Genomic DNA, 60,948 nt, shown 5'->3' with positions numbered 1-60,948 from the left:
GTAATGTCAAATGCTGCATGCAGATCCAGTATCGGACGTAATGAGTCTGGAGCTTAGGAAAAAAGTAGGTCATTAATCAAAGCACCTCTCAAAACATGCATGTAGGTGGACCGGCTATGTTAAATTCCCCTATATTTAAGTGAACATAGGCATGATCACCTTCTAACCAGTGTTCCTAGTTTAGGCACTGACTCCACTGCAGCCCTAACCAGGATAAATGATAAAGATAAATGACTGAATGAATGATCAGTTAACTTAACTACAGTTATTAATGTTTAGGAGTGCTAAAATAAGCAGAAGGGGAAGCTTAGTAGAAATCATTAACAATAAATTCATTTTATTACCTTAATAAATACCAGCTGAAAGCAAATTGGGGTTTGGAATGTGTTTATTAAAGGGACGTTTTTTTTTTAAAAACCACACATAAATTTGGCACTTTTTTAAAATAATCACACACAGATACACAACCATTCAAAACATCTTTCACATACACATCAACACTCATTCCAATCAGCACTGACTATTTGTACTGCTGAATTATTATCTCCTTTACCCCACCCACACCGCACCCATATTTACTATCCAGACACACATCCAATCCCATTCCTTTCATCCCTGGATGTGATATCATAACTCATCATGAGCAGCTGCTTCATCTGCCTTCAGTTTAAACTCCTCCTCAGTGATCCGTCCATCCTTATTGCGGTCCTGGTTGTTATACATATTCTCAATGATACGTTGACGGTCAAAGCCAGGAGCCAGGCGACCTTTGCCTTCTTCTACTTGAAGCAAGATGTAGTCTGAGAACTAGGAAGACAAAAAAAAATCATTCACAACTACAGACATGTGCAAATATACAGTAAACACTCTTACACAAATGTAAACACAGTCTATACCTCAGTGGGGTCCACTTGTAGGTCCTTGTTTTTGTCCATTTCACTAAAGAGATCTGGTGACACTTCATTATTCCATACAAACATGTAGCCCTCAGGAAGACCTTCTTCAACACCGACCAACTCGATATCAAACACCAGCACAGCACTGCCAGGGACTTCTCCATCTACACACAATGATTTATTGTTACATTACTGTACAATCCTTATTTATAGTTGTGTTATTCTTACTGCACCAAACAATTAATAGACAAAGACTTTCAGCATTGTTTCTAAAAGATGGCAAAAGGGTTCACTTTAAATATATAAAGCTCACAACACTCCACTGTGATTGCTTTTCTATCTTGCATGGAATCTTCTCCATAAGGATCCTTAGGACTGTTTAGCCAGTCTTCAACCTTAGCAAAACATGGTTTCATCGCTCTCTGCTGGTTCTATCAAGTATTGCAGTCAGAATCATAAGCACAGGACTGACATGTAAGTGTGTACTTAAATATATTGACAAGGCAATGTCCATACTGTAATACACTCACGTCATCTATCATATGCAGACTTTTAATAGTGTGTGTCCACTAGAACATTAGTCAACAGACTGCTATACTTTTTTTATAAACTCACCATAATCTTGACTCGACTAAATTTAAAGTTTACTGACGTTCAGGGAAAAGTTCTTGTGTTTTGGGCTATTGCATTCGGGGTAATTGGGATGTTGGTGTTGATAATGGATAAAGTACACTACCAAAGGCAGGAGACTGTAAGGATTTAACAGATGACTGTGGAGATGATGGATACTGAAAACTCTCTGGTCATTATATAGTTATGAGTGAAAACTTGGGCTGTAGTTATTTAGTTAGTAATTCAGTAAGTTTCTTTTTAGATATAAATCTGAGACATTTTCAGAACTTATGGAAAGTTACATATATATGAAGCCGCAAACTCTCCTGAATTTCCTTTACCCACAAAGAAAATATGGGGCAGTTCTTTAAAGCTGTTAAATTAGCAGAAACACAATAAGCACTCTTGTGTGAAACCCCACTATTTGTCCAGGTCACATGGTGGATCAGTCTTTGTTATGCATGTGTGTGTGTGTGTGTGTGTGTGTGTGTGTGTGTGCGTGTGTGAGAAGGAAACAGATTACATTACAGTTATTTACTCAGCAGATGTGTTTATCCAAAATTGTTATATAATAGTGTCACTTGTTGTCACTGTTAGATTTTACTGAATGAATCAGAGAGACTCACCCACTCCTCTCTCTCCATAGCCCAGGTGAGGAGGTACAACTACTTTGCGTTTCTCCCCAACACACATTTCCAAAAGGGCCTGCTCCATACCTATAATCACCTGTCCTGCTCCCAGAACCACATCATATGTCTTCCCATAGTTGTAACTACACACACACATACACACACAAAAACAGTTTAAATGTTTCAGCTATGAAGTGAAGCATGAAAAATGGCGTATCTAATCAGCCACCTTCAGCATATATTATTTCATATTGATGGGTAAACTTAATTAGCTTTAAAAAAAACCCAAAAACATCTATGTACCGTATGTGTGTTACTTACGAAGCATCAATATTAGTGCCATCCATGAGTGAAGCATTGTAGTGGTATTTAACAAAGTCACCACGTTTGGTGGTGTAAGTGCACTTCTCTGGCTTCTCGCTGGTGATCTCCACTGTGTCAGATGGGTTGTGGAAGTCAATGATGTGGACGTCAAACACCAGCACAGCAGAGCCAGGGATCTTAGTGCCTGAAACACATCCAGAGTGATTAAAAGTTGGACCTGAACCTAATAAATTGACCTGCAAGCTGCAAAAAAGATAGAAGTGCAAAGAAATGCAATAACCAGCCTACAGTAGAGAACACAGAAAAGGCAGTTGAGCATGACACAAAATATCCTAACGTGCTTAGTATTAAAAAATCTTTAAAATGATCATGCCTGAAATTTAGCAGTGTAAGCCTGTATGCAGCTCCTCTTGATTCACAACAATGTAAATAAACAAACCTGTTCCTTCTTCTCCATATGCCAGATGTGGTGGGATAATAATCCTTCTGTGCTCTCCGACACACACACCCAGAAGGCCCTGGTCCATACCGGCAATCACATAGCCTTTCCCAATGTATGTATCATATGTGTGATTCCTTGAGTAGCTGCAACAAGTACGAAACAAAATATTAACATACTTTTGGCATTTATAGTTTTATTTTATTTACAATCTTTTTACATTCAGTTTATTCGATATTTGCGTTTATTCTTGTTAATAATAATAATAATAATAATAATAATCATACAAATATGGTGTGTATCAACAGGCTCTGACTAAGAGACATGTATCCTGAAATGCCTACTGAATAGAAAATATAAGCTATGAGTTAACATCGTTTTTTCAATTACCTGGAGTCAAACGGTGTTCCATCAAGCAGTGTCCCGTTATAGTGGTAGCGCATGAAATCTCCCTCTTTACTCTTGCGTTGGCAGGAATCTGGCATACTTTGAACCTCAACTGTAATCTCATCTTTGGGGTTATGAAGGTCCAACAAAACCACATCAAATACTAGCGAAGCCTGAGCAGGGATGTCACTGCCTGAGAGAGAATGGGAGTGAGAGAGATCAAACATTTTATCCAATTTTACCAGAAAAAAACATATTTTCCCTAATTTAGTTTCCCACTAAGCTACCATGACAGATATGAGACACCTGAGACATGTGAAGCCATGTGAGGCTTCTTGTCAAACTGCTATAATTGGGCAGCAGTGAACATTTCCTTGGAGGAAAGAGACCTTTCACACCTGTACAATCAGATGAATCTGAAAGCTCAGTATCATTTTAACTATTACACAAACTTCATACCCACACAAGTCATACACAAGTCATAGCTTCTCAACCATGGGCTTTTGAGCCCAGTTATTTATGAGTCTGTTCGGTGTTGTTGTGTGTTTTAAACTGAAGTAGCAATCTATGCTGGATGTAACAGTTGAGATGACATACATGCTTTCGACTCCTGATGTGTGCACCACACAAGCCCAGTCCACTCATTAGACGTGGCGAGTACAGAGTGCCTGTGGTTGTTGGCTCTTAGACAAAAAGCATTGTTGAGTAAGTGCATGTTAAAAAACATTTGCCATACAGGTGTTGTGTTTTAACATTGATTTGTCTTGCATAAAATTCTTTTGCACTTACTTACAGTAATTCACTGTAACTTTTTACTCAGCCTATAGTTTCTATTCATTCCTTGACTTGAGAGTGATAACAAATTTTATTTTGTATGTTCGTTTCAGCTTACAGCAGGACAGAAAGCACCATGACTGTCAGTAAAACATGTCTACTATGGATATCTACACACACAAACATCGATCAATACCACATCACTGACATCTGTCATACTGTCAAATTTCACATTCAGACCTTTAATTGCAGCACTTCACTGATTGTTATTTACCGTCTCCATGTTCTCCATAGCCAAGGAACGGTGGCATGGTGATGATGCGTTTCTCTCCCACACACATTCCCAGAAGTCCTTGGTCCATACCAGCAATCAGCCAGCCAATCCCCACATAAGTGTCATAGGTCCTCATGCGTGTATGACTATAACGAAAATAAATAGCACACTAAGCTCCCTTACATGTACACCACAAGTACAGCATAGGTCTGGACTATTATTTAGACCGTTTCGCTCACCTAGAGTCGAAGAGTGTGCCATCGAGCAGAGTGCCATTGTAGTGGTAGCGTACGTAGTCAGAAACCTGCACAGTTCGGCCACACTTCTCTGGCATGTGGTAAGTCTGAATCTGCACCTTGTCTTCTGTGTTCCAGATATCAAGCAAAAGCACATCAAAGTGCAGGATCGAATCAGCGGGGATGATGTCACCTGGGGAGGAAGTATACAAACAGTGCTGCTCATTCCTGTGTCCATATAAGCAAAAGCCTTACAGAATGTACATTATCACAGACTCCTTCATCACTGAGGCTTTACTCAGCTAACCTGGTTTCAGTTAGCAGCTTGACAGTAAATGGAGTTTTATGAGTTTTGGGACTGCACAAAAAAGCCCATGGAAAGTGTGTATAAATTAATAAAACATAACAGCCGACACTGGTATTTTTAGAGAACCATCATCTTGAAAATTTGCTCTGCACTGATACTAGCATGAAGATATAATCTTGACTGCATCATGTCCCATTTACAGGTCATTTTGAATAAATTCCTCTGATCTGCTCTTCTTCCTGTTCTGGTGTCTCTCAGTGATTTCTGAGCCATTTCATGCCACCTTTCTGTCATAATTTTTTCAATGTCACCCAAATACATCAAAAGTCTATCTGGATAAGGTTCTTTTTCTGCACAACTTGTACTAACATGTGGACATGTCTATTCAAATACCTTTACAAAGCCACTGCCTTTAGCAGTCCACACCCCCAACTGTTCTCTCTCCCCACCCGCAAGATTTGCCCTCATCAAAGATTTCATAAACACCTTCCCTCTTTGAACATCCCCTTCTCAACACACACACACACACATAGAGTACAGGCTCTATGAGCAATGGTTATGGTACTGAATGCTTGAAACAGATAAACAGTAATGAGAGCCATAACATGCTTCATGACAGAGCTTGACAACACACACCTATAAAGCCTTTCACAAACAGACTAAAATATGACACAAAGGGCAATGAGTGACTTACCATATCCATCTTTCCCATAGGCAAGCTGCGGTGGGATTTTGACAAGCCGTCTCTCATTTACGCACATGCCAGGTAACGCTTTGTCCATCCCGGCGATCAGTTGTTTTCGGCCAACATACACGTTGTATGTGGAGCCACGATCATAACTGCAGGAACACACACACACACACAAAGTCAAACAGATTCTCTTTGTAGTTTAGTCAAGTAGGCTTTTGTCATTGCTCATCTTTTTTTTTTCAGGACAATTTGTGCAACATAATAATACAGCAGCATGACATATAGGACTACAAAGTTTACGTGAGTTCAGGAAGGGACACTACTGCAGTTTGACCACCTGTGTCCGCCAGTGTAAATCTCAGTCATTCACTCCTGTAGTGCATTATTAAACCGGTTGCTCAGTTCATTCATACTTTAAAGCATTCTATCACTTTTCTCATCAGCTCTTCTTGTACATGATTTTTGCAAATGCACAGATCTTCACTGATCCTTAGCCTGAAGACACCAATCTGATCATGGTCATCTGCCTGCGTGGCTGATCTCCATTAAACATAAATTCTGTAAGATGCGCTGCATATGGATGCAGCAAACCGTATCCTTAAACAACAATAAAGTGCTTCAGTGCGTTTACTGACCTGGAATCAAACTTCTTGCCGTCGGGAAACATGCCGTGGTAATGATACCGGACAAAGTCTCCGGACTTCACGGCTCGGTCACAGCGCTCGGGGATAAAAGTCTTCTCTATAATGATGTCGTCTAACGGAACCGGAGGAGCATTACAGGCCACAAAAGTAACTAGAACAGCGAGAAAAATCATCCTGACCGTGTGGTGGGTCATCTTTCTCTCCGTTTCTTGTTCAGGTTTGCAAAATCTTTTTTCCAGGCCCAAATGTCCCCAAACTGGGTGCCGGTGGGGTATGAAGAAGGGGGACGTGGAGCAGGCACTCGGCGCAGATTTGTAGACGTGGTCAGGCAGGCCAACCCTTCAGGGAATCGATTCTTTCCAAGTGAATCGAATTGGGCCGGTTTTGATTCATTTGATTCACAGGTCGGTTTAACGTTAAGATTCAAGATTCAAGAAGCTTTATTGTTATCTAATGAAACAAAAGCTGTAAACTTCTTCCAACGATAAGAAAATATGTCTTACTGTGCATTGTGTACTGTGTAGTACAACTACAACACCTTTCCCTCTTTACTTTAAGCATCTGTTTATTTAGTTTGCCATACTTCCTTGGCCCCTCTTCATCTAATTAAAGTCTTCTGTCTGCTCAAAGGCTGACACTGGCCCGTTTTACTGAATTTCATTCACTGTTATTACTTTAGTGATGTTTAACAAAAACTGCTCGTGACTCTTTTGTGAGTCGATTCTACGGACTCGTTTGAAAGAGTTGTTCAAAATGAAATGATTCACTCGAGAAAACGCCCATCACAACTAAAGGAAGCTCCTCCATTCCCAAACTTTCCACTGTCCCGGGTCTCACTTTACAGGGGGGGTTGAGTTTTTAACGGAAACGCGTAAACAGCGCGGCGCTTCCAACGTGGCACAGAGCGGGAGGTGGACCAGGAGCACCTCTCTGATGGGGGTCGCGTCAGGGTTTAAGTATAGATGACCATAAAAGTCCACTGATGAAGACCCCGTATTTCTCCACAAGCCTACTGTACTTCAGCACACGTCTCTAATAATGTCCACGGTCCCTTATATCAGTGCTTTTTACTAAGCCCAAAGTGAGCTTTTACACTCAGTCCTGCTGCACAATATAGTTTTTGATTGTCCAAACCAGTTATTTACTTTAGCCTGGATGTAGGCTATTGTTAGTGTTTAAATAAGTTTGGTTTCGCTTTATGAACACAGCAAAGCTGTGCAGTGTGAATTCCTGCAGTGAAGGGGGAAGGGGGAAGCGCAGGACATGCAGACGTGGAGAGAGAGGGTTGCCAGATTATCAACATTACTTCCACACTAGTCAATCTGAAATATGCTTGATCTCCACACAGCTTTTATGTAAGATATGAAACAATCAGGAATTTGTGTAGTTTACAATAAATTACACATTATTCATAGAACAGTGTAAACTTGTGGAAAGGTTGGTCATTTTGCATCATTGTCGTGGTCTAGTAATAGTTGCACAATTAACAAAATATAAAATCCTGCACTGCATTGTCCAATTCAAAGACCACAATGATAGACCTCAATGCATGTATCACTCCATGTGTTTACACACTTTTTTGAATTCTAATGTGTTCCTCAGTTCCCGTAGGGTTAAGCCAATTGTCTTAATGCTTAAGGTACACATAAGAGGAAGAAGCCAAAATAACCCGTAAAAAATAGAAATTTAAGTGTTTCCCAAAGAACTGAGAGGTTTGGAGCGAATATAGCATTATTTATAGGACACAAGTTGTACGTCTACCATCCAAATGCAGATGATTTAAATAGCACAGCTATATACGACAATAGCCAATCTGGCAACCCATGCCCTGGTCCTCGGCTCTCCTCAACTTGTTCAAACTCCCTCACGCTCCGAAATTTTCCCACATCAGCCCCAAAATGGCCTCCTTGCAGTTCTCTGTAAGTTTCGCTCTGGTTCTCGGTTTGTTCTCGACGGTTCTGGCTCAGTATGAGAAGTACAGCTTCCGCAGCTTTCCGCGTCACGAGCTCATGCCACTGGACTCGGCGTACAGGCACGCGCTGGACCAATACACCACGGAGAAGTGGCCGGAGACTGTGGAGTATCTGGAAGTGAGCCTCCGCTTGTACCGGCTCCTCCGAGACAGCGAGGCCTTCTGCAACCTGAACTGCAGCTCTGCGCGCCTGGACTCAGAGGAGCGCTTCTCCGACTTCCCCGAGCTGCGCGCTTTCGGGAACGTGATGAAGCGCGCTCAGTGTCTCAAGCGCTGCAAGCAGGGCCTCCCAGCCTTCCGCCAGACTCTTCCCAGCAGAGAAACCATGGACGAGTTCGAGAGACGAGAACCTTACAGATACCTGCAGTTTGCTTACTTTAAGGTGAGTCTTGCATGTATAGGCGGTGTATATGGTACACCAAATAAGCCCTCAAAGACACAGCCTTCATAATGAAGACCTAATGGGAATGGTTATCCTTATGGAAGCTGACCTAGGTCCACTTGTTCTTTATCAAGTACAGATCAACAGAACATATTTATTTTTTATTAACAAAACATTCAAATATTAAGCACATTAAGCATGCATGTGCAATTTTCTCTATTTATTGGAGCCATGAGAGCTTTTTTATTCCATGATTTTCACAGACAAAGAACCCAAAGAGTGTTTTTTTTTACTCAGAAAGTACTAGAATGGCAGGGGCAGGTATTGTGTTTCTGCTATACACTGAAGACATTTGGGTTTTGAGATGTTTAAACAATCAAATAAAGAAATCTAAAAATAAAGAAGTACCTATCAGGCACTTGTCGTGTTCCAGTATTATTGATCACTTGAAAAACGTGTGGGTTCGAACAAAAGGTGTTATATTCTAAGTTGTTTTATTTCAAACATCATTCATTTCAAATCGAATGTCTTCAGTGTAATACAAAAACAAATGAATTTTCCTTGAACAAATGTTCAGTACTTTGAAAGGGGACTACAGTATATATCATACTAATTGAGTTGTTACTACATTTACGTTTGTGCCATTTGGCAGACACCCTCATCCAGAGTGACATAAACATTTTATCTCATTTTATACAATTGAGGGTTAAGGGCCTTGCTTAGGGACCCAGCAGTGGCAGCTTGGTGGACCTGGGATTTAATCTCACAACCTTCCCATCAGTAGTCTGTAGATCAGTAGTAGAGGGATGTGGTAGCTTAGAGGTTAAGACTATGGTGTTGGACTACTGATGGGAAGGTTGTGAGTTCAAATCCCAAATCCACCAAGCTGCCACTGCTGGGCCCCTGAGCAAGGCCCTTAACCCTCAGTTGCTCAGTTATATAAAGTCACTCTGGATCAGGGTGTCTGCCAAATGCCAGAAATGTAACCTTAACCACTAAGTTGCCAGATCCCCTAGTTGCTAGTTTTATGCGGTTAGATAAAGTTGATATAAAATATCATTGTTTGTAAGTTATTAATGTTTTGACCTCAAATTTAACCTTTAATCTCAAATCTTCCATATGTGTGCATAGAAATCAAGTTAATCTTTTATTAATTGCAGTGTGTAGAAAAATACTTGCACCCTCGTGTTTTGTCCATATCAACATACAGCATACAATTACATTACTAACCAATTTTTTGTTTGCTTCAAAGCACTGAAAGTCAGAAAAAAACTATTATAAGTGGCGCCATTTGAACAGTTAGTTTGGCTTAGTTTGTCGGAAAATCTAATGGATTAATAAATGGATTAATAAAAGGTAATCAATGAGTTGGTTGCATGTTTTTCAGAGCAATAACCTGGCAAAAGCTGTGTCTGCTGCACACACCTTCCTAGTGAAACATCCTGATGATGAAATGATGCAGAGGAATATGAACTACTACAAGAGTTTACCTGGAGCCGAAGAGCATCTTAAAGACCTGGAGACCAGATCATATGAGGCAAGACCCCACCGCAAACACACACACACACACACTTCTCCTTCACACCATTTAAACAGCTGATAGGAATTTTGTGAAGGGTTACTCTTGTAGCTATTACAGCAATAAAATACATCATTTACATGAGTCACATAAAATGACTTGTACTTGGCTATTGTTGTATGAAAAAGAGATACACGGCATTCTTGTTCCTGATTGAGTCACTATATGACAGATTGTCGTGTCTAATGTATTGTCTTTGTAGATGCTGTTTGTTCGATCAGTGCGGGCGTATAACGGAGATAATTATCGAACGTCTGTGACTGATATGGAGCTGGCACTACAAGACTTCTTCAAGGCTTATGACGAATGTATTGCTGCCTCGGAGAGTTCCAGGGAAATCAAAGAATTTAAAGATTTTTACCCCTCAATTGCAGGTTGAAAATAATTTTCGACGTATTTTCAAAAAACAATATAAATTGTCTTAAGGTGTTGGGCCACCACTAGCCACTAAAACAGTTTCAGTATGTCTTTTCATGGACTCTAAAAGTCTCTAGAACTTAGCATGTTGTAGTATTATGCAGTAATATCAGCATTCTTCTGTACGGTTTCCTCAGATGGTGTTTTCATGATAGGGGAGGAGAGAACTATGTAACACATCAATCCAAAATACTGATTTATTGATTTACCTGAATATGTGACTCGTCTACATTCTGTATGGTGTGTTTAATTAGCTCCCATATGCTATCCATCTACCCGATTAACAGTGTCATGTTTTTCTCATCCCTCTTGTACTCTCTTTAGATCACTACACTGAGGTTCTTGAGCGGAAGGTTCGTTGTGAGAGCAATCTGACTCCAGTTGTTGGTGGATATGTTGTAGAGAAGTTTGTGGCAACCATGTATCACTACCTTCAGTTTGCCTATTATAAATGTAAGAGAAATGCCATTTAGCCTGTTTACCTAAACATTCAAAGGGAAAAATGAGATACTAAAGCAGTTTGTTTCATTTTTTTTTTTTTGATAATTAAATTGTGGGTGTGTGTTTTTTGTGGGTGTGTTTTTGGCCACAGTGAATGACTTGAAGAATGCTGTTCCATGTGTTGCAAGCTACATGCTCTTTGACCCTAATGATGAGGTGATGAAGAATAACGTGGATTATTATAAGTATCACAAAGAGAAGTTGGGTCTTGCTGATGAGGACTTCCTACCCAGATCAGTCAGTGTTTCCTATGGACCTATACAAACATACCATTTTACCATTTATAAGACATGTTTTTGCAGGAAATTTACAGGAGTAATGTTCTGTCTAATCGGTTTCTCTGTTACTGTTCACAGGAGGCAGTCCGATACCGTAATCAGACAACACTACAGCTGCAGATGTTAAAATTTGCCAGACAAAACCTGCGGCAGGATGACGAGGTAAGAATCAACTGTCATGTGATTATGTTTAGTTATTAACACTTCATAACACAAAACGAATGAGAGTCATTTATTTTGATATTCTTTGAATTCATTATACACTGAACAAATAATCTTACTGTAAATAAATAACCTTAAATACTCATACCATTAATTGAGTTATTTGAACTGAGGTATACAGGAAACAGATGCTCAGCTGGTTGTGTATAGTTCTGACATCAACAGTTAGGAAAGGTATGTTAATAGTGTTACACATTCTAGTGGAATAGCACTGTTCAATTCATGTTATACATGTTTAATTATCCAATTTCATTATTAAATCTGATTGGTCAGTTTCTAAAATAGCAGCGATGACAACAGTGCTCCGGCTGCAAGATGTATTATAGTTCTTTTTAACTGAAAGAGACGCAAAAGCAAAGAGCTTTCTAACACGGATGTTGCCCAACGTCTAAAGTAAAATATAACTTTTAAAGGATCAAATGCACAATGTACCATTCTTAATAATAGAACAAAAGTTAATCATAATAGTTATAGGACACTTAGTACAGGGGATATGCTGTTTAAAGAAAATAATCAGCTTATAATTACAGATACCTAAGTTATAGGAAACATATACCTGTATAAGAGGCTGCATCACACACTCAAACCATTTCACTCAATATTTTCTGTATTAGACAACCAGTCATGTTTTAATCCATACTTACTATATTCTCTCACCACTGATGTAATGAAAAGGGGATTTAAACAAGTTCAATGTCTGCAAAACTTTAGAAATTTGATTGGCAAATTGTCAATTTTAGCATCAAACTAATCTTTTCTCATATGTAATAAAATGAAGATTATAACACATTTACACAAGTGCTAAGGGTGTCCAGTCTTATCCGCAAAGTGCTGGTGCGGGTGAAGGTTTTCATGCCAATCAAACAGAAGCCACATCTGATTCTATCTGTGTGAGCAGAAGAAGAATTATCACCACACATACATTACAGCATAGTGGAACACTTTTCTTTGGGGTCAGAGCACAGGAGCGCGGCTATGATACAGTAACCCTGGAGCGGGGGAGGAAGGGGGGGTGTTAAGGGCCTTGCTTAATTGCCCAGTAGTAGATCCCCAAAGACTCAGGTGTGGCTTCTGTTCGGTTGGAATGAAAACTTGCACCCACACCGCCCTGTACGGATAAGATTGGACAACCCTGATGCAGGCTATTTCTTAGCTCTATTTGTGTGCACCATAACACTTTTAGCCATTAGGGTGCGGTATACGCTTGTAGCATGTTGTGAGAAGAGACGCACACTTATTTGCACTGCCCTCTAGTGAATCGCCTTGAAACCACCACCATGCAAGTCTACTTTGTTTAAAGGTCTCTTTCTCTTTTTCAGGGAGAAGTCCTGGAGTTTCTAGACGAGTATCTTGATGCTGAAGAGGAGTAGTATTGAATTAATTGTTTTATGCACTGAAAATAACCAAGTCAGGATAGGAACAGAACAGTTTTGTGAACAATGATCTTTTTCCAGCTTATGTTTGTATTTATTTTGGGTATTGGGGTTCTTTTGTATTCTGTAGGCACCGAACACATGGTCCATATAAACAATTTGATAATTGTTTGTTCCATGATGCCATAAAGTACAATCAGTGTAATTCAGAAGGATGAATAAAATTTCTGTTTGTCATTATTTGAAAATAAATCTAAAAAATTCTCTCGGTTGCTGTCGGTTTTTGCAAGCATATATGCACATTCCAGTATAAATCATTATCAAACATCATTGTCCATTACATCTGGACTGAGGTATTGCCTTATGTTGAAAGAATTAAGATAAGATAATAAAAATAAAAACATATTTATGCTTTAAATGTCTTTTTCCTGAAATTATGTTGTACAAATTGACCAAAGAACAATTTTATCTTGTACAATGTAAATATTATAGAATGGTTAAAATCGTCAGATGTCTGTTAAGTTGCATTTTGGAAAATGGCAATTGCAAAATTGGAAGTATACACTAAGGCACAAAATTCCTAGACTCATGCACAAAGTTCAGATCCTAAAATAACCTGACTAAATTTAACAGGAAAAGACTAAACACTGAAGCTTATGTTCAAACGTTTAAATTTTAGATGTGAATGTGTACTTAGACACGCACCCACACACATAAACCCGAAATTCTGCCTGAAATGCTGAGCCATGTCTTTCTCTCTCTCTCTCTCTCTCTCTCTCTCTCTCTCTCTCTGTGAATGTTTCTTACATTGGTGTGATAAACTGCACAGATGCTCCATGTTCAAACACTTTAAAATGAGCTTCTGTTCCTCCTGTTGCTGTGCCTGTGTGTGTATTTGACTTTAACCATGGATATTTTTTCTTCAGAGTAATTCACACACACACACACACAACACACACACACGCAGACAACAAATGTAAATTAATCAAGTGGATTTTATTTGTGATTGTTCAGTTAGTTTATCACACAAGTGTGCAGCAGACATATGCCACAAAGCTTAGAGCCTGTCTCTGAAGACATATTAAACGTCGATCAAATATGCAGTACTCTGATACACCACATAAACCTAAAAATAAATGGTATTGATCAAATCGTGTAACAGGGTATATTATGTCGTAGGCAAATAAAAATAGCAGGGACAAAAACTATAAGCCTGTTACACCTGCAGACTATAAATTCATTTTAGCTTAAACACTTATACAGTGATATCGGATAACATGCCCATGTACTCAATTACAGAAGCATCACTTTCAACAGTATTACTAGTACCGTGCTGGGAGACTAGTCACAGAGAAGTGTTAGGTACTTAGTCTACAGGTACTTAGTGTACAAATGGAGCTGTTGTGCAAATGAAGAGAGCTTGAAACTGGTACATAACACTGAACGATATTCACAGGCAAGTTGATCTCAGCTCTGAAAAATCACATTTGTTAAATTACAGTACCTTGTGAAGAAATGAAAGGCTTCATGTCATGGTATTCGGCACATAATAGTTTTAGCACTGGCGATGTTTTGTGTTTTGAGGACATGTACAGGTTTGTGATTATTGAACAAAGAACCACAATGAGTATAAAAAAGTAATATTTGGAAAATTATGTGTCTAAAAATTAAATCTCCCTGGCATCCTACTTCTTAGTAAAAAATAATGTGAATTGGGATGTAGTGAAATTAAAATAATTTCTTAATTATTAAAGAGAAACTTAAAATAACATTCACAGTTATATGAATGCAATTTATAACATTAAACTTAATTGACATTCAAACATTGGGCCAGTAAAACTGACCATCAAATATCTTTATCAAACAAGTCTAACTTCTTAATTGAAAACACTATAATTTTCAATTTCAGCCAAATAAAATAGTCACACTATTTAACACTGTGTTATTTACCCCAGCTTCACTGGATATTCTTGATAATGATATTTTTTTTAACTTTAATAATAAGTATCTATGGAAGTGTATGGGTGGCTGCTTTTACTTAGTAAACATTAGCATGAGAATTTTGAAGATGGCTATCAGACCACTTGAAACAACAGAACGGATGATACCTATCTATCTAACTATCTATCTATCTAACATGCCCACTTCACTCTGGTTAATTATAAAATGAGAAAAGCTCTACAATATATCATACTCTGGTTAACTACAAAGAACTGACGAAGAAATCAGTCTGTGTCAAAGTGCTAGACAACAACAATAAAACACTAAGGCATTTGTTACACTCAAAAGGTTTAAATTAGTCACCTCCACATTTGCGGCACCAACAAAAATACCTCATCTACCCTTCAAGCTAAATATAAAACTGTCACAGAGTCTCCACACTATAGGAGACCCAACACTGATTGCTCTAGAGCTGATTGGTCCTCTCTTGCTCTGCTTCTGTTACGGCTTCACACTTTCTATATCTCCTTTTTTTAATGGAATCATTAAGGTTCAGATATTTACTTCCAAAGTTCATCATAGTACTTTGCAATTTGCAGCTGTAAAGAGCAATTCCAATCCTATTCCCTCAGTTATTTGAGATCTTGGCTACTTATTGTACGTCTTTGTGGTTGCTTTTTCCTGTTTTCCTGTATCGATTACCTCTGTTACTTGTACTCCTGGCCTTTCTGCCAATGCTGTCTCTTATAAATAATGTTTTTCAGACAAAATCTGCCTTTGTTGACTTTAGCAAATTATAATTACAGATTTCAAAGACTTCCTAATGAATTATTATTCTTGTCATTTATATAATGTCTATTGCTCACATGTATGTGATTGATATTTGCTAGAGGTGCTGTAAAAGTACAATGCACAGTATAAGTACTGTCGAATGAATCTGAATCTAAAAACAGAGTCGAATATGCAGTATATGCTATCAGGTCCATAAGCATATTCTTCACTGATGGGGCACTAAAAAAAATTGTGACACACAAATTTCTTTGAAAAACGTTATTATCCTGTAAAATTCAAATACCAATAAGTATCTAGCGTCTCAAACGCAAACATCAATAGCCTTTCAAATGCAGTCCACACAATGAAAGGAAATCCACAAAGAAATAATTAGGCATTATATATAAGCAGGTATAACACAAGAAATAACACACGAACACTGCACTGCAAAAATAATGAAAAAACAAAACAGGTTTTAACAAAGCACTAAAACACGTCTCTCACTGCCCAGTAAGATATTTCTACTTTAAGGGACACGAGGAATACCCCCAAACGTTTTGTGTATATTAGTATGTATATAGGTGCATGTACTTTATAAAGTTCAAACAAACATGGCGTTTGTGTAAGCCATTTGTGTTAGGTTACACAGTCTGCTGGAGTTCGATGCATTGTGTTTGTCTGTTAGTTCCATTCAGCTGATAGTGAGAGGTCTTCTGTTGCCTTCTTTTGTAACACCATACACCCAAGGCCACACCCACAATTGCTGCTACAATGCCAACAATGATAGCAGCAATAGTTGGACCATGACCAGCTAAGTGGCAAGGACGTACAGTGCACGATCCATCGTCTTCTGGCTGATCCAGGCTACGGTCCGCATCGCCTTCCATCACACTCTGATTTTCATTGGTTTCCACAAGTACATCACCAACAGCGGGAGTCTGATCCTCAAAATGGCCAAGATCTTTGGTTTCCCAAGAGACGCTCAGTGTGGGTGTGGCCACATTGCTAATAACATGGACTGGTGAAGCAGGCGTGGTTTCTCTTGGTGTCATGCCTGAAGGGGTGGCAGTGCGTTCAAAACCCATCCCCTGCTGGCTGGTGCTGACATTCTCAGGAGCGGTGCTGGGTGTGTTTTTCAGAGTTGTCTCATCTAGGCCACCTAAGATCTGAGTGTGGCTGATTAAAGGAGTGGGGCTCAAATCAACATCATTTTCTGTTTCAATTACACCATGGAATTGTGCATCTTTAGATCTATCATCCACTTTCCCATGTTCGGTTTCCACTGGACTCTTGGCTTCTCTTTCCACCTCCTCCACTGCTGGTGTTTCTGTAAAAGTATATGTTTCTTCTGAAAGAACAGGCACTACATCAGAAACCTCTGCTTGAGGTATGTCAGTCACACTGTGAGACTCTTCCTCTTGGTTGTAAAACACTTCCCCAAAACTCTTTTCCCCAAGGATTCCAGTTCCATTCTTAACCCCCACATCTTGATGATCAGTCACTTTACTAAACTCTTGCTCTTCAGGTATCTCAAACACACCTTCAACTGGTTCCTCTTTGTGGCTGTGGACACCACCTCCTAGACTTGACTCTTTTGGGATGTTGGTCACACTTTTAAAATCATCCACCTTTAAACTGTCTGTCACACGCTCCATGTCCACTCCCTGCCCTTGTACTGTCTCTCCTGTAGATTCTCCACCTGTTTTCTCCTCCTCTTGGTGAACAGGATATCCATCAAGCCAAGACTCCACTGTACCCCCAACACTGTGACTGGCAGGTTTGTCAGTTGGAGGCTGGCTGATATATCCACCATCACGATCCTCTGTAGTTATCTCAGGCTCTGACTGGTCTTCACCAGCTTTGACTAAGATGTAATTCTCATCTTTGGTGGGGTCTTTAATAGGTGTACCTGTGGTGATAAGAGGATGCTCCTCTTCCTGGAAAGCCTCTGAGGGGAACCAGAACATGTGTTTCTGGCTGAGTTGAGATACGGGAGGCTCTGTTACAGACACTGCAGAGTTTTTCTCTATCTTGTCTATTGCTTTCACTGGCACGACTGGCTCTAAATGGTCTGGTTCAGGTGTAGACTCTTCCTCCTCTCCATGATCAGTAGGCCTAGGCATCATACTCACACGATGCACGTCCTCCAGGCCATCATAGAGATGATGGTCATCTGGAAGCTTGTCCTCATAGTCAATAAAGGCCTCAGCTTTATCTGTAATACAGCAAATACACAGATGCTAACAAATGAATTTAAAACTCTCAACTCTTATTTAGCTAAACTAATGTTAGTTATTTATTTAAATAACTAAATTTAAATAAATATATTAATTAAAAAATTTATGCTCTTAGAAATGATAAACTTTTACTGTTATTGATGGGGGTTAACTGAGCCTTCAGTCTTAGCTATAGTGAGTTGGTGTGGCTGCAGGATTTCATTACAGCCAAAATGGAGGTACACTTGGTTGATTGAAAACCAAGCAGGATTGATTAAGCAAGTGAAACTAGGTGTATCCTGCTTGGTTGGAATGAAAGCATATAGCCAAAGCATACTTTTGGGGAAAAAGTAAGTAAGTCTAATCATTGTGGTCACTGCCATTTAAAAACTGCTGTGCAAACCTAGTAATAAACATCAGTATTAAATATCATTTGGTTAAATCTCAATACTGTTCATCCTCTCACCTTTTACACAAAGTTGCACCAAGCCATACCACTCTCCACAGCTGTCACACAACAGGCTGAAAGCTGTCTCACCATTGGGCAGAATGTATCCTGGGTTGCAAGCATACAAAAGCTCGTCACCCAGCTCCAGGCCTGTCTGTCCTTGCAGATGTGTATTGGGAAATGAGGGTGGACCTCCGCAAGGAGCCCCTGGTGCATGTAGGTCAAGAAAATAGGTTTTAAAATAGACTTTTGTCTTGAACACTGAATATTTTAGCTAAAATAATAATTTACTATAGAAGGTCCTCTCAGCATTTCACAGTATTTTCAACTGACCAGTGTCTTTCACACAGAACACAGCCAGTCTCTCATACGTCTCAGTCACATTCTGCACCTGCATGTCCACTGCCCGTAAGCTCCCAGAGACACTCCTGCACACTGTTGTCCTGCAGGCAGAGAAATGTAAAAAAGTAGTTACTACTTACTGATGGAAATGAATCAGAACGCCCCATTAAATGCAGTTTGAATTTTATATTTTTGTCTGTACCAATTATCTTACACAAGGTGATGGGGAGCCTGCAGCCTATCCCAGGGGACTTGGGGAACAAGGTAGGGAACAACCACTGCAGGGCATGATCACTCACACACTACTGACAATTTAGAGATGCCAACCAGCCTACATGTCTTTGGACTGGGGAGGAAACTGGGGGTACTTGAAAGATACCACCAAAATCACAAAACATGCATCTCCAAACACAAAGGGCGGAGGCAAGACTTAAACCCCTAACCCCAGAGGTATGAGGCAACCATGCAAATCATGGTTCTAACCTAATCACTGTGCCACCCAGAGTCTAACATACAGTCACAATTTCCTTGTGGCCACAATGTCTACTATTGGTCCAAAACACTTAAAAGTGTCTAAACAGAGTAAATGATGAAATAATGATGTGCAGCATTAAGCCTGATGTGGCAGAGAACCACCATCATGACCAGATGTTTATTAAGCATTTGTCTGTAATAGAATAACAGATATGCAACACCACCAGGCTTTGTTTTATTTCTTGCCATTTGACTTTTCAGCAATGGGAAGTCTCAGTAATTAAGTCCATCTTCAGGCCACTTTCAGACACTCGGGAACTACTGAACACTGCTTTCTTTTACAGCTATTTAAGAAGGGAGCAGCAACTTTGGCAAAGCCTGTGATGAAGTGGTCCAGGTTGGAGAATTTTAATTATAAACTAGATACGCACTATGCTGATTTTGTCTGTGTCTCCTATGATGCTTTCCTGTGCATAGGTATAGAATAACCTAAACAGCATAACTCAGGACTGCTGTAGAGAAGTTTCATCTTCACCTTGGCTTCTGAAGTGAACAGGGAGACTTTCTAATGCAGAGCAGTGGGTATGGGTGTAGTCTGGTGTTGGCATGCTTGGTAATGGCATGTGCCTACACTATTCTTGGTATGTCTTCCCAAGTTAGATAGATTTTGCCATTGACAGACTAAGAAAAGTACAACTGTCTGTTAAATGTTTATTTGTCAGACGATCTTTAAATCCATAAATTGTTTAAGTGGTATTTTTTACGACTTTACTGTGCCAATCCTGATCCATGCCCTTTGAGGCTGTAAATTCTGACCGAGATTCACTTCTCTCTCAGTCAGTGGATCAGCTGAGTCAGTGAGTTCAGTGAGTCCGGATCTGGCTTATTTAATCAAGGCTCAAGATTGCCATTGTTTCAGTGCATGCAATAATGGTCTATATTGGACGGGGTGTGAAAAGATTTTTTTGCTAAGCATAAACCAACAGAATGTTAGAAAATTATGCAAAATAGCATCAAGCAACAAGCTACACATTTTGCCAAAATTAATAAGTTGGTGAATGCCTTTGAACAAATCATTTTCGGAACAGACTGAGGCGCTTCACTTCTTCACTACTGGAATTTTCCTCAGTGCTTGAAGTTGACAAGAAATTGGTTCCTTATCCCACATTGTAACATTCACTTGTAGAATGTGAGTCAGAATTGGAGCGCGCGTGTGTGTGTGTGTGTGTGTGTTTGGGTGTGGGTGTGCATGGGGGTGTTAAGATTTTACTTTGGGAAACATTAGGACAGTGTAATGTTACCTTGGAAATGTCCCACTACTGACTTCACTTATTATAGGTATCACCAAACTGGAACTGAAGACTATCATGTTAAATTACAGACACAAATTGATTCCATTCATCTGTTTCCTCATAAATCTGCAAAGACAATCCTTAGTATAAAAGGTTCTGAATATTTATTAAGCAAACAAAACCCTAAAATATCACATTTACAGAATGATTGAGACCCTTTCTGGCATTCTTTAATGAGCTCCAGTGAATACTATTTCCACTGATAATCATAGAAAAGTTTCAACAACTTAACTAAAGCTTGGCAAATTTTTTAATGGTAAATTCGGGTAATTGGAGATAAAATGGAAAGGCAAATCATAGTTAATTGTGCCTGTCTGAGCAAAAAGGAAACCATTAGATCAACAGCACTGGTTGAAGACCTCTGAGACTGAATTGTGTCGAGTCACAGATGGAGAATTTTATTAAATAGAAGACGTCCTGAACCACAGAAGCTCATTATAATGTTGGCTACTCAGGTCATCACAGCAAATGCTGAGGAATGTCTCTAGTCTAAAAAGTGCAGAAGAAGGTCTCTCTGATGAACTCCAGAAGTCCTGTGTGAAAATGTAAGAACTTGCCAGAAGCACAACCATCTCTGCATCATGCCATTAATTATGCTTTAATATTAAAGTGGCCAGATAGAAGCCTCCTGGTGTTGGCTTAAACACAACTAAATGAGTCTCAAGCCACAAGAAATTTGATTAATTTGATAATTAAACTAAACTGAACTCTCTGTCATGAATGCCAAGCATTTAATCTATAAAGAACCATCTATCATACATCACCTGGCCATTTTCAGTCTTTCAGTGGCAATGTGATGGGGATATTTTGAGCTGCAGGGACTGAAAGTTTTGTCAGGGTTAAGGAAATGATTAGCCCTTGAGGGGAAATCTGCTCCAAAGCAGTCAAGATTTATCCATAATGGAAAAGAAATACAAAACACCCAACCAAGAGAATGCAGAAGTGCCTTCAGGATTCAAGTATGTGATTATCCTTGGGTGGCTCAGCCAGCATCTTTGAAGAAAACTGAGATTAACGATACAGCACCGTTTCCCATCTAAACTGTCAGAGCTTGAGAGGTTTCGTATAAAAGGATATACAAGATAAACAAAACCAGGTCTGATAAGCTCATACTGAAAAAAAAAAAAGATTTAAGACTGCCAAGGGTGCTTCAACAAAACACTGTAAAGGGTTGATTAGTTGTGTAAATATGCTAATGGTTTATTATTTTAATGAAAACCTGTTATGCTTTTTCATAATATAGTGCTAATTAGGAAAACGGGAATTTTTTCTATGCTGTAAATTAAATTTATAAGGCATCTGTAATAAGCCCGCATGTACTCTACAAGCTGTTCTAAATGTAGTGTAGTTATGTTGTACAGTGGCAGTGAGCAATGTCAGTTAATGCAATACATACACCAATCAGGCATAACATTATGAGCACTGACAGGTGATTAACACTGATTATCTCCTCATCATGGCACCTGTTAGTGGGTGGGATATATTAGACAGCAAATGAACATTTTATCCTCAAAGTTGATGTGTTAGAAGCAGGAAAAATGGGCAAGAGTAAGGATTTGAGAGAGTTTGACAAGGGCCAAATTGTGATGGCTAGACAACTGGATCAGAACATCTCCAAAACTGCAGCTCTTGTGGGGTGTTCCCGGTCTGCAGTGGTCAGTATCTATCAAAAGTGTTCCAAGGAAGGAATAATGGTGAACCGGAGAAAGGGTCATGGAAGGCCAAGGCTCATTGATGCACGTGGGGACTGAAGGCTGACCCGTGTGATCCAATCCAACAGATGAGCTACTGTTGCTCAAATTGCTAAAGACGTTAATGCTGGTTCTGATAGAAAGGTGTCAGAATACACAGTGCATGATGGGTCAGGGCTGTTTTGGCAGCAAAAGGGGGACCAACGCAATATTAGGCAGGTGGTCATAATGTTAGGAACTAATCATTCTGGGCTGTAAAACAAACATCACATTAAACACTTTCTCTGCCAGTTAGGATGATCTTAATATTGTAATGCTCAGTCCAAACTATGATTAAACCGAGTTTCAGCCTATGTCTAGACAAACAGTATGTCTATTCTTCGAACTACTTAAGTCAGTCTGAGTTTCACAGATAATGGGATACATTTCCCCAGGGTGTGCTCCTATCTTTTTTGCAATTGCATATACAGAAAAGTGACTGAGAGTGATAGCAGGACAACAACGCGGCACTTCAAATGTGAATATTTATGTAAATTCATAACTCCTTGCATTCTTTATGAGCATAAAGCTGTAGAGGGGATCCAGAACCATTTTTAATCGCAGGCAATTAAAAATATTAAACACCATAAATTATTTTTAAAGGTTGCAAGTTGAGCATTTTGTGAGTTTATGTTTTAAGTTTAAAAAGTTTGACCTTTTTTTAAGGTTACACCTGAAAAAAGACCTACATTAAATCCACAATGTGATAATTACTCTGGGATTTGAGCTTCCATGTTGAACAATAGACATAAACTGTGGAATTGCACAGACACCAAGCACTGAGAAAGTGCTAATGTATTTTGTGACATTGCCACAGGTCCAGCTCTCTCAGGGGCCTAAATGCCTGCAGGTGCAAATGGAAAGTTCCTGCAAAACATATTGTGTCCTGTCTAAATGTACAGAAAAAAAAGCAGCCTTCCAGCAAACGTAGACTGTTATTCTCAAACGTAAGCAATCATACTGACAAACAGTTTCAATAAGTGTGAATGTGTTACTGGGGCTCTTACCCAATACTGGGACCGGTAAGCCAACCACGTGCACAGGCAGAGAATGAACACTCAACGACGACATGACGAAGCTCCATAGCTGATGCCATCCGAGCACCTTGATCTCCACATGCACTTGAAGCTGCCTCAAAGCCTATGTCTGAACCATTTCTCGACTCTAGCAGAAAGACACGACCTGAGAGAGAGAGAGAGAGAGAGAGAGAGAGAGAGAGAGTAACTGTATTAACAATCTATGATATACGTGTATGTATTATGTATTATATATACAATATATATAATATATACACCACAGCATGCTTAAATCAAGTATGCAGAGGTTTCAAAAAAGTGCTAGAGTATTCAAGAAGATGAATTGCACAGGGTTTACAAATGATTTCAATAAAACAGGCTCAGAGTGTTGAAGAGGAAACTTCCCTTTGCTATGTAAAAATTCATTCACTTAAGATAGTAAGAATATGTCATAATGGTAGCGTGAGGTTAAATGAGGGTAGCTGCATGTCTGTGTGTGTGTGTGTAACTGGGAGGAATAAGGTTTTATTTTTAGTGATAGGGTGTGCCACATGGACACTAACTTAAAGAGTTTCTCAACAAAAGGTAAGCACAAAATGAGAACTGAAGCTCAGCTCCAAACAGGATGTATGACTCCAGGATGAAAAAATGAATTCACATATACACACAAACACCACAGTCAGCACCATTCCATAACCCCTCCCCGATCAACACACACACACACACACACAGAAACTTTTAAGCAGTCCAGTGTATAACAAAAACTGCCCCAAATCTGCTTCTAATTCAATATCACTTTCACATTTACTCACAGTTTCACACATAGGAGTAAAATAACAGTAGTGGCCAGTCATTGTAGTGAGGTCACAGTGCACACACTCACTGTCATGACAATTTACCCCAAAATAGTACCTCGATATGGTTTTCTTTTCTTTTCATATGTTGAGATATGGGCTTTTTGTTCACCATTTATTTATTTGTGGATTATCCAGAATAACATACAAATTAAGCAGAAAGCAAACAAAGTCATTAAACCTGCTAGTGGCAAGGTGACCAAAAATGGAAAATACAAGTAAACATAATGAGCTAATTTGATCTAATGCAAAGCAGCACAAATGTAATTTATACGATACTATACTGATACTCACAGACGCAAGAGAATGACCATGATGACAAAGTTCCAATCATGTGCTTAATTCCAACCATCAGACCACTGAGCACTCCCCAGCTGACGCACCATAAATGATTTGTCATTTGTTTTTCTTTGCTGTTAAATGCCACAGTGATTTAATGTCTGTTATATTGATGTGATCATATTAGATGTTAAGAGTGAGTAAATGTTTCTGGACAGGATGACACGGTCTCTAGTTTTTAATATCATAAAGTGCATTGTGAGTTCTTGCCCATTGTCTAGATGCCAAAATAAGACCCATAACACGCTACTTCAGAGTTCCAGTCTTGGAACCACTTTTAATATTTTCCCCCTAATAAATGTTTACTAGTACGGCCTACATGAGTTGAATAGAATAGAATAGAATAGAATAGAATAGAATAGAATAGAATAGAATAGAATAGGCTAGACCACACCTTTCCCTACCAGCATTCGATTTCACTGGCTTTATTTCTGACACATATCTACCTCCATTTGCTGTCCAAAATGTGGACAATCGCTTCTCACCTGCTCCGCTCCAGCTGTGTGGATCTATTTTACCAGACTAAATCGATGCAGTGTCTACAATCTTGTGAGTATAAAAGAAGGGAGACAAATGGAAAACAGCATTTTCCACTACATCTGGGCATGCTGTGTGGGCTCTCTAATGCACTTTAAAGCATTCATTAATGAGGCTCTCAGGGGCATAACTGGCAAGTTTGGTAGCCTGCATACATAGACGTTCTAATTTATTTAACATCTCTACAGGGGCATATAATGTAAAAGTGGTACATAGACTTCTTGTGTAAAACTACATGTGTAAAAGTTAAAAAAAAAAGTGCCTCTTCAATCAAATCTCTGTTTTTTGCAGCGATGTTGTGTAGACGGACAAAAGCCATTTGGTAATGCAATATTGGCTTAAAGAATGCATGATTAAGGTACTTTATTTTATACAGGGAAATTCATATAAGGGTTTAGTTCAGAGGCAGCCCCTCTTACATCCCTTTTTTGAATTGACACAATGACAGCTCTCCTGGAAAGAGAAAACAGCCTCAGCTTTTGGCTACAAGCTCATCTCTGCTCAAGAATACTGAGCCTATCATTGTAAATGTGGAGTACAAGTGGGAGCAGTTCTGTCTTAACAGCATGGTAAGCTGCCCAAAAAGGTTCCATGTGCCTTTGTCTCAAAAAAAAAAATGACTCTTACAGGACGTAATTGCAATGTAGGGGGGATTGCTACCCATCAAGCCAGCTCTGGAAACATGACAAAGCTGGCTGGATGGAGAAAAAACTGAACTCCCAACAAGGTAAGTGGACCATATATTTCTCAAGATTCAATTTGATATTTTTTGCTCAGGGAACACAAATGGATATGTAGATCTTCTATCCTGGCTGTAAAAAGCATGGCAAAAGACATTCAGTTCACCCTTTCACCCTCATACATTGTGACCACAGTGTTAGACATCATAGTTAATCTTGCTATATAGGAGGACCTAGCATCTGACACCTGGACACATGGGGAAAACAGACATGCTTAAAGTATTGTCATGAGAGACTTCAAAAATGGTTTCATACAAGCCTAGATCCACTGCACACCTCCTGTCATAATGTTACTGCTTGTCAGCACTACACCAAGATGTGTAGAAATGTGTACACTCAGGTTCCCTTTCTGTCCAAAGCCTCACACACGTTTCCAGTGCCAAACATTTAACCTCTGGCTTGAGAGACTGACCATTTAAGACTCATGCAATCACTGTGTTTTCTTTAGGCCAGTGTTCCCTGGTCTACTAGATGCCCTGAAGAGATTTTACACCTGAACCTTCTTCATGATACCATCTACTTCCACCATGGAGGATACAGTCAACATACTATAGAGGACTGAGTTAATCAGCATGAGGTGTTAACCTTAGCTCAGTGACAGCTCAGTGCTATAAAAGTAGCTAGTAGTAGTAGTAGTTAGCTCTCATTGATGTTATTGCATTTTTCAGCTGACTGTTTTGCTAATTTGAGATTTGACTCCGTTTTAGGTTCTGTGTGTTCATTTCACAGCATACTTTATTTTTTATATTATATATAAAAATATATTATATTTCCATACTTTATCTTTAACTTTCCATTTTGTGTTTCTTATCATGAATAAACTCAGACATTGCTCAAACCCAGCTGGCCTGGTGTTAAAACAATAGATTAGATCAGTCAGACTGAACATGAGCCACTCTCAGAAATGTCTTGAACTCACCTTGGGTTTACCAGAAGGAGCTGTGTGTAATCAGTATCTATCACGTCTGCAAAAGCTAGGAGTGTTCAACACTTCAGGGCTTCCTAACTCTGTCCTTAACTCTGTACGTTCCTAATGTACCTATTTTAATCTTATAAAATAGTTGTTATTGTGTGCTAGAAAAGAGAAAATTAGGTTAAGGTACTGCACCAAATTGAATTATGGTACTATAAGTAGCCAGATTAATAGCAAATTCAATTAAACCTTCAAAAGTTATTCAAGATTAATTAAGCTTAAATCAGAGGTGGGGCACCACACAGGATGTTTAATGCAATAGAGAAGATGAGGGATTCCAAATAAAATATTTTTTGATAGCTTGAATGTAAGCCAGTTCTCTCTACTACCATTCATATATGGCCAGGTCTTCTTCATTAATTTCTTCTTATAGTTTTCTTTAAAAACAAACAAACAAACAAACATGCAAAATAAATAATTTTATAAGTTATTCATTTTACTTAAATAATACTGACACATTAGTGAGGTAATGGAGGATACATAAATGATTATAACTGCATTAGAAACATACTATAATTATTACCAAGTCAATACATATACGACAATATATTTTCCAATTTAAGGTTATCTATCTATCTATCTATCTATCTATCTATCTATCTATCTATCTATCTATCTATCTATCTCTACAATCAGCTGTCTTTTTCACGTACACACACAAACACATACAATTATCTTCTGTGTAAAACCATTACAACCTATAAAGAGTCGGTGCACATTGAAGTGGTGCGTAAAAGCAATGATCTCGAATGGACAAACTCACCATCTGCGCCGGCGAGGTCAACGCTGAACCAAGCCAAGCATGCAAGCAGAGACCAGAGCACCAGCTCTCGGACATACCCTGGTCCCATAGCGCAGACTCACTAGTCCTTATAGTGGGGCAAACGAAAGTCTTTTGGAAAGGCGCGCGCGTTGCGCACTCCAAACGCCGGGGTTTCTGGTTAGCTGAGGAGGCGAGGAGAGGTAAGGAGCAGTCTCTGAGGCGAAAAAGGCGGTTTATCTGACCAGAGGTGCATTACCGAGCTGCTGGAGGACTTGTGTGAAAACTCTCACAGTGCTGTCAGTAAATACGTCATGAGTGAGAGCGCAGGAGTACAGAGGCGCTTCGCAGTAAGCGGAGGATGGGAGGGGGACTCGCTCACACCGTGGCCCATGCGCTTCACTGGGAACCCATCGCCCTATTGGACATGTTTTGTCAGCCTGTGAGTTTGCTGTAGCACATTTTGGTGCTTTGCCTTGTCACCAGGGCGCGCCTCTCTAAACTCTACCCATGCCCGTTGTACAGCTAAAACTGGCAGGAGAAAATATGGCGCATCACCACACAGTAATCTGATGAAGGTTTTCGGTTTCTGCTATCAAACTGCACTTACACTCCCACCAACACAAAGCCTACACATAGAGACTTCTAACAGCCTGACGTTTGAATGTGTTTCACTGTAGCTAAATATTGCCATGTCTACACCTAACTGTAGCATTAACCTACATTTATGCCCACACAGAACCCAATCTCAGAGATGGAAATCTTAAAAGTAGAAAACAAGCAGTAAATTTGCACGTCTTTCTTTAAAAAAAAAAACAATAAAATATATGTGCATGGGTGCACGTAAACTGGGGTGGGGACCACTGAGCCCCATAATTCTAGATATATGTGACAAATGTTTGATTTTGTTGAGATATTTAGAGAATGTTTCACTCCAAAAAAGACACAAAGCTATCTTTGAGTATACTGAGGTTAAGGTTAGTGTTCGGTGTAGGTATAACGTTATTTAGTTATAGTAATATACATGAAATACTCAACTATGTTGTGTGTGTGTGTCTGTGTGTCCAGTCTAGTGAGAGAACAAGCAAGACAAAGAATGTGTTTTAGTGAGTAAGTGGCAGGAGAGAGGCCAACACAAGTACGGTCTGTCTGAATAGCTTCAGATAATATTTGCTTAAAGAGCTGTGTGTGTGTGTGTGTGTGTGTGAGAGAGAGAGAGAGAGAGAGAGAGAGAGAGAGAGAGAGAGTGTGTGTGTGTGTGTGTGTGTTCATGCACTGGAATGAAGTGACATTTGTCATATTATCAAAGCTAACAGACACTCAGTTACATGCAGGTCATGCTGCTTGTAGTCTACATGCAAAACCTACATACAGCTTGTACAGCTTGTTCATCTCACTCTGTAGTAACTAAGACACGCACAGACACACACCCACACCCACACACACACGGGGAGAGAGAGAGAGAGAGAGAGAGAGAGAAAGAACAACCTCTGATCAATCTGATCACTTGTGAACATTACAAATTAAATACTGATAAGTAGGAATTACTGCCAAATCCAATTTAAGGAAACAAAGCTATAGCAGTAGTATCATGGGAAAGGTTATTGACAGGTTTGGAAGGTTTTCTCTTTCGTCTGCCCCCTGCTGTTGTCTTTGGGTAGTATAGCACCATAGATTATTCTCTACAGATCAGCTAAGCATGGGGGCCAGCTACAGCCCAATAATCTGTTTGGACCTGTTTTTAAGAGTAATTAGACTGCTTGCAAATGCTCACGTGTTATATATGCATTTGTGGAAAACAAGTCTAATTTTGTTGGTATAAGCACGTGGCAACACCACATGGCAGCCCTTTAAGAGACGTCAGCCTGAAAAATTGTGGGGCAATGTGAAAGGCGACTGATTACATAATCTGTTCCATTGTGCCAATTAGTGTAAGCCAGTTTTGTGTGTAATTTTGTCTGCCTCACAAAACCAGGTGTAAATTAGCCAGAACCAAAATTCCAGGAGGTGGTGCTGGATCAGATTCAACCCATGACATGCTCTACAACACACTTATCCAGCCTGAATCATACAGCTGTCTCTATCCCCTGGACTTGGATATCCGCCCAGGTAGGAGGTGCTGTATCAGGTCTGACTCCACCTCCTGGACTTTTGGGTCTGCAGTGAAGGATGTTTCTCAGAGCTGTAATAAATAGTCTTCCCAGATGTGTGGATTTCTGAAAAATTTGGCTATTTTTATCATTCTCAAAGATATTTTGCATATTAAACATGCTATATAGAATCACTATGTGATCTGTACAATAGACAGAAATAAGTTGAAGTATTGATGGTAAAACATGGTCTAGAATAGGTAGGAATTAAAATGGCCTTATGTTCTGCTGAAAATGATTAGAGTGCAATGCTAGGATGCTTGTGTTTCCTAGAGGGATTAAATGACATTTTACCTCATAAAACCAGGTCTATACTTCTTTTTCCTCCTCCACCAGCAGTACTTCATCAAAATCACAGACTTATGATATCTCTATTGTCACCGTGTAGCAAGCACATACATCTGCAACCAGCATTTCAAAGAATCTGACTACTTGAAAAACCATTGACCTAAATATGGAGCAACACCTTTTCAATTTGAATGGACAGATCAGTTATCTATGGTCCAGCAAAATATTTTTGACAGTCTGGTTTTGAGGAAAGCCAGCAGTATGTGGGAGACCTGCTTTTGCTACAGACCATGACTATTCAGCTACTCCTCCATGAGATAAGTGAGCTAACTTTCAATAGACAGACAGACAAAATAGAGTAGATAAATAGACAAAAAATATAAAGGATTTGAGCAAGTTTGACAAGGGCCAAATTGTGATAGCTAGATGACTGGTTAAGAGCATCTCCAAAACTGCAGCTCTTTTTGGGTGTTCCCGGTCTGCAATGGTCAGTATCTATCAAAAGTATCCTTTATGTCCCGTAAGTATCCTGAGATACTTAGTCATTTCAAAACTGGGATATTTGCCTTTACATGCACATGAATGTAATATGGAGTTGTCCTGCCCTTTGCAGCTATAACAGCATCAACTCTTCTGGGAAGGCTTTCCACAAGGTTTAGGAGTGTGTTTATGGGTTTGACCATAATTTCTGACCATCCCTCTAGAAGTACATTTGTGCGGTCAGGCAATCATGTTGAACAAGAAGGTCTGGCTCACAGTCTCTGCTCTAATTCATCTAATTCAAAGGTGTTCTATCAGGTTGAGGTCAGGACTCTGTGCAGGCCAGTCATGTTCCTCCACACCAAACTCGGTCATCCATGTCTTTATGGACCTTGATTTGTGTACTGGTGTGCAGTCATGTTGGAACAGGAAGGGGTCATCCCCAAACTGTTCCCACAAAGTTTGTAGCATGAAATTGTCCAAAATGTCTTGGTATACTGAAGCATGAAGAGTTCCTTTTACTGGAAGGCCCAACCCCTGAAAAACAACCCCTGAATTCAATGATTTGGAGGGGTGTCCCAAAACTTTTGACAATATAGTGTATATTTGTAAGCACTAAGTGTAAATTATAGTCTAAGTCGTTTTTTTTCATATAGTTTTTTGGAGTGTACACAGGCCATGTAGATTATCAAAACAATCAGCCACGCGTGCGTTTCCCGCATAAATGACGTCACAGCGCCACTCTCCAATGCCCTGTTAGCACAGGAGTGTATAAAGTCAGGGGCCGGAGTTAATCGACTGAAGACCCTCCGAAGCTAAGTAGCTATTTAGCAGTTCGGGTTTTTACTCGGATTTCATTAATGTAGTTGAACTTTAATCTTTCACTGCAGACCTTTGGTATTTGAGATCGAGTGCGAGCGGAAATGTAGTCAGGGTAGCAACTCGTGAGGCGGAAGTGAGGTTATAGCGCAGCAGCAGCGGTCTGCTTCGTCCATGTTATTATTGTTATTTTGACTGGGATGGTTGGCGGCGGAACGCGCGGACGGCGCCCAGCCCCGGACTCCTCCGGTCTCCGACACAAGCACGCGCGGCTCTCCGTCCTGGAAGACCCACTCTTGTAAAGAGAGCAAAACAAATCCATTAAAAGAAAATCGCCGCTCGCCCAGACTCGGTATTATTGTTGACATCGCGGCGGAGATGAACAGCATCACCAAGGGCAGATTCGAGGTAACGCAGATTCGAGGGGATGTGAGGCCACTTTAGACCTATTTTATTGCCAGTGAGGAAACGGACAAGGGCGATGGGCGGCTGCATGTGCGTGACCGAATATCTGAGGGCGTATGTTTGTGGGTATTTGCATGTGCGTGCGTGTGCGCGTGTTTGTACGTGCGGGCGTGGAAGCCTTGTGTGTTTTGGACCCGAGTGGAGCTCGGGTTTTACATGTCATGACGGCTTGACAGTTGTTTATGATCCCCAGTGGGATCGTTACACAGCGCGGCTGAGCTCTCAGGCCTGAATCCGTGTTTAGCTGGGTTGTCTCGCGCTCTCGGTGCAGTCCGGATCAGGCTGACATTCTGCGCGTGCAGAGTGTGTGAAAACAGTACGCCACCTCTGATAGTATGTGGTGTGTGTGGTTTAGGGGCTTGGTAGCAGGTAATGGGGTAAAGGGGAGTTAATCCGAAATGGCTTCATATGTAACATATAATGCACAATAGGTGGTGCATACGTTATTATTTTTAAGCTGCTTGTATAGGGCTATGTGGTCACTGTCTACTCATTAGTTACTCAATTCATCTCACAGGTGTCGCATGAAGTCTTCATTCTCTAGGATCTGTGTTGGCTCCCAGACATGATGAGTGTCGGTCACAGCATTGTGGCTTGTGTTCAAGAGGCAGCAACATTCCCGTGCAATATTTATCTCTGCAACATTCTCCCCTTGTGCAGTATTTTCTTTTCTTTTCTTTCTTTTCTTTTTTTTTTTTTTTACTTACAGTGCAGTCTCTCTCCCCCCCCCCCCCTTGCAGTGCAATAATCCCCACTTCCATGCATAGCAAGCAGTCCTTTATACAATCCGTACAATTAGATATTTTATTGTATCATTGTGTGTGTAATATGTATATGCACAAGCAAGGCTCAGATTTTTTTTGTACTTAACCAATAAATCCTGAATCTGATTCTGAACAAAAATAATTCCTGGTTGTGAATGATTACGGTTATGTGGGTGTATCCTGCAACAAGACAGCAATCCAAAACATAAGAGGAAAGACAACAATGCAGTTATTCTACGTCCCCCCCCAATACTATACTGATATCATAGTTGATGCTGACCCTGCGCATACAGTGATTCTTTGCAAGTTAAACAAAACATCGTTGTCAGGATTTAAGACACATTGTCAACAACCCAAAATTTGTGGTCAATATTTCACACATTTCGTATTTATCAGTGAATTGGACTGGTACATATGTAAAATCAGATCTAATACTGTTTCAAACCAGAGCCAGTCCATATATCAATACCCAACACCAGATTTGGTGTCTCCCTAGGGAAATAGTCTGAGAATAAACCAAACGCACGAGGTCAAAGTTTTGCCTTGACACGGTCTGTCCTGAGGTCTGATTTAAAGTGCAAAAACAATTTGCATTCCTGGAGCTTTCTGGATAAAAAGCAATTTATCTGTTTTATAATTTTCTACCAAAAACAGAATATGGGTGAATCCTCTGACAAGACAACAAAGATGTTTTGCCAGTACCATTTAAGTCTCTGGAACTGATTGGTGGAAGAACATAACATCATGACAGTTATCTTGGATGACATTATAACAGAATAATATGCTGAATTTGTTGGAAACAGTATTAAAAGCATTCAAGTTGGTTGAGAAACTGTCTATCTCATTTAGACTCGCAATATCATTTTGTTGGCCATTTCTTTTTTTCTTTTTCTTTTTTAACATGCACTACCTTACCATTTTTGTTGAGATAACCCAGGATCATGAGGGACCTATAAAATCTGTGGAAAGCATACCCATTAAATATCTACTTGTTCAAAATACAAATCTTTATGATGTCGTAATTTTTCCTTTGGGAGTATGCAAGCTTTTGCACTGCACTGTAGTATTTATTACAGTGTATCCAGATTTTATGTTACATCAGGTTAGTGGTACCATTATACTGTTTTTTAAATCTTGATGACACTTTGTCTGTACACCGGTCAGGCATAACATTATGAGCAGTGACAGGTGAAGTGAATAACACTGATTATCTCCTCATCATGGCACCTGTTAGTGGGTGGGATATATTAGGCAGCAAGTGAACATTTTATCCTCAAAGTTGATGTGTTAGAAACAGGTAAAATGGGCAAGAGTAAGGATTTGAGAGAGTTTAAGGACCAAATTGTGATGGCTAGACAACTGGATCAGAGCATCTCCAAAACTCCAGCTCTTGTGGGGTGTTCCCGGTCTGCAGTGGTCAGTATCTATCAAAAGTGGTCCAAGGAAGGAACCGTGGTGACCCGGCGACAGGGTCATGGGCGGCCAAGGCTCATTGATGCACTTGGGGACCGAAGGCTGGCCCGTGTGATCCGATCCAACAGACGAGCTACTGTTGCTCAAATAGCTGAAGAAGTTAATGCTGGTTCTGATAGAAAGGTGTCAGAGTACATGACAGGCCAGGGCTGTTTTGGCAGTAAAAGGGGGACCAACGCAATATTAGGCTGGTGGTCATAATGTTATGCCTGGTCAGTGTATATTAACTAAATATAGTCTAACTGAAGCCCATGTCCAGGTGTGTGCTCATCTAAAAGAGTTTTGCTGAGCTTGGCTAAGGACTGGTCAGACAAATTTCCGAGCCAGTGTGTGAAATTTGCATTTATGATTAATGTTACATTTCCCCGCTTATTACTTTCCCACAGGTATTCTCAAACAGCGATGAAGCCCCAATTAACAAGAAGCTTCCCAAAGAGCTCCTGCTCAGGTAGGTTTGAACCTTCACCCATGTCCACAGTACGACGCATTGCGTTTTTATTATCCTTTTTAATACATTTTATCATTGCTCTTTTGTTTCCTCAGGATTTTCTCCTACCTAGATGTGGTTACGCTGTGTAGGTGTGCCCAGGTATCCAAGGTAGGTCCCACATTACGGTTTGTCTCCTTAGGTTAAGAAGGGCATGTCCTTGAAATATTGAGAAATCTGCTCTGTATTTTTTTTCTGAAAATGTGCAGGCATGGAATGTTCTAGCGCTAGATGGAAGCAACTGGCAGAAGATTGATCTCTTCAACTTCCAAACAGATATTGAGGTGAAAGAGGAGATAAAAATTACTATGGGAAATATAGCTGGAGTATATTTGTGAGGCATAGTGTAACTATTTGTGTGTATGCATAGGGGGGAAAAAGTATTTGTTGTCTGTGTGTGTAGGCAATGATTTATTTTGGTTGTGTTTGTGTGTGTAGGCTTAGTACTGGGTCAGGAAGCTTTGTTGCTGAATGCATACACCCTGATGTCATCCCTGATCTCTCTTCTGACTTTTTCCTTGTCTTTGTTTCTATCGCTATCTTTTTTTTTTAGGGTCGTGTGGTGGAGAACATTTCAAAGAGATGTGGTGGCTTTCTGAGACAGCTGAGTTTGAGAGGTTGTCTGAGTGTAGGCGATGCCTCTATGAAGTACGCTTCACTCACAATCACTATTTGCTTTACTTCGCACATAAATCATTAAACTGTTTATAACGTGATGGTTTATAAGACAAGAAGGCTTTTTAAATTTGGTTTGCGTGCACATTTGTTATGTTCTCTCTGAGAATTCAGATTCAGAATGACCTATGCTTATCTTTGGCAGGACTTTTGCACAGAATTGCCGTAACATAGAGCAACTGAATCTAAATGGCTGCACTAAGATCACAGATTCCACCTGCGTCAGCCTCAGCAAGTTCTGCTCCAAACTCCGCCACCTCGACCTCACATCCTGTGTGTCCATCACCAACCATGCACTCAAGGCATTAAGGTCAGTGACAGGTGTTTAATGATCTACTACAAAAACACTCTAATGGGTTTAAAAGGGGGGGATTTATTAGCTAAAACCTGTTTTAGTGATGAATTACTGCTTATTTCAGCTCTGCTTGTTATTTAGCCATTGTCTAAAGGCTAGGAGTTCTTGTTCTGTCATCTGAAGGGATCTTGGTATATTTGTGTATGGCAGTGTGTGTTTTTCTGTCGCAAAACTGAAATAGCCGTAACCTGAGATTAGACCCATCTCCTCATCATATATAAAAATGAAAATGTAATCGCAGTTAGATTTAGTAATAATTTGTAGTACATTGCTTAAGGGTAGAGCTACCATGATATAGGATTATGTAATAAATATATGTTCCTAAAAGAGTTCTCCTATTCAGCAGCGTTATTTCAGAAGCCTACTGAAAGTGTTTAGTTAAGTTTCCATTTTGATACCAGAGATATCTAAATATATCTAAAGTTATCTTTGTGTAAAATCACAATCTATTACAGTCCTGCACCCACCCAGTGTGTAACCCAGTGTTTACAGTAAGGTTGTCATGGTGACTTATTTCTAGCTGATTGGGTTGGTTTCCTGTTTCTCCCATTCACATTCCTAACACTTTTCAAAAGCTGCGCCCTAAGCTTCTTCAGTCTAAACCTGGTGTAAAACCTACAAAACCCAGGCGTCCACAGTTTAATCACATCTTCCTCCTACCTACGCGGCGTGCCGTGATCACTTACGATCAGCGGAAACACCCACATGAGCATATTGCACAGAAGATGAAGTGGAAGTACAAGGCTAATGTATTTAGGGTTTTCTTTAATCAAAATGTTTTTGTAATCTGTGCCAGTCATTGGATTTATAATTCTGCAGTGCAAAAAATAACATGTATAACATTTTGTCAAGTGATAATATCTTGAACAGAGTCAAAATATTATAGGATTTCCTACTGTAAGATTACAGTAAACTGAATATAAGAATATTAGGCTTGTATCTAGACATAATTTGTAACTTTGTTTGCTAGCAATGGAAATTTGAAATGTTTTTAATTTCCGCAAAGAAGCAAAATTATCAGGCAATAGAATAAAAAAAAAATGTTATTGTTAAAATTGTCTAGAAATATGTTGCATAATTGTATATTTGGTTTAGTTCAACCTTGTAATTGGAAATAAAAGATAAATTATCTGAAATTTTTCAGATAATGTCACTGCTAACATTTTTTTTGCAGTGTAAGTATGTTTTTTTCTAATCTGCTGTTGATTTTTTTGTTTACTTTTATGCATCTGTTAACATTTTTCATCCCAGTTGAACGCTTGTCTCCAGTTAGGGCTGAATATGTGAATAAGTGGAGCCTGTTCTGTAGTTTGCCATGTTTGTCGGAGTGCTACAGAGGGCTCTGTGGTAAATGCACAACCAGCTTTTGTTAAATGAAACACCAAAACCTCTTGATACAAACTACTTCTATCTAAGAACTTCCACGGTACATTATGTATAAACTCAGCCAGGGCTCTAATCTCATGGTACACTGCACTGCCATTTTTATTTAATTAACTCTTAACTCCATGACTCCTTCATTAAGACCTGTGAGTTTTTCAGCCTTTGAAGATGGGCGAATTGCAAGGATATAGATATTTAAATGTCTTTCGAGAATGATTGAATTAATGACTTAAAGTATTTTGATGATTTTCTTAATGAATAGAAGTCCAGATCTCCATTACCCGAGTTCCTAACCTTTGCAGAATTTTAATAGAAATCTCACAAACTGGGTTTAACCTTAGGTGACTCTGAGGTGAATTTTTAATAAAAAATGAGGCTATAGTATAATTATTAACTCTTTCAGTCTTTGTTTATACCTGGGGCAGTTTTCTAGAGGTTTACTACTAGCTTTACTACTAATAACTGCTTCAAACTTTCTTATTTATAGCCAAAAACAAATTTTTGAATGTTTTAAGGATTAAAAGTTCACTCTTATTGCAATTTAGTCGTGTTAGTTGCTTACCCAGAGCTTTTGATGCAAGGAATTTTATGTCACTGGATCTTTGCAAATTTTAGTCAAAAATTGATGGACCAATCACAGGAACAATCATTTTCCCAGGATTGAATTTTAATCCATAGATGAAGATGTCTGGTATGTGGTCTGTTTTTGTATTGTGTAGCTTTCGTTTGTGTACTTGTTGTTTACTGGTATGTCTTTACATATATTTCATTATTATGTATAATAAGAGGAAAATGCCAACTTGCTGGGGAAAAAAGGTGAAAGACTTTATGTGAATAATGGTCATAATGAAGCACCTGGGATTCAGCAGAGTCAAACTAAAGCTTCAGCACCTAAAGCATTTAGCATTTATATATCTTATACTGAAGCTTTATCACCCATATGCACAACATTTGGTATCCTGTTGGCCGTGATGGGTCTTTTCCTGTTTCTTTACTATGATTTGCATATCTTCCTGATGTAAGTGTGAATTAAAGGCCAGACTTGAGGGCCGCTCTGTCTGACTATGATGATTCAGACATTCGGTTCAGCCTTACAGTATGTGAATTTAAGGCATTTGGATTCAGATCACACCAGACCTAAACCAAGCTTTCATACAGATGTTGCAATATTTTTCTGTATCAAGAAAACGTTTTTTTATTATTTTTGTCTTTCCAATGTTTTAATTTCACTTAAACAGTTGATGGACTGGAATATGTGAGACGGTAAAACACACACCTGTTCCGAGTAAGCTACCCACAGGGACATGATACTAATTTTACCCAGAATGATCTTATAGTTCAGGCATCGGAAAGAAAGAGTTAAAGGAACTAATTTAACCAGGAACCTGTGTGGGAGTCATAGATGGCAGTGTGCATGTGTGAGTAAGCTTTATGTCAACTTTTTTATAATGGCCTGAAACAGTGATAATGGTGGAATATAAAATCAAACCTACAGGAACATATAGGCAAGGCCAATAAACTGTAACAGAAACATAAGTAGCTTACAATACTGCCTACATAAGAGACCGTACAAAAGGACTGAGGCATGATGGTGCATGTGCTAATTCAAGGCCTCTTTTTACTACACAATTTTTCAGCATTCGGGATATTCCGTTTGGTTAAACGTTCAAGGCATCTGTATTGAAATAGCATGTATTTGTTATGCACTGTTTCAACATGTAGTGAGTGAAACCCATATTTCAACAAAGACCATGTCCGGCAGGTATTTTGATGCAGCCAAAGCAGTATTGTGGTGCGCATCAAAGCTTAAATAAAGTCTCATATAAAGCTTGAGCCTTTCCAATGATGTTAAGAACGACTTATTTAAAGATTTATAGCTATGATGAATATCCTTCACATACCTTAAGAGCTCATGATTAAAGATGATAATCATTCTCCTAATGGTTAATGACCACCCAAACCACTCCACCCCTTTGCATCTCGATAGAGCACTTTCAGTGCGAATGTTGAAGGATATAACTGTATGCAAAATTTACAGTGGAAGTACGCTGAAGTGAATGTAGCTCTCTAAAGTGCTTTCTTTGCCAGTTTGCACTAATCAACTTGTGTATCAAGGATGATCGGTTTAACGAAACCTGAAATTGAAGTTATAAGTATCTAATGGCTGTTGTTAAAAAGCTTTGTTCATTTTTTTTTTTGGTTTTTGTGGCGGATCACAAAATGCCTTCTGCTCACAAAATCTACAGTTATCTACATTTATCTCAGTTCCTCGGGGCATTTAAAACACATGACTTAAGATGATGCAGTATTAGAATGATGTAAGCTTGTAAGACTGGAGATTGCTCCATGGGTAAATAGAGAGAGGTTCGAAAAATAGATTAAAAAAAAAAAAACACTAGGCTGTATATTTGTCTCTGTCACACCAAAGGCTGCTCCTTTTTTGCAGGAGCCTTCAAATATACCAAAGAAATGCAGCCTACATTCTTAACGGGTTGAACTGATGGATCCTTTCTAATGCTTTTGTAATCCACAGTACTTGGAAAATATAAAAAAGCATACTAGTATGCTGAGCGTCTTAGCTACATTTCAACATTTCCAACATTTGTATTGTACTGAATGTATGAAGAAAAGTTCAAGTGTTTCCTGTGAAAAGAAAATGAACAATGGTTAACCTTTTCATCTCCTTCTATTGGTGCTTAAACTAATAGAAATTGTCACTGAGTAGCTTTACAGAAATCCAGATGGAGATTTAGATTCCTAATGAGCAAGCCAGGGGCAATGGTAGCATAGATAATCTCCCAGTGATGACTCAAGGAAGAAACATTGAAAGTTATCAGAATGAAAAGGGAATCCCTCCTCTTGTGGGTGACACCAGATAGTGGGATGATAAGTAATTACTCTTTTATAACGATGTACTGAATATAAAAACAGTACAAAATGAGAATGGAGCAAAAGTTTGGGAAGTTCATATTTTTGAGGTATCCACCCTTCAGGGACCATGCACAACAGCAGAAAGTGTGTCACCAGTGCAGGAGCTCCAAGCAGAAGTAGAACATCAGGATGTATCAGTCAGGTGCAAAAGGAACCACAGCAGTAGAGGTGTGTCATGTCAGACAGCAGAACACGTACAACACTATGGAGAGAACAGATTATTGAGCATGATCTTATTTGGCAGTGTTTATATTGTGAGCGAGGGCTCCGGCAGGTCTAGCTCTAACAGCTTAACTAAAATGAAGAAACAGAAGGTACCGCAGGCATAACAGCAACCTGGGACATAATAAACCATGCAGCTTCACTGTCCACAGTCTGAGAGTGTTTTGTGTGAGAGAGTGGATAACACCATCCTAACACGGGATGCCACAGATCTGCACGTTGTCCTGTGTGATGCATGGCTTTCTTATGCCGTTGTTAAACCTCGTCACTTAGCAACGCTGAGAAGGGGTCTCACTGAAAAGCGCTACTGAGAGGAGCACCGCATATACTGCTGTCCAGCCTTGACACAGCTACTACTCAAACACAGACCATTAACAAGCCTTTGAAAGTAGACTGACAAATGTGGAATCAAACAATTTGAGAAAATTGTATGTACACGGTAATAGATAATAACACACTAGACTTTTTAAATTGCATACAACATTTAGCCTGAGAGGACCATTTCACAGAAACATGGCTTTTTATATAAAGCAGCTTCTCGAAGATTACTAGCATTGGCTAAAACTAATATGTGCCCAGAATAACACTTATTTTTGCAGTGATGGGAACTGAAGTGTTTTATCAGTTATATTTTTAACCATTACTTGGTTGATCTGTTTGTTTTTTTTTTTTGGTCACAGTTTCTAAAATTGCCTAAGATTACAGGGTTATTTTTTGCAGCACAGGGTTCAATTAGGTGTTTTTTTTTTCCACACTCTTTTGTGTGAGATCTTTGGTGAACTACTTGAGCTACACTTTTGCATAATAACACACACGGAAAAAGCTAATGACACCTTTAAACAATGCTCCTGTTTTGGATTTCAGAAAATGTTAGACATGCCACAACAAGGCATGATATTAATGAATAATTAAGAAATTAACTGTAATTGACTGAAGTTTGTTTTAATGCATTTGCTATACATTTTACTTATGTGATGACTCGGGTTACTGCTCTGTTTTAAAAGTGGCATATGACCTAAACAATAAATCTTTTTTTTTTTTTTTTAATTATATATTACTGACAAAGGTTTTCATGAATAATGAAAATCAGAAGCAGTATCACATCAGATATTCACTGAAATCAAAATAACTCACTGTTTAGTATTAATTTGACTAAGAAGAATCGGTTTGTGTGAGCTCTTGTTTATTGCTTTATTGCCCTGTATCATCATGTCCCCATTATTAGTCTAAAACTGTAATATAAGAATATATTCCAGTTCAAATAAGATTTACGTACAATTTGCATTTGTTTTTAAAGAAATAGCTAAGTGTAAGCATGTGCTTTATTTAAGTACAGCACCACACAGCTACAGTAACACAGAATACACCACAGACAGTAAACCTGTGTATGTGTGTGTCTTGGTGTTAGTTGTTGTCTCCAATCATTGATTTGTGCATTTCAGTGAGGGCTGTCGCATGTTGGAGAACCTGAACCTGTCCTGGTGCGATCAAATCACACGTGATGGCATCGAGGCTCTCAGTCGTGGCTGCACCAGCCTCAAAGCACTGTTCCTCAGAGGCTGCACACAGGTACACACACATACACACAGAGAGCACACTGTGCGTACATAATACCAGTTACATATGCAATTATGTTACATAAGGCACATATTTACATATAACATTTACCAGAAGCAGTGTAGAACACCTTAATAACCCCTTATGCTCATTGCTGAAACATTTCAGCCCACATGAAGAGCAGTAAATTCCCCGGAGCTATAAGTTAACTTTGCAATATATAAAGAAGATGATGCCAAACTTACAGCAACACCTTTATGGAAATGTAGGCCCGTAAGGAAAAAATTCTTCTTTTTGTTCAGTATATGGTTTATGTGTCCAGTTTGTCTATGGGCAGACATGATGTCCATTACCCACTGAGCTGCTTAGACAAGAAAACACCCTCGTCTTACTTGCTATTCCAATTAAAATGCTGGCTTGAAGAAAGGATGGTTGCCGTACGGTCCAGATATCACTGCAGACTACATAAATCTGTAGGTTTAATAGACTTGTGAACTGAAGATTGACAAAATGTGATATAACCTGTGACATAACACTTACATTCAGCCACAAGAGTCACCTGGCTTCCAACATGTATGGAGCAAGTTTATCACCAGGGTATACAACTCTACAGATGTCTTTGCTGAGGTGAAGGGTGGCAGGAAGGCACTTCGCAAAGACACCCACTTCAAGTCAATTTCACAAACACATGAAATATATCTTTGGGATTCAACACACAAGAGTGGTCTCATGTAGGGAACATGGCGGATGGAGGCATTTCACTTCCTTTAGAAAGCCCGTAATAAATACTCCCATTACATACATGTATTATTATAGGATATTTTCCAGAATTATTGGCACCCTTCCTGAAAAAAAATGTATTAAATACACAAAACTTAATCAAATTTTCCACTATGACTGAAAAAGCTATTTATTATATTTCTAACTATCATATTTCATTAGCTATGTATCATATTTCTATATGTCATATTTTAGAATATCATTCTAATTTGTAAAAGAAAAAAAAAAACCAAAGCCTGTAAAATAAATGGGGGACTTAAACACTTAACAGAAGTCAGACTGTGTGGTCTTGCCTGCCAGAGGCAGTATGACGTAGGTTGGTGCTTTATAAGCACTGGAAGGTGGAACCAGGGTGCGGTGTGGATAATCTGTTTTGCTGCGCTGGATTCATACTCTTTTTCTTTTTTTTTTTAATTTTATTTTATTTATTTTTTACCACCGCCTTGACTAGTCTTAACTTGTCTGCCACCCCTAGTATACACAAAGCCTCAAAAACCCATCTTCTGCAGTGTTCTCTACAGGCTAAAACTTTGGAAGCTACAATAACCTTCTAAAAAAAAAAGCATGTCAGTTGTATTTTTGAAGAGATAACAGAAAGGAATTTATCTTTAACATACAGCGATCAGGTGTAACATTAAGAGCAGTGACAGGTGAAGTGAATAACACTGATGATCTCCTCATCATGGTGGGATATATTAGCCAGCAAGTGAACATTTTGTCCTCAGAGTTGATGTGTTAGAAGCAGGAAAAATGGGCAAGAGTAAGGATTTGAGCGAGTTTGACAAAAAATTGTGATGGCTAGACGACTAGATCAGAGCATCTCCAAAACTGCAGCTCTTGTGGGGTATTCCTGGTCTGCAGTGGTCAGCATCTATCAAAAGTTCTCCAAGGAAGGAACAGTAGTGAACCGGAGAAAGGGTCATGGGCGGTCAAGGATCATTGATGCACGTGGGGAACGAAGGCTGGCCCGTGTGATCCGATATAAAAGATGAGCTACTGTTGCTCAAACTGCTGAAGAAGTTAATGCTGGTTCTGATAGAAAGGTGTCAGAATACACAGTGCATGATGGGTCAGGGCTGTTTTGGAGGCAAAAGAGGGACCAACACAATATTAGGCAGGTGGTCATAATGTTATGCCTGGTCAGATCAATCAGCGAACTTGGTTAAATGTATAAATGTGTAATAAAATGAATTTTATTCTCATTTATATTCATTTTAATGTAATAACTACTTCATTGTAAACCTAATAATAGACACCTGACTATATTCAGCTTGATTAACTGTGTTGGTTGTTAAATCAGGAGTATGTAGTGAAAAGCTAGTCAGTGTTAGAAACAAAGAAATATTTTTTTCCGGTATAATGCAAATAGAATTTAGCTAGATTTGTTGGCTTTTTTTTTTTAGTTAATAATTCGACTTCACTGTGGAAATACTTTTGAAACCACCTGCTTGCTCCCACACATTTAGCTTGTAGTGTCTTAACCAGAGAATGGTGAAAGTATGTGTGTTTATGTGTGAGCAGATGTGTGTGTTTTTCAGTTGGATGATGCTGCACTGAAGCACCTTCAGAAGCACTGTCCTGAGCTCATGACAATCAACATGCAATCCTGCACAGTAAGGCTGGGTTCATTCATTTTTAATGCATCTTCCTGGACACTGCATTTCTGATTATATATTTTCATGTTTATTGTAAGTTTTAAACATACAATAATAAATGATCAATTATCAAGAGTATATAAGGTATATTCTACATCAATTTTGGGTTGTAATAAACATATGGAAGATAATGAATATAGTGGCTATGACTATTTAAAAGTGCAATCTTTAGTACATTTTTCCTGCAGCAACGTTCTGTGCAAATGTGGAGGATTTATCATATTTTTAATATTTTATGACTGACAATAAAGTTCAGTTCACATTTTAAGCATTCCTGTGGCACTCTTATTTTGCATGCGTCACCTTCCAGATGTGCTACGATTAAAACTTACCAGCTCTGTGAGATATCCAGTCTCAGGAGTGAAATATTATCTCCTCTGTGCTGCCCCTTTTTTAATGTTTATTTCATTGTTTTATTTGAAGCATGAGCTTCATAGAAATCATACACTTTGCCCTGGGCATTGTGAGCTAAAAATCACAGTGTGCCGAGTACAGTAATCATTTTCTTTGTGTTTCTATTTATTTATGAGTGCAACATTTATTGCAACGTTTTTTGCTAAAGCAAGAAAATTAGCTAGTTAAAATCGGCCCATCTGTATTTTTATTTATTTATTTATTTATTTGTCTGTATTTTTTAGCAGATAACAGACGAGGGTTTAGTGAGTTTGTGCCGAGGTTGTCACAAGCTGCAGATGGTGTGTGTGTCTGGCTGCAGCAACATCACGGACGCCTCCCTCACTGCGCTCGGCCTCAACTGCCAACGGCTAAAGTAAGGCTTTACATAAATGCGCATGCATTCTCACCCACCGTTCTCTCATGTGTGTTTTTTTCTGTCCCCCCCCCCCAAAAAAACAATTGGTTAGGATCCTGGAGGCTGCCCGCTGCTCTCATGTGACTGATGCTGGTTTTACTGTTCTGGCGAGGGTGAGTGGATTTAATTACATGCACACAAACACACACTCTTAGAGACATTTACAGCATAAAGAGCATCTTAAAGGCTGAATTTAATGTTACATTAAATGTATTGTTTGTTTTTTTTTTTTTACAGAATTGTCATGAATTGGAGAAAATGGATTTAGAGGAATGTATTTTGGTGAGTCAAGCAAGAATAAGCAGTAAAAGACACTGGTCATGTTTGCCTCCTCCTGTGTAACCATACCAGATGTTGTCGAGCAACAGTCACATGTTTTGGCACACCAACCTTTATTATTTATTATTATATTCATAAGCAACAGTCCTTTCCAGCCTGAAATACTGCTGGAATTGGACCTCATCCAGCTGCAGCTCCTGTACCAGCATCTCGTATGATATGATGCTTATACAATACGCTGGTGAATTTTAGATCCCCTCCCAGACTGCTTCATTTCAGAGGCAAGAAAACTGATTTCTTTTCAAAAGTGAAACGCTAGTTGCACCATCCACTAATAAACGTTACTATGGCAACCAGTAGTAGGAACACCTACTGGCGACTTCATAGCACAGAGACGGGTGACATGCAGTGATAAAAATCACCGCATATGTGATTATACACTGAGGAGCTAATGGAGAGGGAAGGTTGGACCTGCTACCTTAGGCCATACATGATAAAACTGAAGTAGGAGGGCAATCATTTCATAATATAAACTCATACTTAAGAGGCTTTTCTATGTCAGACTGCTTAGGAGATTTGTCGTTAGCCTAAAATAAGTCTTAAATAGATTTCTGTGAGTGAAAGGGAGTGTATTGAGTATTGAGTGTAAGGAGCAGTTGCTGCTAACTCCTGTTTAAGTGTACTGCCTCTGAAATTATCAGCTGTGAACTATCACCTCTATTTATACACAGAAGGGAAGGCAAAAAAAGTGTTTAGATGTGTTTTAGTGGGTGACTTTTTAAAAGGATTTATTTTACAAATCGACAGGGAAGCCTCACAGGCAGAACAGCTTATTTTTCTAAATTCAGCCATCTATTAGACTTTTTACAATGATATTTAGGGCATGGGAGTTCAGCTGTATTTTATTGCTGTAATGAATGAACAGTTTTGTGTGGTCTCGTAACTTGTTTTGTGTTGGGTTTAGGGTAATATACCCCCTGGATAAAAGGTTCGATTTCCACCTCTGCCCTGTGTGTGTGGAATTTGCATGCTTTAGGGGTTTCCTCCAGGTGCTCCAGTTTCCTCCAGCAGCCCAAGACATGTGTTGAAGGCTGATTGTCATCTCTAAATTATCCGTAGCGTGTGAATGTGTGTGCAGCTGTGCTGTCTGTCCCACACCTTGTGCTTTAAGTCACCTGGGAACGAATCCAGGTTCCTCGCAACCCTGTTCAGAGGGAGGATGGATGTATTTACATTCATAGAGCACTTTATTAGGAACACAGGAATATTAATACTGGGTAGAGCCTTCATTTACTCTCAAAACACCCTCAGTTCTTTGTGGCATGGATTCCACAAGATGCTGGAAACATTCCTTTGAGATTGTTGGAATGATTGTATTACACACTTCTTGCAGTTTTTCTTGGTGCACCTTCTTGCTGATAAATCACCCATCACCACCACCACATCCCAGTCGCTTCCACCACATTCCAATTGCTCATATATTCAGATCCATGGACTGGGAAGGGCACTACCGTTGCTGCCAAATTCTGAACCTACCATCTGTGAGCCTCAGCAGAAATCAAGACTCATCAGACCAGGCCACATTTTTTTTCTCTCTTTTATTATCCTGTTTTATTGAGTGACCACTGCAGCCTCAGCTTTCTGTTCTTGGCTGACAGAAGTGATATTTTTATGTAGACTTCTGTTGTTGTAGCTCATCCATCTCAAGGTTTGATGTGTTGTGCATTCTGAGATGCTTTTCTGTTCACCACATCTATACAGTGTGGTTATCTAAGTTACTGCAGCCTGCTGCTCAGTGGATGGTTTTGGGTTTTTTTTGTTGTTTGTTTTTTTTGCAAAGTCTCAGTCTCAAGCGTTTCTAAGGAAACTCTTGAGACACGTGTGTGTGTGTGTGTGTGTGTGTGTGTGTGTGTGTGTGTGTGTGTGTGTGTGTGTGTGAGAGAGAGAGAGAGAGAAAATCCCAGGACATCAGTTGTTATTGAAATACTGAAACTAGACTGTCTGGTAGTAGCAATCATGCCTCTGTCAATATCACCGATACTCTGTCAGTATCACAATTACTTTCTTATTCTGATGGATGAAACCCCATGTACATATCCATTAGTAGAACCTGGAGGGTGGGTGTGTGTGTGTGTGTGTGTGTATGAGGTAGAGAGAGAGAGAAAGAGATTTATTTTTCTTCTTCATAATTTACTTTTTTAATTTAGTTTTTTTTTTTGTATTTTTGTGTGTATTTTTGCAGGTCACTGACAACACACTGGTTCAGCTTTCAATCCACTGCCCTCGGCTCCAGGCCCTGGTGAGTGCCTTCTGTTTAGAATGTGCGCTCATGCGTGATAAAAGTATACGGAGAACTGTTTATAAGATTACACGGGGTAATGAACTTTTTCTTTCTCTTGTTGATAATCCTGCACGTTGCAGAGCCTTTCACATTGTGAACTGATAACCGACGACGGGATTAGACACCTGAGCAGCAGTGTGTGTGGACAGGAGCGGCTGCAAGTTGTCGAGCTGGATAACTGCCCCCTGATCACAGACATCACTCTGGAGCATCTGAAGAGTTGCCAAAAGCTCGAGCGCATCGAGCTTTACGACTGCCAGCAAGTCACTCGCGCCGGGATCAAACGCATCCGAGTGAGTCGTCGACTGCTGCACTGACTACTGACTACTGAAATATAGATTGCTGGAACTCTGCCTTAGTATAATGAATTGGTTTATGTTTTTAATATTTACGTGTTCATCTATCTAGATTATAAATAAATTCTTACAAGAAAGCCAGTACACATTGGTTATATGTTATTGTTTCTATAGTAACAACTTAGTTGCAGGGACTTCTTTTGCATCATGGACCTGCTACATAATCTAAACCTAATAATAAAAGCATGTTCTTATACATCACAGAAACTAATCACTATTTATATGACTTTCTTTATACGACTAAGTCTTCAGGAGTAGTTTCTCAGTACCATGAGAAGCTGTGTTTTGTTCTTATTAGCATCAAATGAGAGGGAAAAAAAATAACAGTTATAACAAAGGTGATGGGAACTGCAAATAAAAACATTATCATTATTAACATTATTATTTTACATTATCATGTCAAAAGCATAAACCAGCTTGAAAGATGTCAAAACAACCCCAGGCCCTTATGTAACATTTCAAGGCAAATATGTACCTCAACCATGACAGAATGGGTCACTGAAAATCTGTATCTCTGTCTGTATCACTGTACACTGTATGGCCTAAAGTATGTAGACACCTGTTTATTACATTCATAGGTTTTTGGTGAAAATCCCACCCCAAAGTGGCTCTTCCACTCCAACCCTGGCAAGCCTTGCATTGTGCACAGGGGCATTATCATGCTAGAACAGGATACAAAGACCATACAGTTTTTTGTAGCAACAGCTTAAGGAAGAACCATATAGGTGTAATGGTCAGGTGTCCACATACTTTTGACCATGTCGTTTATACCAGCATATCTCCAACCAGTACTGGTTTTTAATGCTGTTACTTCTTCTCTAGGCTCACCTCCCTGAGATTAAGGTCCACGCCTACTTTGCACCAGTCACACCCCCGCCCTCGGTGCATGGAGGGGGCCAGCGTCTTTGCCGCTGCTGCGTCATACTCTGACAGTGGATGGGGCGTCTGAAGCATGCCGTGGAGAGTCGGTCTGTCAGTCAAACTCTAAACCACACCTTGCTTGTGCTGGCCACTCCCACTAAACTCTACAGGGGTGTGGCTGGGAAAGGCATGGTTGGATCACTGAGGGTTTATCAGGCAGCAGGATGGAGCTACACAAGTTATTGAAAAAAATATATATAATTAAAAATACAAAGAATAATTACTATGTAAAATGTGACCTTTTTCGAACGGAATCCACAAGAAGAGAGTGGGAAAAGCCACCTTGTAAAATATTTCACATTTGGATTTATAGGAAACACATTTGTGGAAGTACTTCAAGCAGTACAACATCGAGCTACTGACTACAGAACCTTGTCTGTGTGTGGGATGGTCTCCGAGGGCTTGATGAGAACCAGACAATGTTTACTTCTTCATCCACTGTTATCAATTTTTCGAATGCATTATTTCCTCATGACGGGAAGCGCTACATCAACAGGAACGATAAGCGAGGAGCAGGACATGGAAATTCTGTATTTGGACTCGGAGACTTTTACGGTAATTCAAATATGTAAAACAAAACATAACACTACAACCAAGCAACCTGTGTTCAACCTGGAATAAAGTGGTTTCTGTCAGTGCTCAGCATTCTTTACAGAAACTGATCAAAAACATTTTGATGAATCTTGATACATACAGTAACATCTTTCTATATTTGGAAAGAGCTGGAAATGTAAGGAAGAGATGGAGTATATATGTGGACAGAATGGGGCTCATTCAGATTTTTAGGCTCTATCAATGGAAATGAAGGAATATTAGGAGCGACTTCATTTCTTTTCTTTCGTTTTTTTTTTTCTTCTTCTCCAAAATCATATTTACTGAAGAAGTCTAATGGAGTAGATAAAGATGAATTTTAAGTTCTAAGTGCAATATTTCAAAGGCCCAGATTTTTCTGTCCAATGTGAAATGGTCTTCTTTTTACAGTTCCCTTATACAATCTTGCTTGCTGCCTATTACTGCAGTATTATTTAACAGACCAGGATACAAAATGTAATTTTCCATTACAAGTTCCTCCCACCCCCCAATTTTAATTTCCCAAATGCACATATATAATCTGCATAATGTACGCTTGTTATGTAGTTCTGAGCACTGAAAAACTGAATGCACCTTGGGCCGCATGTTACTAATGCAGATGACTGTTGAATTTATTGCCTAATCAATAATGATGGCTTTTGGGTGCGAGTGCCTTTGATTTTGCAATGCTGGAATGGGCATGGGGAAATCCAGCCTCAGAGATAAAAGACTCAGGTCTGTAATGTGATTCGTCAGATCTTTTCCTTTCCTGCTTCGTCGATTGTCAGCATTGAAGAACGCGGGAGCAGCAGCATAATACAGGTGGTGGACCACACACAGCAAGCGAGCGCTGCATCCATGTTTGGTGGGTTATTGTAGTTGCTACTGAAGGATGAAGTGTGAAGTGTGTAATTTTTCAGCAATGTAAAGGACAACCCCTTTCCCTCATCGCTCATTCAAATTCCTGATAACCATTTGGGGAAAAAAAAAAAAAAAAAAAAGCTACCTGACTGTCCTTGTGTTCTGGTGTTACTGTGACATTTCTTTAAATAAAAGATCTGAGCAGTGTGTCACATTCAGTGTGGTTCATATCACCTATTGTACTTGTTTCCTGTTGTACAGCTGAATAACAAACACTCCCCTCCAAATGTATTGGAACAGGGTTTTCGCTGTTAAAGATAAATATATGACAATGGAACAGAGTTTTCATTTCCAAAATATTTACAGCTTGATGCTAAGCAGTTTGAACATAGCACCATTGGTAACAGGCCACCCAGGTTTTATATTTTCAGAAGTATTGGAACAGGCAAGTAAAATAAATGCCAGCTATTTGGTTGCATATCCCTTGCTAGCAACCCACTGATATCACCAAACAGATTTGTTCTTTCTTTGTGCCGTTTCCAGGCTTTTACTGCACCTTGTTTCAGTTTTCTCTATGCTTTAGAGAGTTTCTCCCTTCAGTCTCCTGTTCAGAAAGAGAACAGCATGCTCAATGGGGTTAAGGTCTCCACTTTTCCCCTGATGAAGTTCTTTGTTGAGTTGGCACTGTCTTTTCGTGTCCTTCGTGATTAAGTTCCTCACTATTTGACTGGATGCTTTTCATTGTGAATTGGCAGACAAAACATTCCTGTACATTTCTGAATTTAATCATGAGTTAATTCATTGATAAAGCCCAAGCTGTATGACAATACCTCCACCATTGTCGACCGATGAGCTTCATATCTTGAATATCTTTCTACCCACACTGGCCTTACTTTGGTAGAGGTTAATCCTGGTTCAGGAGCTTTTGTAGCTCATCTCTTTATTTTTTTTTGTGAATTACAATCTGGCCTGATGATTCTTAGTGCTGGTTTATGTCTCTTGTTATAGCCTCTATATATTTCCGCTCTCAAAGTCTTCTTCAAATGGTGATTTGTGATATATTCACCCCTGCCATGTGAAGGTTGTTATTATGACACTGATTGTTCTTTTGGGGGTTTGTTTCTTCACTGCTCTCATAAAGTTTCCACCTGTTCCATTTCTGACCAGTTTTTTGTTTATGACAATCCAAATTGTTGTATTGGCCATTCCCGATGCTGGTGCAGTGGCTTGGGTTGATTTTCCTAGTTGAAGAATTGACATCTTTTGTCCTATATTTTGACCTTTTTTGTGACGTTAACTCAGAAGCATATAATTTTTTTTATATCAGTAATAAACCCATATGTGAACTATAAGGAAATATTTAACTGTATATTTTTTCAAAGCAGTTATAAAAGCTATTACCTGTTCTTTCATGATCTTTAACAGTGCAGACTCTATCTAAATAACATTTATTACATATGTATAATGACCAGTACAGCAGTACATATTGTTGGTAAGTTTAGCAGAATTGCTGCCTCATCTAGTACACCACCTGTACATCTGAATATTCATGCAGTTTCTCATTATTATGCATTCTGTGTAAACTCTAAAGACTGTTGAGTCTGAAATTCCCAGAACATTAGCAATATATGAAATACTCAAACCAGCCTGTCTGGCATTAACAACCCTGCCCCAAACCACAGATATCACACTTTTTCCTATTCTGAACTATAACTCTTGACCTGTATAAACATTCTGCATTGTGTTGAGTGAGTGTATGTGATCTCTGTTTTCACCACCTAGATCTTCAATGGCAAAGTTTTACCAGCAGATGGAGACAAACACAATGACAGATTAGTGTGGGTTTCTTGCTTTATAAATTGGGACATGTGAAAAGGGCACACACCCCAGCAGCAGGACCAGTATCTGCTCCTTTGTGTGAGGGGGAACAGGAGGAGCACTGCCAGAGCCCTGCAAAATGACCTCCAGAAGGCTACTGGTGTGGATGTTTCTGACCAAAATGTTAGAAACAGTCTTCATGAAGGTGGCATAAGAGCCTGACATCCACTAGTGGGACATGTGCTCACAGCCCAGCACCATGCAGCTCCATTTGCATTTGCCAGAGAACACCAGAATTGGCAGGTCCATCATTGGTGCCTCTGTTCTCTGCACACAGTCTGGTAGTGGTACCAAAGATGCCCTGATTCAGGTCTGGGTGGAGATCCTCCAGGACATCATCATCTGCCATCCCAGCAAGAGCATACCCAGACATTGTTAGGAGTGTGAAATACAGGCATGTAGGGGCCACACACCCATACTGTCATGCATGTTGGATCAGTGTGTAATTTCAATGTTTCACTTTTGATTTTGGGTTGATGATTTTAATTGAATTTTAATTGGCCATTGTCACATCATTTTGTTCTCGACGAATCTTAAAATTCTAAAAGTAAAGATTTTCAACTTGAATATTCGTTCTTTGAGATCCAATGTGAGATTTTAGTGTCCACTCAGTGTTTTGGGCAGGGATATATTAGGCAGCAAGTGAACATTTTGTCCTCAAAGTTGATGTGTTAGAAGCAAAAATGGGCAAGTGGATTTGAGTGAGTTTGGCGAAAAGGCCAAATTTTGGCTATGGCTAGATGACTGGATCAGAGCATCTCCAAAACTGCAGCTCTTGTGGGGTGTTCCCAGTCTGCAGTGGTCAGTATCTATGAAAAGTGGTCCAAGGAAGGAACAGTGGTGAACCGGCGATAGGGTCATGGGCGGCCAAGGCTCATTGATGCACGTGGGGAGTGAAGGCTGACCCGTGTGATCCGATCCAACCGAAGGGCTACTGTTGCTGAACATTGCTGGTTCTGATAGAAAGGTGTCAGAATACACAGTGACGGGTCAGGCAGCAAAAGTGGGACCAACACAATATTTAGGCAGATGGTCATAATGTTATGCCTGGTCGGTGTATATTTATAGTTGTAAATAGACCTCTCCACCAGCAGGGGGCTCTAGCCGGCTGTGAATCCCATCATCATTTACCAGACATATATAATAGTCGTTCGTAATTATGACAAAATATGAATTAATTAGTAACTGATATTTTAGTGCGATAATGCAGCATTGTGGGGATGTTTTCGTGTGACTATATTATATTTGTTCCGGCAATCCGGCGGACAGCTGTGCGGCGTTGAAGGACCCCGCGGCCTCTCGGCCCTGCTGTCCGTTTTGTTCATTAGCCTGCGCTGCTTGTACACAGCAGGCTGGTGTGCTGACCGGGGGAGGGCTGAGTGTGTGTGAGGGAGTGTGTGAGTGAGGGAGTGAGGGAGTGTGTGAGTGAGGCAGCTGTCGGAGTGTTGATTATTTTGGGATTAAGTGTAACCGAAAGCTGGGAGGAGAAGACAGCGCCACGGTTAGGGCACACCGGGGGTCCGCTCAGACAGGCAGCTGTGTGAAAAGCGGGCTTTTCTGAAAATGGAGGCGAGCAGTGAGGAGAGGCCAGGAGGCAGGCCCGGGGCCAAGCAGCCAGAAGTTTAGCCTTACAGCTAGCTAGCTAGCGTTTATTTCTTTAGCCGAGGTAAACACAGGTTCAGCTACCGAGGCTAACGAGAAACGATAGAGTTCCTCTGTTTGATGAGCATCTCTGAGGTCCGGGTACGATAGCGATGTGTGACTTGTTGGTATTTTGTTCTAGAGCCACTTTTGTTCATTTCAAACCTTTTAAACTTCTCTGAAGTTGTTTTGTGTTTTATTTCCGTGGGCTCCAAGTTCTGCATTTCATATTTCTCTGGACTGTACACGGTCGGCTCGTTTTATAGGCTGATCAAGCATTTTTTTTTTATTGTAAAAATATTGTGAGATTGTTTGGTATTTTTGTCGGATTTTCTCAGTTCCTGTAGACGGGACATCCTGACCTCAGCTCTCTGGACTTTTTAGTTTAGTGAGCAGCTTCGGCTTTGCTAGACAAGCATGGAGGAAAATGACAACATGGACTATTTTTACCAGCAAGTTTTGCAGAAGGACGTGAGCCGGAGGCTGCAGCTCGGTCCAGACCTCATCGACTACCTGAGTGACCCGCAGAGATCCTGTGACGTGGAGCAGGACAAATCTCGTCTGGATAAAACCATAGATGAGTTAACGGGCTGGGTCAACTCCAGCAACTATAAGGTACATGGTCATCTCCTCCGTGAATGTCTGCTGTATTCATTCAGTGTGATTTCAGGCTTGACCTGTGGGTTTATCTGTTAAGAGATGACTAGTTAACAGTAATCATTCACGCCTGCTGGTGTTTAGTTGTGACAAAAGCTGTAACTCTAACCAAAGTGCCTTTTATATCTCATCTGATCACAACATTTTAGATCATCTAGTCCTATGGCTCATTAGGAATGGTTTTCTCTAGAAGCTGCTTGTTCAGGTTGTCCTTCTGTCACTGCTGACATTTAGCCAGGTTTCACTGGACTAAGTGCACATTTTGCTTCACAAGGCCTTCAGCTTCAAATAGACAAGCTGGACAGTGTTCTATCATATCATATAATGCTGGTTCATTCATTATTTTCACTATTGATTTTTCTGTAAATGGAAATGGGGTGAGCATCTGAGGCTGGGGGATGGGACCAGGGTAGTATTGTTCTCTGGGTCTGGAGGAGACAGTGTTCATGTACACGCCTGTCTTTCATTTATAGATGATGAGGTTTTCTTATCTTTTTTTTAAAAAAACAAACAAAAAAAAACCCACCGATTTGATCCTCAGAATGAAGACCAGTATCGACTTTAAACACTGGATCTGCATCAGATTTGACGTTATTCAAGCTGATTTATGAGTCTGAGTTTTACGTAGAGAAATGGTGTAACGAAATTATCTTCGATAATTTTGTATGGACGTCATGGACAGGCATTCAGAAAGATAATGGTGAACCTTATTATGATTTGATAAGTAGTAATAATCCCTGGTGATCTCTGACATTTTTACCAACATTCCAGGAGCTGTAGGTTTAGGCCTTTTTCTGTTTAAAGATGGTCCACGAGACTCCTTTCAACTATTGTTATATCTTGGCAAACCAAAACGAGACCAAGCATTGGCTGAGTTTAAAATACAAGACCAATGATGATGTTTGTCTGAGGAGTAAGAAGGGGGCTTTAGCTAAATTATTGAGTTTCTAGCACAGGTATAAGTTATGTGTACATGTAATGGTTTTAAAATGAAGCGTGTGTAATGTTTGAATTTTTAATTAATGTTGTAATGTTGAATCCATGTGTACGTTTTGAAGACCGTCCCATCCCTGTCACTGATACAGAGATATAATTGCCTTAGTACACCTATGGCAGCTTTATTTAACAGACTACAGTCAAGATATCTTATGCCATTGGATAAAGACTCCCGATATCGGTATATGTGTTGATATCGTTTCCATAGTCCATATACTGATATTTAAGTGAAGCTTTGGTAGGTGAGATGTTTGTTTGTAGGAACTAGCTGCATGATATATTGCTCTGTAAATTTTTGTTTTGTTTTGTTTTGTTTTTCCAGAAAAAAATAATCAAAACCAAATATAGTGTGGATTTCTCCTTTCTCTGTACTCTCTGGCTTAGTAGAGTCTCGACACCTGCTGTTCAGTGATGCAGGTTTATCCTTGAACGCAGTGGTGGCTTCTAAGCCCGTCTGCCATGAATCGCATTATCCTTGTGAAGGGAGTTTGCAGTGTCTCTTTAACAACTTCATGCAGGTGTTTTTGCTATCAAAGAAGGCTTAAGAGCTGATCATTTCTCATGTCGGAGGTGGAAGCCGTACAGCATAATGGTTAATGACGCAAAATAAAGAGTCACAAGCCAAAACCGATGGATTGAGAGAAGTGTTATTTGACTGATATATGTGCCCGCATGCTGTATATACGTTCCATTGATGATTTTAGATTTCTGTTTAATGTGAAGCATGTGAAACCTCCGATGTTTCGTTAGCAAAGCAGAGGTATTCACACACAATTACCTGCCTGATCCCAGTCAGGATCCTCTTTGGATCCTTTGACTAAAATAGGTCATAACTGGAGCCGCAGGGATGTAGTGAATATTTGATTGTTTCTCTGGAATGTTAACTTCCATCCTGTACTGCCAAGAAACATATTGCAGCAATCCCAATGCAAGCCTCAAACACACACACAAATATTCAGAACCTTTCTTCCAGACATAACATTTGTCTACAGATATATCCAGAAGTCACTTGGTTTTATATTGAATTTGATAAAATGCTGAATTTGCATTCTTTTTCCATGGGAGGTGTTTTATATATATATGTGTGTGTGTGCGCGTGTATTTGTATTTGCTTTGGCTCACCTACCCTTGTGTGCATTTCAAACGTCTTTATGTAGGGGAAAAAATGTGAGAACAATTAGTCTGCATTTTCAGACGATTCGTGTCTCTTCATCTGATTTCAGGTTGCGTTGCTGGGCATCGATATTGTCAGCGCGTTTGTTGACCGGATGAGCGATCGCTTTCGAGGTTATGTGGGCACAGGTAAAGTGTGTTCTTGTACATATGACAGCATACCGTGGATATGAATTGAAATCTTTATTAGAACAATGTGAAAATGATCCCATTATAAGCTGTTTTCAGTAGAAAGGGGAATACCATAATGACTCAATACCCATAAGATGACATAATGTTCAGATGAATGCCACTCTCTCAGCTGTCTTGGCTGCCCTCCCTCTTTTTTTACCAAGGAAACAGCTTGTTTTGTTAGTAACAGAGCAATCCCCCCACACACACACACGGCCTCATTCCTCTCTGGAATCGTAGACTACACAAGAGCCTGGAAAATTAAGGATACAGATGATCTAATCCAGTTGATCCTACCCCTGATCCTCCGTTACATCTACCCTGTGCTTTAAATGTTTAAATGACCCTTGAATACTGGGTTTTTTTTAGATAGAATATTCCTACTTAATTTCTCCCTCTCTTGCTCCCACCCCCAGTGGTCCCAGCTTTAGTGGATCGTCTGGGTGATGGGAAAGATCAGGTACGAGATCAGGCACAGATGCTCATTCTCAAGCTGATGGAGGAGGCAGCCACTCCCATGGTTAGTAACTCTTCTTGCTGTCTCGCTATCTTTTTTGTTTCTTCACCCGCGTAAAGTGATACACTGTGAGAAACAACAAACAAAACTGCATACGCCTTCACTTCTCTTTCTGTGACCTCTAACAGCCCATCCTCCTTTTCTTTTTTGTCTTGTTCCTGTTTCACTACACTTAATGATTCATTCTCTCTCTGTGTCTGTGCAGTACGTTTGGGAGAGGTTGTTCCCTGGCTTCAAACACAAGAACTTCCGAAGCAGAGAAGGACTGTGTCTGTGCGTGGTCGCCACACTCAACGCGTGAGTCTTTCAACACTCTCTGCTCTGTAGTGTGTAGCCTGAGGGGTGCACCAGGGGGCAGTGTGCTCCATATCCCACTGCTGAGTTCCAGAAGACACACTGAACCAGTATGGCATGCACCAAGAGGGTGGAATGCTTTTGATTTTTGATAAGGCTATATAAAGTAGATGTTGTAGATACTAACGTGCAACTTTTGCATCATATACTGTTTTTAATTTCCATGTTTGTGCTTTTGTGTGTGCATGGTTCTGTAATGCATGCTGTATTAGTCCCACACAAACCACACTACTCAAACTCGACACCTATATTTACTCTCACAGTCTTGGCACCAGCCCAGTAGTCTGAGGTAATCCTCTTACCTGTGTGCTTTTCTTAATGTATAGCTCCATAGAGTCTGTGTGTAGACCAGGGGTTGTGTCACAGACAAATGAGTTATTTAGAGTTTTTCCACTAGACCATGTGGCCTGATAAAAATACAGTAAACGTTAAATTAGATCTTAAGGCCCTCTAAGTTTTGAAGAGCAGTGTGGGTATATTATGGCACCATTTGAGGCTATATATGAATTCAGACACGTCATTCAAGCACCTAGGTGATGATAAAGTCACATGCACATGTAAGAGTGCAAAATACTCCATCTTGCTGCTTGAATATTCTGATGTATCGAGTGCCCATTATCATATCTATACTCTTTCTAGCATGAAGGCATGCATTGTTACATGTCATTTCTGTTTCAGGTATTTAGTTACCTGTTGCTGTGAAAACTGTGATTTAAAATATTGACATAAAATAAATCTCATTCGTGTCTATGCTTAAGGCTTCTGTTTATATTTCTGTGGTCCAAACCAAACACAGCTACTAAAGCATGTGTGATTTCAGCTGAGGTTGTGGCTTCAGTTGTTGGGCAGGACCGACTTTTTCATTACAACTTACCGACCTACCTTTCATTTACCTTGCGGATAAATAGTCTAAAATGATTGTAGTAACTGTGATCCTCTTTGTCTTTCTGTTTCAGATACGGTGCCCAGCCATTGAGTCTGAGTAAATTTGTACCGCATCTGTGTACACTGACAGGAGACCAGAACCCTCAAGTAAGAGTTTGTTTTTCTATGGGCTTTCCATGTTTCTGTTTGTACTGATGTTTGAGTATTTAGTGCAGTGGGAGCTGCTGCTGGGAACCAGATCACCCAGTGAGAGCAGGATTACGGAGTAAGAAAGTGAGCTTGTAATTTGTGGGAGGGTTAAATAATGGGAAGGATAAATAATGAGGTGACTTCAGGATGCCATCTAATGTTTAGGTTAAACCCTCAGTAGGAGTCGGTAAAGTAGGCGAGAAAGCTGGAATGTGTGCAGGTCTGGGTGTGTTTGTGATGTTTCATCATTTTTATTTTGAAGTCGGCGAGTATTTGCAAGTGTGTGTGTCCTGCAGGTACGGGAGACCGCTATAACAGCTCTGGTTGAGGTGTATCGGCATGTAGGCGAGCGAGTGAGGGCAGACCTTGGCAAGAGAGGACTGCCAGCTGCACGGTCAGTCTGTTTCTCTGTCTTTCACTCACATGCACACACAAATCTCAGAAATGCATAGAATACTGGTATTTTATGTTATTTATTTTATGTTTTATATTATTTAGGTTCACTTAGCAAGCTCAACACTTGTATATATTTAAATGAAGCAGTACAGTAGACTGGGCAATACCACAGATTTACCACCATCTTTTTACATTATTTTTATGTGCATCCCTTAACAGTTACTTCTTTTATGTTGAATGTTGCATTTATAGCCTGAGTCAACTTTTTAAGGATAAACCAGAACAAACAAATTCCCTTGTGTTTCCCATGACATTCACCTTCCATCTTGGTCACAGAAAATACTAAGATTTTAAGATATAAATTTAACCTCCACCGCTCATATCACACTTGGAAATCTTGATCCTTGCACAGTAGAAATTAGGGCACAACTAACAACAAACTGTTCTTGCTAAGCATCTAGGTCAAGTCCGGACAATTTATGGGACTAGATAGTATGTTTCAGTCTATATACACCGATCAGGCATAACATTATGAGCAGTGAGAGGTGAAGTGAATAACACTGATTATTTTGCTCATCATGGCACCTGTTAGTGGGTGGGATATATTAGAGGCAGCAAGTAAACATTTTTGTCCTCAAAGTTGATGTGTTAGAAGCAGGAAAAATGGGCAAGCGCAAGGATTTGAGCGAGTTTGACAAGGACCAAATTGTGATGGCTAGACGACTGGATCAGAGCATCTCCACAACTGCAGCTCTTGTGGGATGTTCCCAGTCTGCAGTGGTCAGTATCTATCAAAAGTTTCCTTTAAGACCTGATAGTATCCTGCAAATTACAGGAATTAAAGAATCTGCTGCTAATACCTTGGTGCCAGATCCCACAGCACACCTTCAGGGATCTAGTGGAGTCCATGTCTTGAGGGGTCAGGGCTGCAAAAGGGGGACTGACACAGTATCAGGCAGGTCATAATGTATTGCCTGATCAGTGTTCCCTTTAATAAAAATAGCAAAAAAAAAAAAAAAAATAGGTGCAATTCAGAAGAATCTGTGATCTGGAGGAAGTAGGAAGAATGGGGACGTTTGCACAAGCAGCTGATGGTTAAATAAAGCTCATGTGGCCCAAAATGAAGTTGTGTCCTTACGAGTCAGGCAGCAGTGTTGTAAGATTACAGTGTGCAAAACATGAACAGTAGCAATTACAGCGTAAACATGTTAGTTACATTTGCACTGCGTCACCTCCAGTGTATGTTGGTGTAGCCAAGAAATAGATAGCTCAGTGATGGAGAAGGACCACCGCTGAGTGGATGATGTTTGCTATCATTATCAGCACAGCACTGACCCGGACAACGGGCCTCATTCATTAGCCTCTTATTTACATGTTTACAAGCTTGGTTTAACGCAACTATTTAAACACAATGTTAATGTTTCAGAGACTTTGATTTTCTTCACACTTGCTTGTGAATGTTGTTGAATGCCAATCACTTGCAAGTTTCCAAGCGCATGCACAGTTAATTTGCATAAAAGTTTAGGAGCACAGACAGTGCAGGGATGAAATGTTCGACCCCCGAATAAACCTGAAAAGCAAGTGGAAATTACTTTATATTATTATTAGATTTTTTTATTAGATACCTTGTATATTATTGCAATAGAGCCATTATGCCAATAAAAATATTTAACAATATCAGTGGGTGTCAATGGGATTTGTTTATGGCTATGCACAAACAGACCAGTCCATACTTCGCTTATAAGACATCATTTCTTATATCATGTTTAAATGGTTACTTTTGTTTGTCTTCATGTTTGGGCTTGTGTTTTGGCTCAATTTTTGTATTCTGTGATCTTTAATCTCCAACCTAGTGAACTGTAACGATGCGTTTTTCATTGACACCAAAGCACTTGTGTAGGTTGTACTGGATAAAAGTGTCTGACCGAAACTGTGAACATAACGGCAATAAGCAATTTAACCATAACCATATATACTATATTTAAAAGAGCAGCACATTTAGTGTGCCTAAACTTATACCCAGAAACGGGAGTATAAT

At 39.7% G+C, this 60,948-nt stretch overlaps 5 protein-coding genes across 35 annotated transcripts in view; 3 read left to right on the top strand and 2 right to left on the bottom strand.

Moving 5' to 3' along the window:
* Positions 1–387: 387 nt before the first annotated feature.
* On the bottom strand, positions 388–6,558 carry fkbp9 (FKBP prolyl isomerase 9). The gene is made up of 10 exons (XM_058378110.1): positions 6,205–6,558; positions 5,573–5,718; positions 4,575–4,764; positions 4,336–4,481; positions 3,291–3,480; positions 2,901–3,046; positions 2,459–2,645; positions 2,135–2,280; positions 897–1,060; positions 388–807 (listed from the first exon to the last, which is right to left on the bottom strand). Exons 1-10 carry the CDS (start codon positions 6,405–6,407, stop codon positions 628–630), a joined length of 1,698 nt encoding a protein of 565 aa, XP_058234093.1. The 5' UTR covers positions 6,408–6,558; the 3' UTR covers positions 388–627.
* A 1,461-nt stretch (positions 6,559–8,019) lies between these two features.
* Positions 8,020–13,201, top strand: crtap (cartilage associated protein). Its single transcript, XM_058378111.1, has 7 exons — positions 8,020–8,567; positions 9,955–10,104; positions 10,349–10,520; positions 10,888–11,016; positions 11,156–11,301; positions 11,421–11,504; positions 12,884–13,201. The coding sequence occupies exons 1-7, from the start codon at positions 8,037–8,039 to the stop codon at positions 12,932–12,934; spliced, it is 1,263 nt and encodes a 420-aa protein (XP_058234094.1). The 5' UTR covers positions 8,020–8,036; the 3' UTR covers positions 12,935–13,201.
* A 716-nt stretch (positions 13,202–13,917) lies between these two features.
* susd5 (sushi domain containing 5) lies at positions 13,918–27,835 on the bottom strand. Its single transcript, XM_058377447.1, has 5 exons — positions 27,434–27,835; positions 23,219–23,393; positions 18,647–18,756; positions 18,332–18,520; positions 13,918–17,864 (listed from the first exon to the last, which is right to left on the bottom strand). The coding sequence occupies exons 1-5, from the start codon at positions 27,519–27,521 to the stop codon at positions 16,291–16,293; spliced, it is 2,136 nt and encodes a 711-aa protein (XP_058233430.1). The 5' UTR covers positions 27,522–27,835; the 3' UTR covers positions 13,918–16,290.
* Positions 27,836–31,109: 3,274 nt separating this feature from the next.
* fbxl2 (F-box and leucine-rich repeat protein 2) lies at positions 31,110–50,262 on the top strand. Of its 2 annotated transcripts, none has more exons than XM_058378109.1 (14): positions 31,110–31,575; positions 34,256–34,317; positions 34,413–34,467; positions 34,566–34,640; positions 34,910–35,004; positions 35,177–35,341; positions 41,365–41,491; positions 43,798–43,872; positions 44,556–44,683; positions 44,778–44,838; positions 44,963–45,007; positions 47,247–47,303; positions 47,426–47,638; positions 48,524–50,262. In XM_058378109.1, exons 1-14 carry the CDS (start codon positions 31,546–31,548, stop codon positions 48,629–48,631), a joined length of 1,296 nt encoding a protein of 431 aa, XP_058234092.1. In that variant the 5' UTR covers positions 31,110–31,545; the 3' UTR covers positions 48,632–50,262. The 2 variants fall into 2 exon arrangements, with proteins under 2 accessions (XP_058234092.1, XP_058234091.1); XM_058378108.1 differs by having other exon boundaries at positions 44,553–44,683.
* Positions 50,263–53,222: 2,960 nt separating this feature from the next.
* clasp2 (cytoplasmic linker associated protein 2) overlaps positions 53,223–60,948 on the top strand; it is a 44,346-nt gene continuing 36,620 nt past the window's right edge. For 21 of the 30 annotated variants that reach the window (XM_058377373.1, XM_058377401.1, XM_058377367.1 and 18 more), the window contains exons 1-6: positions 53,224–54,187; positions 56,449–56,527; positions 56,986–57,089; positions 57,292–57,383; positions 58,397–58,472; positions 58,811–58,908. In XM_058377373.1, coding sequence (XP_058233356.1) covers positions 53,990–54,187; positions 56,449–56,527; positions 56,986–57,089; positions 57,292–57,383; positions 58,397–58,472; positions 58,811–58,908 — 647 coding nt within the window. In that variant the 5' untranslated portion in view covers positions 53,224–53,989. Of the gene's footprint in view, positions 54,188–56,448; positions 56,528–56,985; positions 57,090–57,291; positions 57,384–58,396; positions 58,473–58,810; positions 58,909–60,948 lie in introns of all 30 variants that reach the window. The other 9 variants (XM_058377382.1, XM_058377381.1, XM_058377372.1 and 6 more) reach the window with 2 other exon arrangements.

This window comes from Hemibagrus wyckioides, linkage group LG24, assembly GCF_019097595.1.
Source record: "Hemibagrus wyckioides isolate EC202008001 linkage group LG24, SWU_Hwy_1.0, whole genome shotgun sequence".
Classification (NCBI taxonomy): Eukaryota; Metazoa; Chordata; class Actinopteri; order Siluriformes; family Bagridae; genus Hemibagrus; species Hemibagrus wyckioides.
Note: the sequence above shows the minus strand (reverse complement) of the source record. Positions and strands in the feature narration are given on the sequence as shown.

Excerpts from the sequence above, each read along its gene's own strand:
- crtap (XM_058378111.1), top strand. The coding sequence starts at position 8,037 with ATGCCCTGGTCCTCGGCTCTCCTCAACTTGTTCAAACTCCCTCACGCT. Across the intron at positions 8,568-9,954 it reads TGCAGTTTGCTTACTTTAAG|AGCAATAACCTGGCAAAAGC; the intron begins GTGAGTCTTGCA and ends CATGTTTTTCAG. Across the intron at positions 10,521-10,887 it reads TTTTTACCCCTCAATTGCAG|ATCACTACACTGAGGTTCTT; the intron begins GTTGAAAATAAT and ends TACTCTCTTTAG.
- fbxl2 (XM_058378108.1), top strand. The coding sequence starts at position 31,546 with ATGAACAGCATCACCAAGGGCAGATTCGAG. Across the intron at positions 31,576-34,255 it reads TCACCAAGGGCAGATTCGAG|GTATTCTCAAACAGCGATGA; the intron begins GTAACGCAGATT and ends ACTTTCCCACAG. Across the intron at positions 47,304-47,425 it reads GCCCTCGGCTCCAGGCCCTG|AGCCTTTCACATTGTGAACT; the intron begins GTGAGTGCCTTC and ends TGCACGTTGCAG.
- susd5 (XM_058377447.1), bottom strand. The coding sequence starts at position 27,521 with ATGGGACCAGGGTATGTCCGAGAGCTGGTGCTCTGGTCTCTGCTTGCA. Across the intron at positions 23,394-27,433 it reads TGACCTCGCCGGCGCAGATG|GTCGTGTCTTTCTGCTAGAG; the intron begins GTGAGTTTGTCC and ends TCTCTCTCTCAG. Across the intron at positions 18,757-23,218 it reads CTTACCGGTCCCAGTATTGG|GACAACAGTGTGCAGGAGTG; the intron begins GTAAGAGCCCCA and ends CTCTGCCTGCAG.
- fkbp9 (XM_058378110.1), bottom strand. The coding sequence starts at position 6,407 with ATGACCCACCACACGGTCAGGATGATTTTTCTCGCTGTTCTAGTTACT. Across the intron at positions 4,765-5,572 it reads CTATGGGAAAGATGGATATG|GTGACATCATCCCCGCTGAT; the intron begins GTAAGTCACTCA and ends CTTCCTCCCCAG. Across the intron at positions 808-896 it reads TACAAGTGGACCCCACTGAG|TTCTCAGACTACATCTTGCT; the intron begins GTATAGACTGTG and ends TTGTCTTCCTAG.